Consider the following 71,425-nt stretch of genomic DNA (forward strand, 5'->3'; position numbering starts at 1 on the left):
TGTTATGATACATTAAAATTTGTCCAGTATCTTATGAACCCTGATCATCACCCTAAAAATGATGAATGGTGTGATTCATCATCCTAAAAGTGCTCTGACATAGTAAAGATGATAGTAGTGGTAATAAAAGGTTAAGATAAAATTCCTGCCACAGAACTCTTGTATATGTTTGATTTGTTCAGAAAAAGATAGAACGAATCTGAGTTAATTCACACCAATTCAGTCAATATCTTTCGAATTTGTTTTTTTGTGAGCAAAGTTTTCAATTATTCTGTTTGATCAAAGGCATGTATGGAGCATCTATTATTTCTCAGGTATTGTGCCAGGCTCCCACAAAAACTGAAAGGAAATTAACCTCCCAAATCTTAACTCATTAAAACATCCACGTAATTAATGAAGGGGTGATACGGACAAAGGTAGTTCTCAGGTAGGAGAACAATGAGTGTCCAGAAATGAAATTCAAAAAGTAAAAAGTGAGAGAGTTGTGAGATCTAGAATTACTTCTTAAAAAAAGACATCGAAAGATGTTAGAAAGATAAAGGATGGAAAGGAAGTGGAAATTGGGCAGCCCTTCCATGGAGGAAGACATCTTTCCTCCATGTTCTAATTTAAAAGAGTTGCAGGATGACAGTGACCATGTTTTCCAACCATAGAGGAAAGAAAAATCACCATAAAGTCCCGCAGAGCCAATAACAATCGGATGTAGCCCAAGCAAAATAAGCACCTTAATATGGAAAGACATAGCATATCACCTCTATACAACACTGTATCCGTGTTCTCTTTGAACCTAATATTTTGACCATGTGTGCAGATCCACAGGTGATAGTTTCATGTGGAGGAAGAGCTTCTAAGTTGAGAACTGTAAACTGAACTGAGATTTATCTCTTTGGTGATCATAATACCAAGGGTAATGCTGCCTGGAGTGTGCTCACTGACACTTCCAGGATGCCTAGTGTGCAGTGGGACTTTACTGAAGAATTGCACAGTCCCCCTGTTGCTGTGAAAAATAGGTTCTGCCCTGGCTGGTGTGGCTCAGTGGATTGAGTGTGGGCCTGTGAACCAAAGGGTCGCTGGTTTGATTCCCAGTCAGGGCACATGCCTGGGTCGCAGGCCAGGTCCCCCAGTAGGGGGCATGCTAGAGGCAACGAGACACTGATGTTTCTCTTCCTCTCTTTCTCCTTCCCTTCCCCTCTCTCTAAAAATAAATAAGTAAAATCTTTAAAAAAATGAAAAGACAGGTTCTGATATTGCATGCTTTATTTATTGGCCCTCGAACCTTTATGATTCATACAAGCATTCCATATTTGTGAATACAAGCACAGGTAGTTTACAGGTAGAGCCCTGACTGGATAAAAACAACTTTTCATATCTGGAAAGCACTAAAATTAATCCGAAGCCTTAATTCAAAGAGAAGACAAGTAGAGGATAATGCAGGAGCAGGCAGAATTCTGGGGAGAGTGTACTGAGGTGGCAGAAGGATCAAAAGAAAAGGAGGGGAAAAAAAGGCAGGATATAAAAAGAAAAGAAAGGGATATGGAGAGAGATGTAATTTCTCCCAATCGTGTTGACAGCTCTTTTTTTTTAAAAAAAGATGTTATTTATTTCCTTTTAGGGAGAGGGGAAGGAAGGAAGACAGAGGGGGGAGACACATTGATAGGTTACCTCTTGCCCATCCCCATCTCGGGTCCTGGTCTGCATCCCAGGCATGTGCCCTGACTGGGGATGGAACCAGTGACCTTTAAGTTCGAAGAGCAGAGCTCAGTCCAGGCCAGCACTCAATCCACTGAGCTACACCAGCCAGGGTAATTGACAGCTCTTCTTAGTCCCCTTCTCTCTGGTAAGGCATTGTATGTGGATGCAGGGTCCAGCAGAGACTTGGGGTTGCCAGGCTGCGCCAGCCACTGTGATCCGATCTCATCTTCTCTCCTCCTCCATGGTGGCACCCCACGCTGATTCCTTTCTTGTCAAACTTGTTTGCAATCACCCAAGCCCTCTAGTTGATGACCTCTTGGTCAAACTGTCTGTTAACCTGGACACAAATAGATTGAGGGTGTCAGATAACATGGTAATTTGGTGGAGAGAAGACAGAAGGAGTGCTGCAATACCCTTTATAATACCCCTTCCCCCAACTACCCACAACATTAAAAGTAAATATCCTTTCCCCACCTCTGTTTCTTTGTGTCTCTAAGTCACTGGAGGGCAACTGAGTGTGATTCAAACCTTTGTATTTATTTAGTTGTTTTGATGTGTTCATTTCTCTCAGGAGGTAGCTGGTAAAACATATGAGTTAATTCTTTTTTTTCCCTTGGAGAAGTGAGGTAACACAAAGTTGGGTGGTGCCAAACCTGGGCTGTATTTGTCTATGAGAATGACATCAAATTTGTGTGCGCTGAAGTTGCAGCAGTAATACTACATGAAAAGATGAACATGCTGTAACCATGTCTTAAATTCAAAGCCATTTCTCCTGGAAGTGCTTAGTGTCCAACTAATACACGTACATGGTACTCACCACTTCCTCGGTGTGTTCTGAGTCTCTGCAAAACCCGGTTGCCCACATGTTTCTGAGGTAACCCTCCAACCTTTGCCAGAAATTCTCATAACCACTATACAGGCTGTGAAGGAGAAGCAGTGGGCTTAATGATGCAGAGTTTATATCAGGAAAACACACCACCTCAGCCAGCTAGTCATACCCCTAAGTACAGTGATTTGGGTGAATTTTCTCAGTAAAAGGTATGCTGCTTCAACGAACAGGTAAGAGTAGGGTCAAAGGGGTGTCCAGTGGAGGAGTGTTACCTCTTCGAAAAACACTTACTGAGAGGTTTATTAGGAGCCAGACACTGCATTTTGAGTATAGTATCTATTTTGCATAGAAATAAGCCAATCTGCTCAAGAGGTGCCATTGTTCTGCATATCAGCTGGAAATACCCGATGTGATATCACATCTTTCTCTGGCTGACATTCATTTTATCTCTTTTCTTGAATGGGGGGAGGAGAAGACCCAGAAAGAAAGACAGAGATACAGAAGTGGAATCACTTTTCTATTCAGGGATTTGCTGAGCACCACGAGTTGCTGCTGACAGGTAAGAACACAAGAACTCAAGGAGTGCACTGTCCTGAATTCTTTCTCCAGCTCTGTAGTCTTTTTGTGAGTTCTGTATATTTGACCCTGGGCACGTGAGTCTAGCACACAGTCAGTGCCCAAGTATAACTGTTACTTTCTGTTGCTTGTGTTTAAAGAAACAAACAGGCCAGGGTCAGAAAGAAGCAGGGCCCTGGCGAGTACAGGGTGAGGTGCGACCGGAGCCAGGTCCTGCCTGTGGTCTCAGCTCCCCGCCTGGCCAGGTCCGGCTCCAGCTGCGCTGCAGTCCAGCACCAGTTGCACCGCCCACAGCGCGCCTTCCCTCGGTCTCCACTCCCTCTCCGTTCTCCCAGGCCTGCCTCCCAGCGTCCACCTTTAGTGCAGGCGCCCGGGCTAACAGCCGATCGCTGGAGTCCACTGCTCAACCTGGGTTTTCCACCTTGTTGGCAGCCTCTTCTCCTAAAACTTCCCTGCTAACCTTTGTAGGAGACGAAAACTGTTCCAGACACTTTTCTGTGTATCTCAAGTGTGAAATGAAAGGAACTTAGCTTGTGTTTTAAGACCTTAACTTCTTGCTACCCAAGGAGAAAGGCTGGTTAGATGACCCCTATCCCTCCCGCCCCCATCACCTCAGCCACCGGTGGCCGCAGGGCCCCTGAGAAGTGGCTGCCAGAAGGGTCGATGCACTGAGCCAGGGACTTGGCCGGGGACCAGTCCGGGGTAACTCTGGGCGCAGAGCTCGCTATAGGGCCTCTCTCCCAGAGGCAGATAGATGATTCATTTTTATATGTAACGTTTTACCCCACTCTATAGCTATGGCTGGTTAATGTTCAACCCCAGGCTTCGCGAGGCAGCTCCCGGGAAGCCAGGCAGGGGTGACCCAACCAAGGTATATGGCCGCTCAGGAGCGAAGGCGCAGAAGGTGGAGAACGGGTGAGAAAGGACGGGAAGGAGACTCCTTCGCTGCGGCCTGGGCCCAGCAAGCGCCAGGGCCCAGCACGCGTCCAGGCGGGCTCAGTCTGAAGGCCGCGCCCCGCTGGGCCCCACCGCCCACGAGGACGACGCCCAGGCCCGGAGCGGCGCGTGCGGGGGCAGCGGGAGGGCGCCCTGGGGCGGCGCTTCGCCCAAGTTCCATCGAGGGCCCTCTGCGCCGCCCCAGCAATAGGTTTTCCTTGGGCTGGAACGCCAGCCGGGATATGGGGGCCCGAGGGAGGGGAGGGGCGGTGGCAGCTGCGGATTAGATTTCGGTTTTGTTGTCCGGAGGGACGTGCCCACACAAGTGCCTGACCCGAGAAGGGTCTCCGGAGGTGCGTGGGTGGCCCTCTTAAAATACGGTCAGGACACTGCGAGGCGGCAGATCTTGCCACCACCCTTAACCCAGGTCTGCAGCCAAAAGATGAACATTAAGATAAAGCAGCTGTTCTGACCACAGCAGGACAAGGCTGTGCCGGAGCCGAGGTTCGGGCAGCCTGCGAGGCCCAAGGCGAAGGCGCCCTGGGGGCAACTTCAGGTGGAGCAGCGGCACCTGAGTCCTCCTGAAAGCTGAGCTATGTGGCCCTACCGCATCCATGGGTCGCAAAGGGCCTGGCTAGCTGTCCAAACAGCTATTCTCTAGTGTTGGGCGGTTAACTGTCCGGCGGGCTGCACAGGGAAAGGAGGTTCTGAGCTGGGGAGATTTGTGCCGGGAGTTGCAGCCTAGCATTTGCGGGCGGAATGTTTTGCACGCCCCCCCCCCCCCCTCCAGTCAGGGAAATAAACAAGACCCTGCCTCATCAGATAAGAAGTGGTTCCTACCATTTCACCGATTTTAAGCGGGGGCTAAAGGCACTGAAGTCAGTGAGTAACTATCTTCCCAGGCACGGCGCCCACAGAAGAGGGGCCGTATTTTACTTCCTTTTGATACTATTTTCTAACCAAGTGGCCTTCTACTCTGATAGGCCAGGCCCGCTCCTTGGCACTTAAGGGCATACCTGCAGGGTCTCCACTCTGTGCACTTCAGTACCCCCTGGCCCTACTCCGTCCTCCCACCCTGGGCTCCCGCGCAGAGAGGGGAATCGGTCAGAGACACTCGAAGTCAACCGAGCACAGGCGGATGTGTGAAGCGACAGGAGAAGTCCCTGCGGTCCATCTCGGAGGGCCGAGAAGGTGTGACCAACCTTCCACTGGGAGCAGCAGCCCCACCCAGATACCCACTCGGAGGAGCAAAGTTGAGGCTGTTGGCACAAACGGAACGGGGAAAGCGCTCAGGAACTGGGTCGCCAGCCACTATGCGGGGCTCCAAGTCACATTCATATGCTGCCCCACTGCCTTTCCAGGGGCAGCAAAGACGGTATTAGGTCTCATCCTCCTGGAGGGAGGAGGATAAAGGATTCTGGCAAGGACTGGCGGTGGGGTGGGGGTGAAGTGCTGCAAATTGTAAGGCGGAGGCAGAAAGGTTTTGCTTCGTGTGGACGAAAGAACCTTTGGGCCAGGGCGTCTGGGGCTTTAAGGAACCACCCAAGCCTCTCAGTCGGAGTACAGCAGGAGAGTAAGAAAGGGGGGGGGGGGGGGAGTGGTGGGCTATTTGGTGTGGATAAAGATTGTGGTACCATGAGAAGATAGGGGAAGAGACAGAGAAAGCAAGGGAAGAAGAAGGGAAGAAGGATATCCCTCCCCCCCCCAATCAGAATAGGAGAACCAGGTCTGGGAAGATCCATCAAAGTCAGGGAGTGCAGACACACACCCGCTCCAGGAAGGCCCAGTGAGTGCGAACGGCTCTAAGCCCTTCTGAAAAGAGGAACAAACAGGCAGCCTCCCACAGGACACCCCAAAATAAACACCTATACTATGTACGCATTAAAACTTTAAACATATTTTTAAAAGGAATTTAGATAGTTCTTTTATCTGTTCCTTGGCTGAGTAACTTAAGCCACAAATTCTGTTTTCCACAACTGCCACTGAGCAGTTAACGCACTGTGGTTACGAGAATAGCAAAGATTTTTTTAAAAGAGGTAATTAAGTAAAATGAAATATTTAATGGGATTTTTATTTTTTGCAGGCCCTCTGTAATCTGCAAACAAAATCTAAAATCAGCAGCTACATAAAATACTCAGCACAGAAGTGAATGAAATTATGCATTCCAAGCATAATAAATTCTGATTTCTATCTTTTCTGATGGAATGTCAACCATAATGAGAAGGCCACTCTTCTTGGAGGGTTGGCAGGATAAGCGTCATAAATAAACTTTTAAGGTTAGAGTAAAATTACCCTGTTTTTTTTCTTGCTAAAACCAGGAAAGGTAAATTAGTTTATGTGTTTACAGTAGTGTTTCCACTTCACTCATTGTTTTTTTACTTTAAACCTCATCCTCAATCATCATTTTCTCAAGTTAGGTTAAAATATAATCCTCACATTAGAAAGGCTGAGGAGAAAGGATAGTTGTTTATTTTTTTTTAATTCTTTCTGAAAAATCTGCTACAATAATTTTTCCTCTTTACTCGGACCTGTCCTGTCTCAGTCAGCCACGTTTTCTTCTTCCCGGTGAGCTCATATCAACTGCAGCCTGTTGGGTTTTATGTCAATCAGTAGGGACTCTATATTCATAAAGGCCTCTGATCTGATTACACCCCCTCCTCTCTCCTTCTCTCTCTCCCTTCCTCTCTCCCTCTCTCCCCCCACCCCACTCTCCTCTCCGAAAAAGAAAAAAAATCAACCCTGGAGCCGGAGACTCCCTGCGTTGTCCGGCGGGCTGTGGCCGAGCCGCTGGGCGGCAGCGACGCGGGCACCCCCGGAGTAGGATGTGGATTGCAGGACAGACCTTTGTTTGGACGCACTGGAGACGGGGGAGGCGGGGAGGGTGTCCTCCTTCCAGATCGAGCCAGGTTTTTATAGACTCGCCTTAAAAGAGCTCGCCATCTTTACAGGGTTAATTTATGGGGCTTTTGAGGAGTATTGGGACTTTTAAGACGCTTTTTATTCTCCCCCCCCCCATTAATTTAGTGGTGGTGGTTGTTGTTACACTCCTACAGACCCCCGGGTTTCAGCACCTCTCAGGACGAGGATGGGGGTGGGACTAAAAAAAAAAAAAAAAGCATGGCTGGGAGGCGGAGGGGAGGATTTGCCTCCCAATCAAGCCTTGTGCTCTGGCCCAGCTACGCAGCTTTGGGGGGAGAGGGGGATTAAATGTCTAACCAAGCTGTAGACAAACTCACAGTTAGGAACCGGGAGAAAACTGAGACCGACGTGAGCTCTACACACCTTCCCTCAGGTCTTCACCAATTTGAATTAGGGGAAGAGTTGGGGCCTTAGAAATTTTAAAAAGTTTAAAAACCGAGGACTGGCGGGAGACAGGGTAAGAGTCACAGGTGGTGGGGGGAGGGAAGCCCGCGGACCGAGACTCGTCCCGGGGGTTCCTGCCCCGGCCCCAGGCCCCTGGGCGCCCGGGGGTGGCCGAGGAGGGCGGGGGCCGGCGGGGCCTGGGCTGCCCGCGGACCTCGGCTGGCGGTCGTCGATCTCCAGCGGAGGAGGGTGGTGTTCATGCTATAGATTACCTAAAGATTCCTTTAAGCACTTTAATACACAACTAGCTCAGAAATCATTAAGAGACCTAGAGAAGGAGAAAAATCACCCTCACACTCACCGGCGATAAGTGTTGACATGCAGCGAAAATCGATTGAGTGGAACCGAGTTGGTGGCAGTAGCACCGTCTGGAGGGGGACGTCGCGGGAGCGGGGGCGGCGAGGGGACCGACTCCACCAGCTCGGGAACCGGGCCTTTCTCGCTGGAAGGGAGGAGGTGCGGACAGGGCGGGCGGGCGAGCGGGGCAGCGTGGGGAGGCAGGGGCGAGGAGGGTGGAAACGCGGCTGCTGGGAGTCCAGGCAAGGAGCGGAGGTGGGAGAAGGGCCTCTCGGCGGCGCCCAGTCTCCGCCCCCGAGCCCGCGCCACTCCAGTCTGGGCAGTGCCAACTCTCCCCAAACCTCGACTTCCATTCTTTGCCTCCTGCAGATTGATGGATCCCCTCGAAATAGAGTTCTACCTCAGCAAGCAAACTAGGCCGAGATCCACCTCCTGTCCCAAGCGCACCCGAGTCACTGTAGGACCCACAAGAGAGGCAAAGCCATCCAGCGGGTCTCCGCAGCGCTCCCAGCCCCCGGACCCACACCCTTTCCCGCTGACCCCGCGGCCCGCCCCGCCCCTCCCCCACACCAGGCGGCGGCACCGGGCCCCGCCGCTCCAAGAAGCCAAAGTCCGCGGTTGGGGACCGTTTTCCTCTCCAGTGCTCTCAAGTGAACCACAAGGACGGAGGTGACCCGCGTCCAAAGGGCTTTTATCGGCCCCTCACTGCCGCGTGATCTCTTCACAGGTTGGAGGCAGAGCTTAAAAAGGAAAGAAAGAAAGTTAATGTGCATTGAGCACAGATCTTAAATCGGGGACGTTATCTGTGATCTCTTTAAATGGCAGCAGCAGTTCCATGCACAGCAGACTCCGTGTCTGCGTCCCAAAAGCTTGTGGGTAAAGTTTCGGTCAGATAAAAGACACCTAAGCGCAAAAACACAGGTTTTCTCTGCTCCACAGAACCGACGGCTACTTTTCTCTCCCGGCCCCACCAGGGTGGGGTTCGTCCTCACCCACTCAGGGGTGCGGGGAGGCTTTGACCAGAATAGTGAGAGATCTCAGATCTCTTTCTCCCCCACCAACCCTCCTAACGCCATGGCCATGGGTTCTTTGGGACTAACTCGTATTTGCTACTAGTTGTTACGAAATGAAATTCCACCTTAAAAAAAAATAGCCTGAAAACCACCAACAAAGGACAGGCGGCTGTTTAAAGTTCTTTCAAACTGTCCCATGGATCCTCATTCCCCATTTAGAAGTCAGAGGATGGAAGGGCCAAGGCTGCAATTCATCTTGATTTGAATCATTGTCCCGCAGTTTGCAAACTGTAATCCTGTATCATTTCAGGAACAAGCAGGTTTAGAATTAATGGGTCAATATTATTTAAAACAAAACACGGGGAGCATGACCTTTGTCTCAACTACATATTGCTCGACAAGACTCAGGAAACTCCACTCTAACCTCTCAACCCCTGGGCTCTTTGAGAAACCAAGGGGCTGTAGTTATTAGAAACTGTCTTTGTTTCTTTTAATGTCTCGAAAGGATTTGGAAATAGTAATGCAATATAACATGAAGAATCTCTCTACTTAAGCCTGAAAGATAAACGTGGAAGACTAAATATTTTGAACCAGAGGTGTTGCCTTGTAAACTTACTACAGCCATCTTTCTCTGAGAGGTATGCATGCACACAGACCCACTACATGCTTCCCCAGAAGAATTTCCTGGAGGTGCAGTGTCCCCCACTCCTCTCCCCCAGGAGTAGATGACAGGGACTCCTTTAGAAAGGGCGGGTGCCCTGTCTAAATTTCTCCTTTCCTCTTTCTCTCTTATTTACTAGCAATAATGAAACTCTCTGGGTTTCAGCCAAAGAGAGATCTGAAAGACAAGACTAGACTTTGCAGCGCTTTTTTTCCTGGGCGTGCCTTTTTTGTTTGTTTCTGAGGAATGGCCACAGTGAATTTCTACCAAACTTGAAGGAGGACTGCTGCCTTGCAGTTTAAGGAGGCAGGCGGAGGGAGCTGGTTTGTTCAGCAGGCTGTGACTGAGACGGCCTGGCCATCGGACAGAGGAGGGCAGAAATAATCCAGACCAATTTGTATGCAGTATATTTTACTCCCATGAAATAAAACACATTTTTTTTCATATTTGCTGAAAAGTAAAACAATAATATTGTACGAAATGTTATACACAGGGTAGGTTGTACATAGCAGTTTCAGAAACATTATTGCATCCACCAGAGAAACTATTCTAAAACTGATATTCACACATTTTTAATAATAATAATAATATGTTAGAAACATACAGTGTGGTATTTAGTATATACATTCCTTTGCTTGAAAGCGAAAAATTCTAATCGCTTCTGTATAACATGCTTTATTTTAAAGCCTAACCTTTAAAAACACTGTTGTGATATTACTAACAACTGCTTTTTATAAAATTAATTTGACATTTCGATATATATACACCCTTTCAGTCATTTTAATGTTAACAATGCTAAACTTAAAAAATAACAAGCTTATAGTAATGTTAAAATGTCATATCCAGTCAAACATTTGTGTGTGTCCTTGCAACTATTGGAAATACTTTTAGTGAAGGATGTCAGACATTGAGGAAATTCCTTTGAAATCAAGGGAGCTCCCTCTTTAATTTAGTGGTTTCCTTTTCTCTATCTTCTCTTTCCGTCCCTTTCTTTAGCGCCCACGACCTTCTAGCGTAATTCCCAGTCTTTTAAGGGCAGAGCAGCCCCGTCCCGCACGGTCCCAGGATCCCGGCGCTGTGGGCGCGGCTCACACCGGCCGGTCCACGGCGTACTGGCAAGCGCTCAGGTTGGACGCCGGGTTCTGCACGCTGGCATAGCCAAAGCTGGAGTGCTGCTTTGCTTTCAGTCTCAGGCTGGCCAGGCTCGAGTTACACGTGTCCCTATAAACGTATGGAGGAGTCGGCGGCGCGTAAGGACAGGCGGGCGTCGGCACCGCGGAATTCAGCGATGGGCTGCTCAGGTTGTTCAAGTTATTCAGGCTGTTGAGGCTGGACCCCGGGACCCCGGTCACCGCCGAGGGCACCATGCTGGACGACATGCTCATGGAGGAGATGGAGTTAGGCGGGGAGAACATGCTCTGAGAGGACAGGGGGTTAACGTTCATAGAGTTGAAGAAAGGGAAGCTCTTGGTGGACAGGGAGGCCGACGTCAGGCCCTTGGCGGCCCAGTTGTTGTACGAATAGCCCGGGTACATGTCGTCGTAGGGCTGCATGAGCCCGTTGAACTGCGGCCCGAAGCCGTTCTTGCACAGCTCGGCCTGCTGGTTACGCTCCCGCTTTCTCCATTTGGCCCGGCGATTCTTGAACCAAACCTGAGGTGGAGGGCAGGGAGCAAACAGACGCCACAGATCGCATAAGTAAAACCTTGATCCCGGAGAGCACCGGCGGCCGACTCCTCTCCGACACGCACGCCCAAGTCACCACCGTTTTCCCCACCAACGCAAGGTCCCGCGCCCCAAGCTGCCGGGGCTCTCCTGCAGGCACCAGTCCGGAGGTCCAGCCGAACGAGGGCGGCCGGGTAGCTCAGGCCCGCGAGCCCGGGCCCTGAGCTTCGCCACAAACCCTAGCCAAACGCCTGGCGGCCTGCCGCAGCTTGCTCTGTAACCCTAGCCCCCTCGGGGTCCAAAAACACTTACTGCAAAAATAAACGTAGGTCAGCGGGCTTTCCAACCAACTCCTCCCTGGCCACCTTGCAAGCTTGTTTTCATTCCAAAGCCACAGACTCAGTTGTGCGGACCGGGCCTGAGAGGGCACCAGAGCCCGCTCTCTCTCCCAGACAGCGCCTCCCTCCTCAGTGGGATCTCCACTGCCCCCTGCCAGTCCAGGGAACGTGCGCCCTCCTTCAACATGCCAGGCTTCGACCCCCTTCTTCACCCAAACAGCCAAGTAAACAGCAGAAGTCCACCTCCTCGAGAGTTCATTAAACTCAACGAACTTGGCTCGAAAATCTCTGAACCCAGAAAGGGTCGCTCTGCGGCCTCCCCCTCCCTTTGCTCACCCTTCTTCTCACCCTCTGTCCCTCCCAGGCCAGGTCTGCGCCTCCAGGCCCTCCCGCTGGGCCCAGTCGAGGGGCTTGGCTTTGCAGGCGGCCACCCAGCTCAGCCAGCCCCCACCCGCGTCCAGTGGCCCCGCCGCAACCCCGCTCTCAATCCACATCGGGACCGCTGGTCGCCCCAGACGGTGGCTTTTGTGTATTGGAGCAAGGCCTGGTCGGAGATTTCCGAGTTGACACCGGTGGATGTTTCACATCACACATCTCAGTCGGGCCCAGCCGACTAATCCGCTGTTTTCCCCTTTCATTCTCTATTTCCTTTGTATCCCCCTTCCTCTTTGCACCGGACTGCTATAAAAAGCACGCCTCACTCCCCCTTGGCCGGAGAAGCCGCGGGGCCTGGAAGAAGGTTGCGGGCGGGAGTGAGAGCCCAGCGCGGGCCGCGGCGGGGGACTTGGGAGGGACTGAAGAGGCTTTTCCGAAGGATTCCACGGAACCCACTGATTGTGTTTTTATTTTAATTACTTGCCATTTCTACTCTCCGCTGTCTAAACTTTGCCCCGGCGAGAAGAGTACGTGAGAGGCCCGTTCTCCTGTGGCGCAGGAGGTCTAATGAAAGACGGACCTTTCGCAAAACCACGCCGGCGGGTTGGAGCTCTGGCTCCGTGCGGTTAAACTCAAACCACTTCCAACTCCAGTCCGGCCCTTTCACCACCAGCGAAGCCGCAGACCTCGCACAGACGCCACCCAGAGAGCGCGTTGCTTCCCTCCGCCCTGCCAGTGCATTTGGGCCTCGATTCTTTTCATCATCCCTGTTATGTTTTCTTCTTTCTCTGTTCTGGCTGGGGGTTCTATCGAGAGCACTTTTTAATTTATTATTATTTTTTTGCCCAGCAAAGCCTCTAGGTCCTATGAGTGTTTTCTGTTTCCAGAATCCTAACAATTTTGGAGTTTTCCGCGGACCAGCGTAAAACAGGATATTGTGCTGCTGGGTAACTGATTTAAGTTCATTTTTGCCAATCCATAAAGTACAGATTTGCTACAAAGGTAAGCTCTTTCTTTGGTAAAACTATCACAGCTGGGAGGAAGAGTGTAACAATCTCCTGAGAAAAGATAAATAAACCAAACCGAAAAGTCTTTTTCTTTCTAAGAAGACTAGCAGGATGGTAGTTGTGTGTTAAAATGGCTCCCGGGACACACCACCAGGGCGTGGGGTGCGGGGGACCCGAACGGCCCAACCCCGGCAAAGAGCCAGCGAGGAGCGCGGGACGCGCAGGGAAAGGGCCGCGCCGGGCCGGGCGCGAAAGTTCCCCAGGGAGGGCGAGCCCTCGCGTGTTTCTGGCCGGGTTTCCTTGTTAAAGGCGCACAGGTTGGAGCCTGTTCTCGGCTTCTGGCCTGGGAGGGATTTAATTAGCGCTCGCCTGGAGACTGTAAGCCGGGAACACAATACCCTGTGCAAGGAAATGCCACGCGGCTCAGTTGGGGAGGGCGCTGGGTGGCGCGGCGTTGAGCGGTGCGGCTCCGGGGCCCAGTCCCGGGCCGCGGCGGCCTCGGAAGGGGGAGCTGTACCCTCGCGGTCGGGCCGCCGAGAGGCCTCCCGCCTGCGCAGAGGCGCCCCACCCGCGCCCTCCCGGGAGGCGCCGCCTTCCAGACCCCCTCCCGGTCTACACGGCCTGCATACAACGCCCTCCCGCCTAGCCCTCTCGGACTCCACGCGGGCTCCTACCCGGACTCGGGCTTCCGTAAGGTTGGTCCACACTGCGATTTCTTCTCGCGTGGACATATCTGGGTAGCGGTTCCTCTGGAAAGTGGCCTCCAGTTCCTGCAGCTGCTGGCTGGTGAAATGAGTCCGCTGCCGCCGCTGCCGCTTCTTTTTGGATGGGTCTTCGGCTCCCACGTCCTCATTCTTCCCCTGCTGGCCCTTATCTTTCTCTGAGAACGAAACACACACAGGTTCCCGTCAGCATGCCCAGAGGCAACCCGCGAACTCCAACTGGACCAGGAGGCGCTGGACGGGAGGAGCTGGGCGGCCAGCGGGGAGGAGTGTGTGCGCGACCGCCGGCGTGGCGCTGAGCGCTGCGTCTGGGGGTGCAGACGTTGAGTGTGGGTGTGCGCGCCCCATCTCCTCCCCTTCCCCGGCGCTGCACGTTTTATTTACATGTTTATCGGTCTGCGACGGCGGCACATTCACTTTTTTATAGCCTGTACTTTCGAGCATAATTCATACGCCTCTGCGCAGACACACCGAATCTCCCGAGAAACGCACCCAAGCACGTTGTACAGACCCCCCTCGAAGAGAGCTCGGCTTCCCATGCGGTTTCGCAAGGCTAGGAAAGTGGACTTTGGGATTCGGTTTGGCACCCAAGTTCCTTCGCTCTTTAAAGAGACCTCCTCTTCTTCTGAGACATAGTTTCAGAAATACTTTGCTAACAAGCGGAGCTTGTCGGGAGCTGAAAGTCGACAGGAGAACTGAGCCCGGGTGGGAGATGGGGAGCGGCCTCTGAACGTCCTCCGATGTAGATGCTGGGATTTTTGTGACCCAAAAAACAGAAGGGAGGCCGGAGTAGGAATAGGGAGGGCGGCAGAATGGCCCTCGCCGTTCTCATCACCCCGCTGGGCGGTGGAGGTAGAGCGAAAGCGACGGAAATTCTGCAGGCTGTAAGCGGAACGACCACTCCCACCAAGCCTTTCCCTCCTGGGGCCGACTTCCTTGAGAGCCAGAGGGGTCGAGCGCCGCGGGGCGCCTGGGTGGGGGTACCTCGGGGCCGCGCGGCTCCTTACCTGCGGCCTCGGGGCTGGAGGTGTCAGAGATGGTGTGCACCTCCAGCCTGTGCTTGGAAGAGTCCAGAGAGCGGGTCTGACCAGGAGCTAGGACGGAAGCCATAGCCAGTGGCTGGGGATGGTGACAGAAGGAGGACGAGGAGGTGGCCAACCGCTTGGTCCCTGCTGCTCGGTGCTCCAAGTGCAGCGGGCCTTTCATGCAGTTCATGGACGAAGGAGCGCGCTGCCCTACGAATCCTGGGCCGCGCTGCGCTCCAGGCGCGGAGATTCCCCGCGTTGTCGGCGGGGGGCAAGAGTCAGGGAACACGGCCCTCGCCGAGTCCTCCAGCCGCGCCGCCTCGTCTCCTTTGGAAGGCTTAAGCGAAAGGTTCCAGCGGCCGAAAGTCAGCGGGCAGACCGAGCCATGGGAATGAGGGCAGGAGGGTACAGCTCCGGTCGTCTTTGGGGAGCAGGCTTGCAAGTTCCAGAGCGAAACGAGAGTGGGCAAAGACCCCTTTCTTCCCCCCTCCCTCCCCAAGAGCCCCTCCAATAAGGAAAGCTAACGCAGAGCGCGCTCTGCCCGCCCCCCTCACCCCGCCCCGCGCGCAGCCCTGACGGCGAAGTGTCAAGAGTGACAGGGACAGGTAGTTGATATTAAATCCTGGCGGCGGCGATGGCGGCGGCGGCGCGAGCCCCTGGTTGCACCCGCGCGGCGCACACACGCGCACTCCCACGGTTCGTCCAGCCAGCGCTCGGCCTCGCCTCGGCGCAGCTCTGGCACCTGGGCCAGCGACGGACCAGCACTGCGGCTCCGCGCTTCCCTGTTGGCTTAACATCTTAAAACCAGAGGCGGGCTTCCTGGGGAGGAGACGTCACAGGGACACAGCCCTCCCCGGCCATCCCGTCTCCGCCTCCTCCCGGACCCGGTGCGGAGTGACATGGCTCCAACCCAATCACGACGCCCCGAGCCGCGGAGGAGGGACTGTGCCGCCTGCACCTATCAGCTCCGCGAAGCTGAGCCAGTGCCCCGTAGCGCCCGCAGAGTCTACACCCGCTGGCTCCAACCGGCTGAAAACGAGCGGCTTTTTGTTCTGGCGGGGAGGTGGAAGGATGAGCTTGGGCAGAAGAAGCTTGGGAGAAAGGAGCTGGAAGTACACCGATCAGCGAGGCACCCCCTCACCCCCAACCCTTCCTTTTGGGTCTCACCACATCCCTTTTCAATCCAGAGGTGTTTTTCTCCTGCGTGGAAAGGAGACAAGCTACTTAAAACCAGAAATATTTAAAAACACCAACAAATCACCTCTCCCATCTTAAATTTTCCAAACAGCCTGTCAGGTGAATGCTCCGCTAATCTGAAGAACCTTTAATTTAATTGCAAAAAAAGAGCCCCGAGAAGTCAGGCTAATAAATGAGAAACCGAGAAGCAAATGGACCCGTCAAAAGAAAATTACCTTGACTTGAAACGAACAACTGTTTGGTGGTTCACTCTGGATTTATACAAGAATAAAAAGTCGCCTCAGATCACGTTCTCTGTAATGCTTATTAGTCCCCAGACAGAAAACACACAATAGACTAGAAACCCTAACCTAGCATTTTCAAAATGCTGAAAGCTTATCCATTCTACTTAACGTTGATTAAGACACATATCCTAGATCTTTCAAATTCCTTGTACACTGCATTAAGCTCGTCCTAACCCGAGAGAGAGAGACGAGCTTTAAATTTGACTCTCTTGTTTACTTTATTATCAATCAGATTGAAATCCATAAAGCTTGTAGAATCAACAGCCTTGAGCTAATTATATATAAAATATGCTTTAATGAGTTTCTGTACAATTAAGAATGTTGCCAAATAACCAATTTCAAGGATAATTTTTAAGTCTTTTTTTTCCCCCCTAGGAAGCTCAAGGCTGTCTTGAATTGTTAAAGTCCAAGCAGGCAGAGGCGCGAGTGAAGGGCAGAGCTTAGGAGAACACTCAGCTAGGAAAAGCAAAACCTTATTCATTTATATAAACGAAGGAAATAAAACACCTTTGGGGACATCCAACTCTTTGCAGCACTGTTTCCAAAGAAATTTGATTTTCAATGAAATTTTAAAAAGAAATGCAAACATATCGTTTAAAATAATTTTAGAAAGTCCCTTTGTCCTCTGGCTTAGGTCAGCTGGAGAACACAAACTAATCTCCCCAGGGCTCTGCATTGACCATTGCTTTATTGTGGAGTTAGTGTTATCATCCCCGACTGTGTATTTGTTTGACATTACAGTCAATGATTTGCAACGCTAGTATAAGGTATCTTCAGGAAACCCTCCTTGTCCTTGGTCACAAGATTGGGAAACTTATTCAATCTGGGGCAGAGTGGATGGGAGGGACTAGAAAAATGTTTGCAACCTATGTGTCTTTTGTTTGCCTTGCTATCACCCAAAACCCTATTGCAGCTCCTCCCCCATTTTAAACATGCTTGAGGGCAGTTGGTGGAATGAAATGGGAATTGTTCCTCAGTCTCTCTTCACAGATATCATCCCACTTTAAGAAGAGTCTAGCTAGAAGGGGTAACTTTCTTCATAGTAAGCTTTAAATCAGCATTTCCGATGTTAACCTTTTCTTCAGTCCCCCCCCCCCCCTTCTAGGCATGCACACACACCTGCTCAAAGCAGGTTACATCCCGGGTGACAGGTCTGCATTGGCTGAGATGCTCACAACCCATTCTATTAGGTCCTGCCATCTTACCACTAAATTATACATATTATACCAGCAGCCTGTTGGTAAAGAAGGTTAAATTAATTTACATTCTGTTCATTATCTGGTGCTTAAATGACGCGTTTTATCCCTGAGATTTGGAGGAGAATCTGCTCAGACCCCACAGCGTCTCGCTGAAGACAATGCTCTCACATTTGTAGTGGGTTTTAATCTGATAAGACTTTAATTTGCTTAAGTCTTTTAAATAAGGGTTTTAGATGTTTCTAGCCATTTTCTTATTGAATTTCCTCTAATTCCCCCAAGATCATAAAGTATATGTATAAAGTAAATATTTCCTCCCATTGTACTGCCAGCTGATGACCTATAACTAAGTCAATATGAAGCCAGCTCTTTTCTGCCCAATGTGTTTACTAATCATATTCCATTTTCTCCTTTTAAACCTCAGCATAGCTGCGATTCCCACAGTGTCACGTCCCTAAAGCCTCGTTTCACAAAGAAACTCCATCACGTCAAAGAATGAAAGACTCTCCACCATAGTGAGCATTTAGTTTGGGGGGCAAGCCCGGGGTGTTTTTTTCAAAACCCCTCGCATGGGAGGGCTGAGGAGCTCCACAGAGCCATGTAGATTTCTAAGCACATCTCTCATTAAACCCGCAGAATTTCGATGGAAGCTGAGTTGGCTCTGCTTGACCAATAGAACTTTCATCAGGACAAATACACACTGCCAGGGACCTCAACCATCCTCCAAAGTGGGTGAAAACCCCAAGGGCGAGTGACAGCATCTCATAGTGCCAGAGTGTGGGAAGTATTGGAAATGCTACTCATCTTCGGGCAATCAAAGAGCCTAAAAGGTCAAGAAATCTTAAGTTGTGCCGATCCATTGCAAAGTCAAGTGGAGCACTCCGGTTAGAGTAAAAACACAGCTGCATCTATGCATGCCCATCAGTCTACAGACATGCACATAAATAATATATTACACACACCCCCCAAACCCACCTCTCAAAACAACTGAGCCAGTGAGGTATTTCTTCACATTTTTTTTTTCAGTCAGAGTTTCAACTCTCTCCTAATCAATTAATCACGTCACAAACTCTGAGTGTGGGTGACATACTTCCCAGGCCCAACAGCAGCCACTCCATGGGTGACGGGAGAACAACACCATGAAAAGTCTAAGTGGGGAGAAGCACGCGTGTAGTAGGGAACCAGGAAACACTTTTTAGTGAAAATTGTGGTGATGGGCAATTTTGGAGATTTAATTTACAAAAGCCCCATGGATGGGTACACGGGGGCAGGTGGTATAAGTACATAAGGAAGAAGTTGGGAGGAAAGAAATTATGTATTTTGGTTCAGCACTACGGTTCCCTCCTCCGCCCCCACCATTTCTTTAACTTTTCTAGAAATCATTGATAGTATGACTTCAGCCTTCCTCATAGACATTTTCAGGCAGGAAAAACACTGTGGTCCATTTAAGAAAGCCGGGAGGTGCACCATCCTGGGGGTCAGGGAAGGAAGGACAGGAGGCCCAGTGCGGGTTTAAGTTTTTGAGTCCAAAGACATCTGGTATTGTCTCAACTGGATTTTCTTGATTATTGTTTCAAATAATGACCCTTGAAGAGGGAACTGTGTGACATGGGGTCAGATGAGTTTTGAGCTGGCATTTGCCACCGATTACAAGTCTCAAGGTCTTATTTAATTTCACACTCTTTAGTGTTAGTTGTGCAAAACCCCTCTGGCCATCACGGCGAGAATGGATCGGCTGTCCGGTCAACTTCTCAGTTGCAGCAGTCTGGGTATAGATTAGCACACAATATCTGGGGGGGGGGGGGCGAGCCCGGAAAGCTCACCTGGAAGGTGGCTCAATTAGACGTGCTCTTGTACTGTCGGGTCCTGGAAGGGTGGGAGTCTCGCTCCGGTGCAGGCCAGCTCGAGGAAGAGGCCCGCTGGGATTCCGCTTGGAGCCCCCTGACCGGCGTCAGAGCGCCAGCAGTGGTGTGAGGCACAGAGGTCAGAAGGAGACCTTGCACCTGCCCAAGAAGTGGCCTTTTCTCTACTCCTTTTTTTGCCTCGCTTTCCTCCGCACCCAAATCAAGCCAGAAAGGGCCCTCTCTCTGCCTCTGCCCCCGCAAATTAGACCCAGAAATTATAGGCTTCACTGTGGCTTTTTTCTGGTATCCTTTAAATGGAATTAAACAGCGTTAGTTTGTTTTAAAAAAATGGAGGGGTGGTGTAAATGTACTGAGCAACACTCCCCCTTTCTGGGTCCATGCAATTGGTCCCCATATATCTGTCCCCACACACTCTACTGGAAGTTTTGCAGGACTAGATAAGGGAATTTGAAGGGGCAGGTGTAGGTTCCCGCACACAGGCCAGTGAAGAAAAGATTGAGGGATTAGAGGAGGCAAGGGAGCAGGCAGTGCTGAGATCACCAAACCCACACGCTGTGGCGCCTTTTCGTGTTAGCTGCTAGCTCTACTGGTTTATTAGGTACTTATTTAATCTGGTAATGCAACTAGTCATAAAAAAGTAAATTAAAGAGAATGTATAAATGTTTGTTAGGGTACGGGAGTGAGAAAGTGGGAATAAGATACGCACCAAATCAGGTCCAGAGAAAGAGAAGTGGGGACTAACTAAAGTCACTTAAAAATCAAAACAACAATTGGGTTAAAATCTCCTCTCTCTATTTTCTTCTTTCTCCCTTTCCAGCTTATGTTCCTTTCCATTTTCTATTTCTTTTGCTCTCTCTTCGTTCTGTCTTCCCCATTCCCAGACATGCTGGTAGCTAACATTCAGCATTAGTTGTCATGGTGACCATAAATCACATAAATCCAAAAATACCCACCTATAATCTGAGATGAAGCTTTTATTTCCCTAGTGAAATAATATTTTAAAAGCTGTCAGATGACAAAAAAGGAACCCAGCTCATTGTAGTAACCCAAGTAATATATTACTTCTAAAGGTTTGAATTAAAATGTCAGCCTGTTAAAAACATGCTGGGAGAATCTGGGGCAGCCTTCACGTCAGATCCTCACAGTGAAGTTGACTCCATCACTCCCGATAACTCTCTAACACGACACACTATTTTGCTGGCCCTCTCTCCTGCTAATCTATTCCTTTCTCTTCCAACTACCTTAGTCCTCACAGACCCTCTGCCTTGGGTTATAAAAGGGAGGAGATGCCACCTGAATCAGAAAGGAGCTTGCTCCTTCGCCTGAGCCTTCTGAGGACCTGGGTGTCGGTCCTCTGTTATCAATCGACCTCCCGAAATGAAAGAGAGATACTTTGGAGGGGGGAAAAAAAAAGGCTGTTCAGAGTCCTAATGCCGGTGACTTCCTAGAGGGGTAGAGAAGAAAGACACGGAGAGAGGATGGCTGGTAGGGAAAAGACCAAGGAAAGGCGGACTGAGCTGGGTGGCCAGGTTCTGCGTGAAGTGTAGCCCAGGAAAGGTACGTGAATTCTACCACTCCTGCTTTTTTCCTCCAGAGAGGAAGCATTCCCTTTATGGAGCCCTGGTTTCAGTGGTGATGGGAGGGGGACGTGGCGGGTGGTGGCCACAGTTGGGTCTTTTGTCTCTACCTTGGGCTTGTTGTCTTTTGCCTATCTTTGGATTACAGGGTATTCGGCTAGATGAAGAGCCATTAATTACCCATTCAGTCAATATTAGGAAGACCACAAAGCTTTTTACACAGGATTAAGAAGACATCAGAGTGTTCCATTAGTATATTCCTGCTCACGAATAAGCTTTCGTTATACATTTCTTACCCCACCCACCCCCGGCCTCGCTAGCAACGGCTGCATATATTAGCAGCGGGCGGCGCGGAGAAAGGGCCGCACGGCCGCACCAACCTTGGAGCGCACGCCCAGTCCGGGGCCAGAACGCGACCTGCAACCCCTGCCTCTGCAGGGCGGGGATGGGTCCTCAGGCACTACCTCGGGACCACTGTCCCCGCCTGCGGTCGGGGGGACAACACAAAACAGACAAGCTGTTTGTACCAACAAGCTGATTTGGGGAGGGAGCCCCAAAGAAAATGGAAATCTCTCCTCGACCGGGCGGTCCCCGGTGCCCGTCCCCGAGCCGCAGCGGGAGCCCTCTCGCCGCCCGAGGAACACCTCTCCCCTTTTTCTGACAGTGCTGAGGCCCCAAACACCGCCTGGCGCGCCACCACGGTGCGTTTTTGGCTGCCGCGGGTCTGAGCTGCTGTCGCTGGTGCCCCTGCTATCATTAAATTCTCTTCATAACGGCGGAGGGAACCAGGATTGTTTGCTTTCAGGTGGTACTTAGGACCTCACACAGTATGTGCTCGGCAAACATTTGCTGATGGAACGGCTGGGGAATCTTCGGCCCGCGAGGCTGCGGGGTTGTCCCGGGTCTTCTGAAAAAGTCGGGGACGGAGCTGTTGCCCGGTAAGAGGGTGTGTGTCGCACGGAGACTTGGAATGTCCCGCCCCAAAGAAGGACGTTCTCGAACACTAGAGACCGAGCTCGAACACTTTCAACCCGGCCACTGCGCCAGAGCTATTTAAAAATTCATGGCGTCCTGGGGGAGGGCGGGCAATGACCCCCCAGCCCAGGTCCGGTCAGGAAGCCAGGTGCCAGGACCAAGGGATATCTTGGGCTCATTCCAGCCCAGAATCCAGAGCCACCGTCCTGAAACTTTAAGCTTACTTACAGGGGATCAGTCCACTCTTCTCCTGAAGGTCAAGACCACTTTTTGAAATTCTGAAGGACACCCCAGATAAGAAAAAGCCAAGGCCCTCTGTTCTAGTGAAGATTCTCAAGGGCCTCTGTTCCTTACTTCTAGAGGGCGCTGCTTAACTTGCCAACTTTTTTCTTGCTTCTCTCGCCATGCCCAGCAATTCCTCTTTCCACCCTCTCTCAAAGCTCTGGCTTAAGAGGTCTCCAGCTGAGTGGGTGCCCCATCTCTGTTTGGGGTTTGAGCAAGGCTGTGGGGAAGTCCCATGGAGATCAAGGGGGGCTGGGGCACCATCGGAAGGGATGTGGGCCCTGGCCTCCCAGAAGTCTTTCCTCAGCGCCTCCTCAGAGAACAGTTCCAGTCTTCACCAAGGACCTGGGGTTAGTGGGTGAGGAGAGGGTAGTGCCAATAGCAGAATATATTGACTCTTTTGAAAAATCCCATGTCATTGTAAACATTTTTTCTTTTTAAAAGCAAATAAAAACGATTAAAAAACAAAGGAGAAAAATCTTTTCCTTTAAAAAGCGGGCTGTGGCCAGGAGTTTGCTTATTACATAAGTTAAATTGACTTATTACGTAAGTTAAATTTGCTTATAATCAGTAGAGGGGACACTGGAAGCCTTCCTTCAAGGGTACTATAGATTTTCCCACTAAGTTTGTGTGACATTTTTTGGGTCTATCAGATTCCTAACAGCTAATAAAGTCAAGAATTCCAGCATTTCTTCCTATCCCATGCCTCTTCTTCATTAGTGACACTAAACATGTTTGGGTAGCGATCTCCTTTTTGGGTATGAAAGGTAGAAAAGAAACTATTGGCATAACAGGGGAAGAGCCCTTCGTGTGCATTAAAATGATCTGGGCTTGCAAGTAATGGTTATCTCTAATTCTTTGTTTGTTTGCTAATTATTAAAAGCTAAGGTCCAGCGTTGTCTGCCAGAACTGCGACAGCAGGAGACGGGACTACCGCGCTGGCCCCTTCTTCCCCGCCCAGCGCGCCCCCAGGCTTCTCATCTCAGGGGCTCTGCCTCCCTAGCTCCGCTGGAGGCCACCTGCACTCACCCCCCCCCCAAAACCAATCCTGGGGTCAAAGGACCTTGTGTGGGGGTGGGGGGAGGAGGAGACATTTTGCGTTTCTACAACTGCAAGCGCAGCGAGAAATGTCGGCCTCCTCGGTTGGGCGGCGGCCAGCCCGCCCCGCGCGAAGTCAGGCCGGGGAGCTCTTCCAGCCCGGCTGGAGCCAGGGCTGAACCTGCACGAAGCATTTTCCCCAGGAGTCATGGCTGCTCTTGATTTTTAACCATATCCCAAACATACTCAGGTCTAATAATTTATTTTTACGACCGATTATCAAACAGAAGAAGAATTTAACACAATCTTAATGACAGAAATCACCCGACCTTATCTCTGCATGGCCCCATTTAACCCCATGGGGTTAATCCTGGACAAGTGAGCATTTAACTGGCCCAGCGGGAGGACTCGCGATGTTGTGCAGTGTCGCGGAAGGTCTGCTCCGGACCACTTTAGACGTTTTATTTCAACAAATGATGTGGGTTTTTTTTTTTTTTTCTTTCTTTCTTTCTCAGATTCACTGGGAAGCCTGAATGCAGGGCCTTTGCCTTCTTCGTGGCAATTTGGTTTATTTACTTGGCCAGGGACCAATTCGCCCCCCTCTGGCACCCATTATATCTGTATCCTTACCCTTTAATCCGGGAAGAGGGGGTTAGGGGCGGAGGGCTACGGTTAGAGGGGCGGGTCGCTTTATCTCCTTACACTATCAAAGATCAACAACCTCCTAAAGCTAGGCACTTATTTATTAAGGAGCCTGGAAAACCCAGAGAATAGGGAAACAGTAAATTTGGTTTTTTTTTTGTGTATGTTAAGGAAATCTTGTCCTGTTACACACACACACACACACACACACACACACACACACACACCCCATCAAAGGACAAGTTTTAATTTAGCAGAAGCTTGTGCAATGGATTGGAGCAGTATTGAGTTTTGCACAAGCCTGCAGACTATGAGCAGCACTGCCCCTTGAGTCGTCCAGAGTGACGCCAGCCAGTGGAGCAACGACACCGCCCAAACTCGAGGCCCTGCAACCAGCACAACAGGTAGGTTCGCGTGGACACGAGCACACACTCAATCCCACCCTTGGCTGCCGCGCACACTCGCTGCCCTCTGGCTCTGCGGGCTGTTGTGAGCTCCTCCAGCTCCCCGGCCAGAGCTCCGCCAACACCAGCCTCCCGTGCTCCCCTTCCGCCGCAAACTGGGCGCCCACAGGCTTGGGCGGGGCGCGGCTCGGAGCCGCGGGCACAGGGTGGGCCCTGGACAGGGCCACCGGCAGTGGGTCCTGGCGAGCGACAGAGGTCGCTGTTGGACAACTTTTTCACGCCGGTTTGTGGCACCGGCGTTGGCTGGGGGTTGCGAAGATGAGGCCACCGCGAAAGAGTGAGACAGCCAGAGGGAGAGAGATGTCGGGCCTCCGGAGGCCGTACGATTTGGGGAAGGGAATGAACGTCCGATTTGGGGAAGGGAATGAACGTCCGGGGACCGCAGCTGCCCGTCCCGCCCCGAGGCCAGGTGTCTCAGTCCGGGGGGCGGGGGCGCCGGTCCGGGCGCTCGCCCGCTCCGGCCTCACCTGCGGCCCAGCGCGGGAGGCCCGGAGGCCGGCGCCCGACGCGCGCAGCCTGCGCTTCGCTCCCGGCCTTACCATTGGCGCCGGGGTGCTGCCGCGGGAAGAGCTTGCTGCTGGCCACCTCTTTCCGGCTCTCGGGAGAGTCCGTGAACTCGACCTTTTTGATTTCGGAGTCTTTGGAGAAGAGGCCTTCAACGGCCGCCGGCTGCACGCCTGGGGCGGGCGCGTCAGCCCCACGTGCCGCCGCGGACAGAAGCGGGCGTGCGGGGTGCGGGGTGCGGGGGAAGCGGGACGGAGGAGAAAGAGGGACAAAGAGCAAAGGCCCAGTTAGAAGGAAGAGCGGAGGGCACGCTGATCTCGCGGACCCTCCGGGCCACCCGGCGCAGGGGGCGTCCGCTTTCTGCGCCCCGGGCCGGCCCGCAGCTCCCGTTCCGGGGAGTAGGACGGGGACTTCGGGACGCGGCTCCCCCGGGCTCGGGTTCTGGTTTCCTTCCTTCCCCTGCCTGGCCCTCCGAAAAGAGCCCCACACCACGGGGCGGGTGCCCTCGCTCTGCCCTCGCGTGGCTCGGGCTCCCGTCGGGGGACCGGGCAGGACCAGCGAGTCTTACCTAATTGCACACACGCCGACACTAGTTTGCGGCAGTTGGTCTCCATTCCCCGTTATCTGGAAAACAGAACAGGGGGGCTGTGTGAAACGGAGGTCCGCAAGAGCGCAGGGCGGATAGGAGGCTCCCTAGTGGGGGCGCTTGACCGCCGGCTGGTGGGCGCCCACTGCCTGCTGGGTTCGCACCGCCTCTGCGGGCCCGACTTCATCCCACCGGAGCTGGGAGGGGCGGAGGGTGGGGGGGAGCGAATTCCCGCCAGAGCCGCAGTGAAACGTCCGGGAGGCTCTTGGTCTGCAAAGGTACCAAGCTCTGGGAACCCGGGCTGCGGAACTGCTCACGGAGCGTCTGTCAGGGGTTCAGAGCCCGTCCAAACGCCAGGGTCACCTTAGCAGATACGAATTTGGGAAAGGAGGGGAGAGGCCTTTTATGCTGGAGAACTGTGAGCGAAGGCCACCATTCAGCACAGTACTCGTCGGTTAGTTGGAACTCAGTAAACATTTGTAGAATGTCAGAGTCAAGTAGTTCCTATCCTGCATAGCAGTTGCTCTTGATTTTCTGTAACTTTGAAATGAGCAGGACTCTGAGGTTCTGCTCCTTAGGTTCTCCGCCTAAGGGTCTCCGGGAACAAGTCAGCTTTGGGCCTCTCATCCATCAGGAACCACTTTTCCATATTTAGCCACATTTCTCCCTGGAGATACTCACCCGACCATTTATTTACCCTAAAGTATGATTTAAGATCGCAGAGGAGAGACACGGTGTGGCCTGAGGAGAGTGGGGCGAACGTCCCCAGAGGGTTTATTGCTCACTAAGGATAGAGACACAACCCCGAGGCACTACCTACCCCCGTCTCCCCCTTGTCCTCCCGGGCAAACCTAGTCCCTTTCAAATGTCCAGCCACAATGCAGTGAGCCAAACGTTTGATGCGCCCCTCTTCTCTACCACGGCACACAGGGAGAAAGTGGGTGGTGAGGGGCTCTCTAGGTTTGCGTAGAAGCGATGCGGCTGCTTTCAAGACAGAAGAAATGAAAGGAGGCCGGATGCTCCCCAGGACCTTTCGATCTGGGCGCCCGCCTCGCTCCCAGCTAACCAGGGCACGCGGGCCGCGGGAGGGCCCACTGCGCTCGGGTCCCGGGCTGAGAGCGGGCCAAGGCCGGCAGGTAGCTGCGGTTCCGCCTCTGCCCTGAGTCGCATTTCCCGGCTCCTCCGCCTCTCCTCGAAGGAGCCGGACCCAGGGCCTCTGGCCAAAGTAGCTGACTAGTGCAGGGGCCGCCTGGAGCAACGGCCCGGATCTAAGGGCGAGGACTGCCAAATGGTTTTCCCACCAGCCAGCGAGGACGCAGGCGGGGCCGCGCCGATCTTCTCGGGCCCAGGGGCCCAGAAGTAGCAGTTTGGCGGCTCCAGATTTAGAGATTCTGCTGTAAAATCACAGGATTAGTCCCTGATTGAGATGTCTGTTCATGAGATATTACAAAATTCATTATCACAGCTTTCTACTAACTCGATATGAAGTAACACAGATGGGATTTTATTAGTCCAGACTTCAAATGTTTACTTATGATAATTCCAGGGGAAATTTGCATGTCATCATCATTTCGATAATCTTTTTTTTTTTTTTTTAACGTCTGAACTGGCTGCATTATTAGCCGGTGGCCGAAGCTTGCATATGGTAACTACAAACAGTTTTTACTTTTTTAAGAGAATGAAATATACCAAAGAAGAAGATCCGGTCACTAGATTGAAAGTCAGTCAATTAGTACACATTCTCCCCCACTCCCAAGCTTCAGTTCTGAAGCTCAAACAAAGTGATACAGAACAAATCTTCAAGAACTCTGCTCTAGAGATTGAAAAGAAGGTCAAGGCGTGCTCTTTAGCTTCCTCCCTACTGTCCTTGTGACTTAGGGATTCATTTGGAAGTCAAAATGAGCTCTGAAACCTGCACGTATTTATTTATTTATTTATTTTTACTTCATCTAATGATCAGGCCTACAAAATAAATTGAGTCCAAATAACTAGGGAAGATAATCAAACATTAAAAAAATAATAATGTTCCCATTCCCGCCTGTTGATCCTTAAACTTGCCCTGTCGAGACAAGTCTTAAAGACAAATTTGGCCGCGGGATTTAGGGACTGGCTTCGACGGCTATTATCACAAATTAAAATGTGGAACTTTTCCTGATAGAAAGTTTTCACCCCAAGAGTTCATGTCCTGGTTGGAATGTACATGCCAGGCAGTTCTGCTCTGTCCTACTTGAGGTTTGTATTGTGAGCAATGCTAAGAACACTGCCTGGCTAACCTGAACCACCATGGCCAAGGCAGGCAGGCACACGCTGAGAAATAAAACAATTTCCTTAAAAATAACTTCCCATGATTGTCATAAGAAAAAATTGCAGGAAAAACACAGTGCTCGTAATTCCAAATTCTTTCACATTCTCTTCCCCTTTCTTTCACTTTGGTATCCTATAATAAAATCTTCAATGGAAAATTTAAACATAAACAGCACAAGAACATATGTTTTAAGTGAACTAAATTGGTGAGATTAGCCAGTAAATGAATTCGCAGTAGGTAATTATTTAAGGAAATTAAAACACTGCATCACACAGTTCTCTGTTTTACCAGGCTAACCTTTCTGTGCACCAAGGAAAGTTGATGCGTTGGGGACACTCGGAGACAAAATGCTTCGCTTCAGACAATGCACCTGAACAATGCAAGTGCAGTTTGCTGAGATAGAGTGAAACATTCCATAAATAAAGTAGCTCTTTAATTGTTAGGGAAAGTTTGATTATTGAAACATTGGATGACTATTTTAGGTTACATTGACAAAAACCCTCAGTCTATTTAGCTTAATTGCTTTGTTTCCTTGGCATAACTGGTCTTTGAGTTTTAGATGAATTTCCTCCAAAATGATATTGAAACCACCTTTAATTCTAATTAATGGCCTAAGAAGAATTCAAGGACATCTCTCTAAATGAGGCTACTTTTTCATTAAAAACGTTTTAGAATGTATGAATTTCTGTGATTTTAATTTATAATAGTAAAAGATTTTCCCATTTAGTTTACTGTAGTAAACACAATATACAAAAAAAAGAGTAAAAACCGGACTACCCTGTGGTGGTTTGATTTCTAAATTGCTTAGGAAAGTTAAAGCCATTAAGTTGGAATAAAAAGAGGATCGTATTCTTCAGATTTAGAATCATCTTCTTTCTTATTTGACACATGGAAAATAGTCCACTTCCATGCACCCATTAAAAATGTATCTGCAGAGTGCAAGACTGGAGTTGACTGGTGATCAATTTAAAGGATTTATAATCCGAAGTAATTGTGTGAGTTTGGCATTCAGTCCTGGCTCTCAGGTAATTCGTTGGGGCCTGGGAGGTCACTAACTGCCAGTTAAGATGGAATCTTTTTTCCAATTGGTAACAATGGAAAGGAGGTTAATCTTCCAGTAGCTGAAACTTTGTTCCCGGCCCTTTATCTTGAGAATGCTAATCCGCAGCCAGAGGATTTGTCCCTGCCTTGTTGGCACCGAGATTTCAGGGAAGATGCCTCTTTTTCCATGCCAGCCGTAGTCTCGCCTGCCGCTCGACTTCAGCGCCCCACAGTTAGAGACTGGGGGCGAAAAGAGCAGCGCTTTGCAAGTTCCGTTTGCCCACCGCCTTAGCTCGGGGGCCAGGGGGAGGGAGGCATCCCCAAGAGTTACAAATCACCCTCAGTGAAGATTCTACAAAGTGGAACAAATTTCTAAACTCACATTATCTCACATCCTTGAGGGACAGACGGCCTCCACTTACCCGCTGCCGGGAGAGAGCTGCTGCCTCCGCGTCCCACAGCTTTCCGGGGAGATTTGCAGCGAGCCAGGCGCGGGCTGCACCGCCAGCTCCCGAAAGCCGCGCCTAGACGATTGCGGGGCTCCCGAGGGGGCCAAGTCCAGCGGGAGTCTGCGGGGGCGCAGGGGCCTCCGGGATCTAGTAGCCACTGGCGGTTTCTTTTTGCTGCGCTCCAGCTTCCTCGCTCCGTCTCTCACTCTCTCTCTCCTCCCTCGCTCTCATCCCTCTCTGTTCCCTCCGCTCCGACTCCGAGTGGGGAGTGACGTGACGTCAGCAGAGATTCCACCAAACTCCACTGCACAGTGGCGGGAGGGCGGGCGGCCGAGCTCGGCTGCGGGCGGCCGAACGGGAACCAGCACCGCGCTGGCGAGAGCGGGGGGAGCCGGCAGGGACTCCGAGAAGCGAGACAGGGGAGGGAGGTGGACGCGGGCCGGCGGGCCGAGGAGTCGGGAGCCCCAGGAGCAGCTCGGGAGAACGAAGGGCGGAGAGGGAGCCGGGCAGGGCGCTTAGACAGGAGCAGACGAGCCGCAGGCGCGCGCACTCCCACTGTGGATAGGAGGGCACGGAGGGAGGATGGGGTGGGGGGTGGGGGAGGAGGAAAAGGAATCTGCGCCAAACCCGGAGCTCGAAGAAATCAGACAGGGAGGGCCAGGGCGTCGGGGAGACCGAAAGGTACTCCTGGGGAGTAAACCCGAACGGATGGGGAGGAAGGGGCAGGGAAAGTGACCCAAGAAATGGAACAAAGGACAGTGTGCAAGGGATTGTTTGAGACGAGGCCTGTAGGGTGTGAGTTGGAGTGTGCCGGTGTGTGACCTGTTTTCAGGCCTGCAGGGTTGAGGGGAGAGGTCACAGAAACGAGGGGCTGCGGGGGGTGGGGGTGCGGGTGGCGGTGGGGAGGGTGTGAGGGCCGGACAGGAGGCTGGGGTGAAGCCTGACGGGTTGGGGGTGAGAGAGGATGACTGAGGCGAAGCATGGAAACGTGGATGGACGGGCACAGTTGAAAGCGAGCGAATGAGACTAGTCGACCGGGGAAGGCCAGACTGCCTGGCACAGCGCTGAGTGCTAGGGCACAGGCGCCCGAGGTCAGGGCAAAGGGGGCAGGTACGCGGCGCCCAGTGTCCGCGCGCAAGTGGGCACTGACGCACACTGACCAGCGTACTCGAAGAGATTGCGCTGGGCAAGGCTCAGGCCCTCACAGAGTCTAGAATTTCCTCTGCTGTACCTACACTCAAGAGTTCACCCCGGGTCACGGACATCTCATTTTTTAAAATGACGAGGTTAAGGTTCCTGTCGAGCTCGGTATTAAATTGCATGGGACGCTGGTGGGAATGGGAAGAGAAGCTCCCCTTAGATCCACGTTTTCTTTTAAAAGTCGAGGGACATGGGACCTTGGAGAGGTCATTTTCACCCGAAAAGTGTGCCTTACCTCTGAACCCTGTTTTTTTTTTTTTTGTTTTTTTTTTCAATTTCCCGAGTAGAGCAAGGGTATGTGTTTCGGTAGCGAGCTGGATACTTATGCTCTGTCCTGCCTTGGATGGAAGGACTATAAATGTGATTCTCCTGGAGGACCAAGTGCGAAGGCTTTTTCTAGGCGCATTGGACCAAGTTCTTCCAGTCTCAAGGGCACCCTGTTAATGCATGTTTTTGGAAAGTGTCGGGAAACAGCCATAGCTCTCAGTTGGGTTTTCCCACCAATATCAGTTCCTACATAGCAACAAAACTCAGCCAGGCCCGCCATTAAAAAGCCCTCCCTTTTGGCCCTCGATAGAGAATAAAGTTCTCTCTAAAAGCGGCATCGCTCTTCCTAAATTAACGTATCAAAGTTAAGAAAATAAAAATGACTTGTTGGAAGAATTTGTGTGAAATACGTACATTAAAACATGTAGTTTAAAATAACACAGGTCGCTACATAGGTGTGGGGATTTTCCTGCATTTGGGGGCCTGTCTGGAACATGTTATGTGTTTTCTTGAATTACTCCGTGTTTTGAATTCATTTGAGTTAGCAGTAAAAACAGGCAAACAAACTCGCTCAATTTGTTTTGAATGTTAAATCCCTTCACTTTGAAATAGCTAACAGTCGACAGATGGACTCATTTTATGTAAAGGGTTAGCCTCTCCAGCCATGAAGAAAACTGAGGAGAGGTCTACATTTTAAAGCCATTACTAACCTTCACATAACATCCGTGAAAACTCAAACTTTCTCTCTTTACCGGGTGAAAATTAAAGACAGTTTTATTTGAGGAAAGAGACGTGAGGGGGAAATGCCCACGTGCTGTTTTATTTTTATTTCCCTCCGTCTCTGGTAATTTTTTACTCCCGATTTCTGAAATCTTCCTGAGGCAAGAAAATCAAATTTAATGAACAAGTCTTGCGACTGAACTCCGAAGTCATAACGTACCAGCAAATGTTGTGCAGGAGGGACACTCTCATCTCTGCCCATCAAGGATTTCTCCCACCCCTCCTGAGTAATGGGTTAATGTCTTTCCTCCCCTTTTCTTTTCATTTTATATATATTAGGAAACACTCAGAGAGTACGGCCTCGTCTTCATCTGGTGGCCTCGTCTTCATCTGGTGGTGATGTCACGGAAAAGTGGGGAAAGAGTGAGAAAATCAGACCCGGGAAGACTCAGAGGCCCTGAGAGACAAGGGAAAGAGAACCCGGCTGCGCTGGGGAGGGAGCCGCGCGGATCTGGGCGTGCACCCCCTCCTCTTCTGGATTCAGATGTTTGCAAACCCGAACTGGGATGTAGGGGCTTCGGGAAGCTCACGTCCCCTCTCCCCCCTTCTGTCTGGAGTCTTGCCCGCCAGGGGCTGGTTAACCCCAGTCCGGCGGTCGCAGACACCGCTCAGAGCTTTTGGGTCCTCGCCTCGCCCAGCACCAGTGCAGCTGAAGTGAGCAGCTGGTGGGAAATGCAAATGGCTCCTGGAGAAAAAGAAGATACAGAATGATTCTCATTCCCTCCTCGAGTGTGTGGAAGGAGCTGGACATACGTTTCACGCTCCTAATCCTTCTTTTACATTTTTAGTCATACTCCTATTAAACAACTAATTAATGCCCAGAACCACCGGGGAATACATTAGGCATGCAGCGGAGAGGCAGGGTGCTGGGGGGCTACAAACCGCCGAGCAGATGTAAGACGTGGATTTCAGGTTTTTCGCTGTCAGAGCAGAAATGGAATAGTGGGCCCTGGCGACGGGCTGCGGCGATTGTATTTAGATTCCGATTCCTCCAAATTGGAAAGGGGTGGAGGGAGAGTCCAAGCAGAGCAAACACTCTCTGCCCTGCAGTTGTAAACAAGATTGCAGCATCAAAGGTATCACCAGCTCCTTAAGGGCCAGGTCGCCTGGACTGGGAGCCGGAGTGGGCAGACTCTGACCTCCCGTATCTGTGAATTTCAGGGATGTTGCAATTCGACATACACAACTCCGGTCGGTTCTCCCTGGTGATCCTTGATGAAACTAAGTGTTCTAAAATATCTCCTAAAAATTTCCTCAGATGTATACATCTTTTTTTACTTTTCCAAAAAATTGAACCGAGTGTAAAGATAATAACCATTTCCCCCATCCCTTCTTTCTCTCTTTTCGGCTATCTGACTTCATGCGTGAGGGACACAGGGAACTGGACACCCTTCCCCCAGATCAGCCCAGGGCGAGCCCCGCTGGCCGAACGGATCAGAGAATTTCTAGTGAGATTCTGAATTATAGCCTTCCCTCTAGTATTTTGAAGCAAGTGACAGAACTGTTAGAACAAGAATCAAATTGTGACGCTCGGGGAGGACATAAAATTTTCTGATCAAAGCGGGGCAAGACCGAGGACAAATGCGGGGTGACCTTGGCCAGCCCTCTCTCACCCGAGCGTCAGGATTTGGGAAAGGTGCAGTGCGATTTTACATCCCGAGCGACGGGCTGCGTGCTACCATTTACTTTCTTCACTCTGGATTATGATCTCCGCCCTGGCAGGCAATTTCCAGCTCCTTATCTGACAACAAGCGAGTATGTAAATACCAATGGCTGGAGATGTTTAACTGCCTCAAACATTATTGATTTGTTGGCTGTTCTAAATTTTTCTTGCCAGTCCGGGTCTTGTTTCCGAATCGTCTCTTCAGGCGGTTTGATCCGAATTTCCGATGCTACAATACAATAATTGTTTTTTTAAAGGCATTTAAGATGAACCAATTGATTTGCATATAAATTAAAATTATTATGCGTTGCCTATTCCGGTATCTTATAATCATTTCGAAATTAATACTTAACCACAAGAGCTAAAAGAATATATAAATGTCTGTATTGACTTACTAATGAATTACCTAATTAAAAAGTCCCGGGCATGTTGGGCTCTGGAAAGACTGTTCAATCAAGACACTTTAGGGAGGGATGAGTATTGGAAGGGTAACAGACCAATGTCTGGAACTGCGAACGGAGTTTTGGTGATTCTCAGCTTCAAATTTGGAGCACTGGCCCTTCTCTGTCAGTGATTTTGTGTTTGTTTGTAAATAAACCAAGTGGAAGGAGCGCTCCGTTGGCCGCGGTTGCTCAGGCCCTTTGCTCTGGCAGAGACCTTCCAGCTCTAACCCAGAAGCGCTAAATCCTGCAGCAGCTGGGCCAGCCCGAAGGTGTGTGGCGGTGGCGGTCTGGCCAGCCTCCCCTCTCCCGCGGCCTCGCGGGGTGGCTGGGGGAGCGGCGGCCGCGCGCTCTGCGCGCAAACTGAGAGCTGGAACTGGAGCCGACATTTAATAGATATGCTAACTGAGCACTTACCTTCGTCCTGAGGATAGGAATGAAAGGTAGCTCTTCTTAAGAGAGGCGGTGCAAAGGCACGCTAGGAGTTCAGAAAAGGCTGGCGGCGGGAAATCTGTAGCCTGGGGGCTCGCCAACATCCCCTTTCATTTCAAGCACTTATTGATTTGCTGTTGTCATCTTTGGCGACGCAGAAGGACACTTGAAAGAATTTCTGATGGGGCTCTGATCTCAGAAAGGAGGTGACCTGCCTAGGCTCTCACCAAATTCTTAATGACCACATCAACTGCTTTTTAATTTCCCACCCCACCTCCTTCCCCCATGGTAACTGAGTTTGCTTATTCTTAACTTTTTAATTATTCAGAAACTTCCTTCCCTCCAACGGCTCCCCTTTTGCAAGTGGGTTGCTATCAGAACCTTTACCCCGCTTTCCCATGGCAGGGTCTGCATGTCGATCCCTCTGACCTTTGGCACACCTGGGCCTTTCAAAATCCCTCAATGTTTTTTAGATTTGAAGATGGAAGGCCCACCCTCTCCACCATGAGCAGGCACTCGGAGACGTGAAGACCTACACAGACTGTCCTCGAACCCAGGGAGGGGACCTTACAGATAACTCTCTTTCCAGTTGTCTCTTGAAATCTGAAATGCTTGCCTGATTTTACTTTGATAATACTCTCCCTTGCCCATGCCTTTTTCAAAGCAGTTGGAACATATGTGCAACTGTGCCTGCAACATCTCCACCTACGTTCCTTACCAAACTGTAAATAAATAGGAACTAAGGCAGTAGATTGGCATATAGGTTGCTTCACGAATCAGAATCCCCAGTCAAGGATTCCTCGGCCAACTGAGGCTATCAGCCACAATGAGTCATTCCAAGGGGGAGGCCCTCAGGAACCTGCACTGTGGGACAATAGGTAAAACCATAGTAAAAAGCAGAATAATTTCAAGATTATTTCATTGCAGTGAAAATTATGTTGTGGGGTTTTGTTTGTAACCACTTCGTTTTAGTAGATGTGGAATTAGAGAGGAAAAAATGTGTCAGCTTAGTCGTTGGGATTAGAGAGGGAAAATACCTTGGGCTCCTCAATGAAAAAAAAGCCCCCCAAATTCCCCGTAGTTCTGTGGTTTAACTTCACTGACAATAGTGGGAATAAGTAGGACACAAGCTGCTTTACATTTTTTATGTATTTTGTTCGATTTGAGCTTCCATTAAAAGTAGCTGTACAGAATTTCTTTTAACTTTTGATAGGAATTTCAGAAAGTGAAACCAGTGAGACACCCTAAAACTGAGTCAAACACTTCAAGTTCAGAAATATAATATTGTCTTTGTATTTTTGACAATCTTGAGAGTTTGAAAATCTTTACCAGACCTGACATCATTATAGGTAGTAAGTTCAGTTACTGTTTTGATTTTAAAATGAACTTTTTATTTGCCAGCATAATGTTGGTTTTCAATTAACAAAAAATTTAGTTTAACAGAGAAATGTGCCAGTTTTCACTTTCTACAGAACTTACATTTTAGTTGTTGCAAGGAATAGTAATTTGTATTGCTGTGTGTATTCCTTTTACTTTGGGGGGGGTGTGAGTTGGTCACACCATCACCAACATCACCACCACAAACAAATCTAAAAGCTAAGCTCTTTTTGTATAATTGATACTTGGAATGCTTCTGATATACTTCACATCATCATAAGAATGTACCTGGTAAACTGTCTTGGAATTTCTAGCAAGAGTTTGTAGCAACTGGAACAACTTCTCTCCAGGAAGATAAGCCTCTTGGGCGAGTTCTCATTGTTCTGGAAGAATGAACTTTGGAGCAATGGAGGACGAAGAGGGCACTGGAGGTCGTCAGCCACTTCGCCTGAAGCAAGCTAGAGTTCCGTGAAGTGACACCTGAGCTCCTCCTCAGCTGAAGCACTGATGTCCCCACCCTGGGATTCCGAAGCACTCGGTGTGTACGTTGATCCCTCCTCATGGTCTTCTTCATGTTGTTTCATAGAAGATCTCTGACTCAGTGATGTTCTGTGGTTGTAACTCTCATACTTATTATAATAACCTTAAAGTTTAGGTTTTGATGCGCTCGGGTGACAGCTACTCTGTTAGCAAGCTGTGGCATACAGAAGAGGTGGGACAAGTGAAGACTCACCATAACTCAGATTCAGACATGTTTAAATGGCTTTGACTGTGTAAAAAGCCATTGCTTCCAGCTCCTCGAGCTTTCTACTCCAAACTTTTGTGGACCATGAGAGAAAGCCTCTGGCTAATAAGGAAGAATGAAGTCTAGGTTTAGAAATCATAGCATTTGCACTGAAAACAAAGTGAGGTTGGAAAGATTGGTATATACAAAATGAGTTTCGTAATTTGAATTAGTAATGATGGTAACAACTAATATTTATAGAGTACTTAGTTTATTTAGCCATTGTGCTAAACACTTTCATGTTGATCATCATGTTTATTCCTTGTATCAGCTATAAGGTAGGTACTGTCCTCAAGTGAGGACAGTGAGGCTTGGCATTTTTATGTCACTGGCCCAAGGTCATCCTACTGGCATCATTGCGCAGGCTGCAGAGTGGGTAGGAAATGACTTCAGATCACATAGGCAATAAGTCTCACAGTGGGAAATTGAATTTAGGTTTGTTCCTAACTTAAATTACGTAAAGTACCAAATGTTAACTAGTACACTGAACTAGTAGTGAATATAACTGAAGGGTCAGAATCTTCTGGGGGAGAGAAATATAGAACCTCCGTGTGGGACATTGCAAAAAGAAAAAGAAAATGCAGAGACAAGAAAAGCAAATATATTACCTGGGGTTTGGAGAAATTCAGAAATGTTTTAAGTGCTAGAGAAGGAGAGGAGAAATGGTAGAATTAAGGAAGCAGAAGAACAAATCTCTAGTATTTGTCCTGGGCAGGTCATTCCAAGAAAGAGGAAGATTAATTCAAGGATATTTTTGAGTAGTAGGAAAGTTAATGTATAGATTGTTGTGTTGGCCTGCTCCTAATATAAGATCTTAGGAATCTAGTTTGTAAGGATCCTCTCCCAAAGTTTCCAAGGGGGAAATAAAATGTCCAAATTGTGGTGTGAGTAGCTTTATCCCAGGACCAAAGAGAAATATAAGTATAAGAACAGCCATACTTCAGGAACATGCAAGTCAAATGGAGAATGAAATCTAGAAAAACCTGTTAGGAAGCTGGTTACGGTGCCAAACCATGCCAAGCTCAAAGGAGAAGTGAGACTTTACCTGTTATTACTTACCTGTCTAGTTTACACTCTAATATCTATCTCTGTTACTATAGTAAAGTCATTTGAAATGATAAGTAAGATGACCTCTGTGTGTGGAGAAGAAATATTGGGTGGAGAGGTGTGAGGAGACAGATGAAGGGGAACGATAATGACCCCAAGGACACAGTGTGTGGGGGGTAGGTCTGAATCATATGCTAGCTGTTGGTAGAAGAATGACGGCCAGAAAAGAATGCCAGCCAGCCTCCTAAGAAGCCCATTTCATGAGAGCAGGCAGGTGACTGATCCCAAAGGTTATCTGAATTCAAGTTTGTCTCCCTTGTGGAAAACAACCCCAAACTGGTTTCTTCTTGCCCTCCAGAAAGGCTAGATAAATATGTGCATGTATGGCTTCCCAGTTTATGAAGCACAGAGGAAGAAGAAATGAAGGAATCAGTTCAGTTTCCTGTTTTCTGGCAAACCCCCCAAATCTGTTATTTTTTGTGCTGTGTGTAGAATAAGGTAACATGAGGAGGGGGTTCATACAATGCAAAAATGGTAGGTGGGTTCATTTCAAGGGAGATCTCAACCTGTGCTGTCGCAGAATTCCAGACTGCCTCCCACAAATGCTATGGGATTTTTGAAAGCAGAAGTTTGAGCGCAGTCTTATTTTTCATCTCCATCTCATGGGTCTTAGTCAGTATTTGTCTCAATGGGAAAGAGAAATTAGGATCCATAGGAAATAAAAACCAGAAATGATCTAGAGGATGTGCCCTCCCTCAGCCTACATTTAAGTTGTCCCCAGAAAGATAGCCAGTTACCCTTTTCAGCAAAGAGCGCCCCCCTCCGGGTCCCTTGGTAATGCATTGAGATGCTTCACAACTTCACAGGTACATTGTATGACTATGTATTACCCTAAAAAATTATATGAAGATATCAGAGGGTTCATTGAACAGATGGGAACTATGTCATAAAGACTTTAGAGAGTTATACCTAAATATAAATAGCATGACACTAGAAGAATTAAATTAAAAACAAGGTCAGAAAACTCTGTGTCTAAGGCTTTTCTAGCAGACATGTTACTTCTTGGGGCTGGTTATTACCTTTCTGTCTGAGTAAAATACACGTTTGATTGTAATTCTATCTGTTCATCTGTTTGTCTGCCTACCGGTAGTTTATCTTTTAATCCATCAATTTATCTCCTTGCTGGTTTTCTAATACACAACAAGTTAACCAATGTTGATAAAACTGCACCCTGACCATGTGTGCTACTCTAGCAGATTTCGATGGCTGTCATATTTTTCAGATATCGCACCTAACTAACAGTGCTGCTCCTGTTTAAGTGCCACGATTTTGTCCTTAGCTGGAAATTGTACACATACCACACCTTGTCTCATGGGGGAAGCCTCCACTTTTTTGTACTTTTGATATTTATGCTGTCTTTTGGGAAGGTGTCTATCATTTTGTTCACATCACTCTTGAGGTTGTAACAACTGCTTTTCCTTTACATGTGCATCTCCTTCCAGTAGTTTCAGTTTGTTTCCCAAATCTGACTTCAAGAAAGTCACACATCCACTGTAATATGTTTAAATTTTTGAAAACAAAAGGTGGGAGTAATTCTAGAAAAATACACATTGTTCTTATCTGAGTATAAATGCTCTTTCTTCTTTCAAATTCACATACTCCAAACATTTTCCGAGGAGATCTTTTCACTGAATGTAATTTATGAATCAAAAGCAGTATGGCTGCTACTGTTTCCTGGGTTGGTATTTGCTCTCCTGTTCTCCCCTGAAGGACCCCTTCTTTCTTCTCCGAGGTGCGTTTGCTGAGAGCGTTCTGCGTCCCTCTCCCAGGAGCCGCAGCACACTGGACGGGCTACAGCTGCACCCCACGCCTCTTAGATCTTTCTGCCACAGTCGACAGCTCATCCTTTTTTCCCCTCAAAGCATGAACATTCTATTAGCTTCTCATTTACAAAAATAAAGTAGGATCTACAAAAGACCGTAAAAATAAAATTATACTTCTTATCTTGAAATATTTATTTATTATTTTCTTGTATTTTAGAAAGGATACATAAATCATATACCTTCTCCAAATCCACAAGGATATATTAAAAATAGAAAAAAAAATCAAGAAAGGAAAAGTAGTGACCAAATTAAAATGAAAAGAGAAAAAGCAGAAGGACGGCCTAGAATAGTGGTTTAATAAGATGGTTCAGTTAATTTGGTAGCTTCCTTTTGTGGTAATTTTAAAATCTAAGTTCTGGGTGATGGGCATGGTATATCTGGATCTTCACAGGGCATATGCTGAGTTAAAACAGGAAGGCTAGATGGATCTTTTCATGATATAAAATCATCGAAGAAAAAGGAAAGAAAAGAAAGCTGATTAAACTGCTGTGGCAGGTTGCAAGGTTGGGGGGAGATGAGAGAATAACAGAGAGTAGAATGGTTTGCAGATTGACTCGAGGAGAATGGTTTTGAGCCTTTTGTTCCCCATATTGAATGTGAAAGTCTTACATTTCTAAGTTGAAAATTTTCATTACAGGTTAAATGAACTTTTTACTCCCTCCCAACTCTTTCGTTACAATCTTTTAAAATGTAGGAAACTGCTGTGATTTAGTTTGAGTGTTGTTATCTTAGTGTTTTCCTTGAAGCATATTTTTTAAGGTTTGAAAACAGTGAAAAAGTACATTATTTTTTGGCCCTTTTAAGGATTATTTCACCAAAAAGCTATAACCCAAACAGTGAGCTGGTTCCAAACTCCCAAGGCTCCCAGGGTTTGAAGGAAGGCAAAGATGAGCCTTTGGACCAGATTCAGGGCTGTTCTCACTTTCCTTTCCTGCCAAACTAGCAAACCTGAATCTCCTACAGATAAGGATATTTATGAGAATTCCTCAAAAGAAGATCTGCCCCAGAAGTTCCAAATTTGGTGGTCATACACATGGCATGTGTGAAATGAGAAGTCTGCTAGGATAGAAAGTTTGAGTTGGATGCCGGGGTAGAAGCCTTCAAGGTTTCTCTCTATGACTGTGGATGAGAGTTCTTGCAGCCTTTCAGGAACCTACTTCTGTATTATATTTATTAATGATTATTGGCCTAAGCTGGTCTGACTGTGGCCTATCGATAGTGAAAGACAAAGATGGGACAGATGGATTGGAAGAGTAGGGAGAAAACAATGAAAATCAACATTTCTTTGTGAAATTAAACAAAATCATTTCTAAAATAGGATAAATACCATGTGATCTCCTTCTTATATGTAGAACCTAAACCTAAATTCTCTCCACGTCCCGACTATCCCTGCCACCCCCGCTGACAAGCTCCTAGGTATGAAGAACAAATTCGTGGTTGCCAGAGGTGGGAGGAGGGTTGGAGGGCAGAAGAAATGAGTGAACTATTGTTGTTTTAGTTTAAATAAAGATCCTGAAGGCGTAAGTTCACATAGTAAGCCTTTTAGATATGATCATGGGTTTAGACATAATATGGATAAATCTATAAAAAGATCTGCCACAGAAGAAGCTTCTATGAGAGTTAAAAAAGAGAGTGAAATAGAATGACAGTGCCCAGATAGCTTGGAATGTACTCAGTGGCTTCAGAGACATTAGCACACACGGCTGCCTTACCACGCTGTGATCCACAGTTGCGCCCGAGTTGACAAGAAGCACGTAGACGCTAGGCCGACCTCATTATCTGAGAACTCAAAGTCCCCAACATGACTTGCACCTCCCTTTTCAGCCATATTTTCCATCTTTGGATTTTTGGATTGAAAAAGTATGATCCCAAACTATGCTCAAACATATTTTCCACAAATTAACATAAAAAACAATTGTATAATTAAAAGTTCTACCATATTTAGAAAATATGTTTGATTACTAAATTTTAAATTAAACTTTGCAAGTTAAACATAATATAGGATTAAAAGGCAAAGAAACTCTAGAAAAATATTTGCTACTATAATGGTACTAAAGAATTAATAATATTGAAATGGGCAAGCTTATATAAATTGACAAAGCACATGAATACTCTAATAAAATAATGCCCAAAGACATAGACAATCCACAAAAGAAGAAATTAAGTGTTTACCAAGTATGAAAAAGAAAAGGTTCTACCCTGTCTGGTGTGGCTCCATGGATTGAGCACTGGCCTGCAGACAGAAAGGTTGCCCTTTGGATTCCCAGTCAGGGCACATGCCTGGGTTGCAGGCCAGGTCCCCAGTAGGGGGCGTGCTAGAGGCAATCACACATTGCCTCTCCCACATATTTCTCTCCCTCTCATTTTTCCTCCTTTTCCCTTTCAAGTAAAATCTAAAAAAATTTTTTTTAAGTTCTATCTCTTTCTTTAAGTGATTAAAGAAAGGCAAGAATGGGGAGCATTTGTAGAAAAGTTCTTTTCCTGAATACAATTTTCATGGTTGGTCTCTAAATATTGTATTTTTAGAATGAAACTTTACAATGACCAAACTCTTTAGTAATCAGTCCAAGGCAGTAGTGTCACCATCACATGTTTAAATCATTTTTGCGGGGCAAACGTAATTTCCTCACTACTAACTTGAAGAAAATATAATAAACTTGCACAAAAAAATAAAAAAAATATTCCTCTACCCTCAGGGGGACAGGAAACAGACAGCATCAAATGTCTGGGGGAAAACACTGTGATATCAGACTTTACTTCTGAAATCCTTAACAACTTTGAAGTGGTTCTGGAAAATAAAGGAGCAATTAAAATTTAGATTTTCTCATGGGAAGAAAGGTAGTATCATTTTGTGAGAACAAAAAAATAAAGATGAATTACTAATCTGGACAAAATTCTGTGAAATTGATGTAAATCTAAACCTTCAAAACAACTGATAACCAAGAGACTATGATATAATAGCCACATATTCCTTACTGCTGTTAGGGTTTAGTTGATAAATATTACTGCTTAGCTGAAAAATATCTGTTTTGGAAGTCACTGACTGTGGTTTTCATTATTTTGAGCAGTGGATTTTTGGGAAGTTTTTATTCTTACCCAATTTTTTCTTTATATTTGATGTCATACCTATAAAAAACAAATAATCTGTCATAAAACATTTAAGAGAGTAAAATAAGATCTCTATACTACTTAGAAGTAAAATATTAAACATTGTGATGGTTTTTGTTTCAGTTATTTTTTAGCCCTTTTCAGTTAAAAACATTTAAAAGACTCATAATTATGTATATCTTCTCTGTGTATCCTTTTTTCTATGTATAGAGAAATGAATGGATGTTTAAGTATTCGCAATAGGAGGCCCACATAGAGCACTATGATTTTAAATAGGCCACCCTGTACAAATGTGTGTATAAATATTTATACACATATATACATACATTATATATCAACATTTCCTGTAAATCCTATCTGCTTATAATTTTGACAACAAAACAAATAAAAATAGAATAAATAATAATCAAAATAGGAAAACACTTTGACTCATTTAGAGAACTTAAATATAAATTCTTTAAATACTTCTGTAATTAAACTTCTGTAATTAAAAAAAAACACTTCAATTTATTTATCAAGGATTTCATCTCATTCCCTAGTGAGCTCATGTAGTCCTTGTTTAAGACCTAGCACAAAATGTAACTGCACAATTCAGTGTAGGATAATGTTTAAAATCTAAAATAATGTTTTATGTTTTACAAAGCATTCTCTGAAGTGTTGATTAATGGTAAAAGAACAAGCAATCCAGTTCAGACTCTCCTTTCCTCTCCTAACCCTAAATTCTTCATTCATAAATGTAATTTTCCTATAATAGTAATAACTTGTTAGAATATATTTAATAAAGGATTGACTCTTAATTTTAAAAAGAGTTAAGTCCCCATGGTAAGATTCTTAGTGAGGATTATGAGGGAGCTTTTTATTTTTTGTTCCTAAGAACACCTTAGCACAAGTACGCATAATAAAAAAGAAATATGGCTTTATCTCAAGCTGACTCTTTTTGGGAATAATGTTGGTGAGAGTTAATGAGACCCTCCTTGTCTCAGGTCAGTTAAAAAAAAGTAAGTGACAGGTCTTAGCAGTCTAAAATGAGAGGTTGAAATATTACTCAATGGTGCATGATGTGCCAGTTCTAATCCCTAGATTCTTTTGGCCCTGAGAAGGTAAAAATAATCCCTTTTCATTCATTCCAATACTCTGTGTCAAAAGGGCTGGCTAACTAATTATGTTACTGTATCAAAACTGTACTGAAAACACAACAAATTTAGAATTTATAAAAAATTTGATTTCTTCCTATGAATATAATGTTCCATATGCATATTAACTCTTCTGGATTATATGTAGCATCTTTTGTTGCTTGTTTTATAAAAGTACTTATACGAAAGAAACTAGAAATTTGATTTGTTGTATTTTGTCATAAGGAAGAGAATACTCCTATGTGATTTGTCTCTAGCCTGGTAAGCATGTTATCTTATAAAAAACAAAACACCAGGTAGAGGAATGACAAGGCCAATTAGTAAAAGTCTAAATTAAAGAAAGGCAGTTTTCCCATCTTTAGGTCTATATATATATTAACCTCGGTCAGGCCTCTAAATGCTGCCTACTTGAGCTAGCTTTGCTGCTCCAGTTTAATTTTTGCAATAGGGAAGAAATAAATACGTAGATAAACAGAGAGAGACAACAAAATGAGTCTAATTGGTAGTTCTGAGAATTCATTTGAATCAGTCAAAATTTGCAAATCAATTGTCTGTATATTTTTTATTTTCAAAGTAGTTTTAATATTAGTACAATTTCAAATAAAAACCACTGAAATAAACTGTATATTTCTATTTGCTGTTTAGTTAAATATTTAAAGATCTTACTCAACAGGTTTTTTTAATTCCTCAATAATCTTGAGAAATAATAAATGAATGCATTTATTTACATTATAAAGATGAGTCACATGGAATTAGCTAAATTTCTAAATGATTGTCTAGACTATGGACATGATTTTGTTGAACAAGACATATATGTATACTTTTGAATGCTATGGCCTAAATATTATTCATCTTCATGTTCCTATCAAAATTTCTTGATATCAATAATTGCTATTTGTTGAATGCAAGAATAAATGGGCCAAACCAACAAGCTGCCAGGAAGAGTTATCATCGAGAGGGAAAAGAAAAGTAGGAGAAAGCAGGTGAAAAGTGAACTTTACCATGTTGTTTAAGGTCAGATCTGTTTACTTTCTCCTGAGCAGGGCAAACCAAAGAAACAACACATGCCGGGCAGCTGCTGCTAAATGCCTACCATACCTTCTGCAGTTGGGTCCTCACCCTTTCCCTGTGGACTATACATTCTTATGGTTTTTCCATTTTCCACATGAACAAACAAGTTCTGGAATATTAAATGATGTGGTCAAGATCTCATAGGATTATTCTCAGAACCCACATAGTTTGTTTTCCAGGACAGTGTCTCCCTAGCATAGCCCCAAATCAGGTGTGCATAGAGCCAACTACGCAGCCCTGCTTCAGATTAGTTGTCAGGACTCTTACTTCCTTTCCGCCTCTTCTTTTTTCTTCTTTTAGATAAGGTATACTTTGTGTAAAACAGTGTAATTTTGTGGGGGCTTGTTGATTTGGCACCACTGAGAGATTCTGGGGATTTAGTTGTAGTTAATGCAGTGGGTTTTTTTTTTTTATCAGTGTAATGAAGCCTCTTCCTTTTCCTGGCAAAAAGAAGGCATTCAAAGTGTTTGCTGAGTGCAAGACTAGCTGTGATAACATTACTTTTGTCTGTTTTCTGTGTGCATGCTGGGCTTTAAAACATGCCTGGAATTTTCTGCGGAATCATAAGATGTTGAAGTTGGAAGAGTTCTCAAAGAAGATCTGAACAACTCCTCATTTATAGATAAGAAGACTGAGGCCTTGAGAGGATAAATGCATCATCCAAGATCACATTCATGCTTATCAACATTCTGGGGACATTTACGCTGTGGTTTATTTCCTCCTACCCTGGCATGTTCTTCAGAGCATCAATATACAACCTCGAGTCATCTTAGTGTTTTTCTGGATGGGGTGAGGTAGATTGGGGTTTTAAAACAATGTATTGATTCCCCACTTTTTTCTTTTGTCCTCCTGATGCAGTATTGAATGGTCGTCCCACAAAATATATATTCACATCCTAATCCCTGGAACCTTCCAGTGTCGACTTATTTGGAAAAGGGTCTTTGCTGATGTAGTGAATGTAAAGATCTTGAGGTGATGAGATCATCCTGGATTATCTGGGCAGACCCTAAATCCACTGGCAAGTGTCTTTATAACAGAAATTCAGAGGGAGACTTGAGGCTAACTGAAGAAGAGAGGGCATAGAGAAGACAATGTGTAAAGATGGAGGCAGATCGAGGGGATGTTGCTGCAAACCAGGGAAGCCAAGAACTGCAGACAGTGCCAGAAGCCGGAAGAGGCAGGGAAGGGCCCTCCCCTAGAGCCTGTGGGGGTCATATGGCACTGCCAACACCTTGGCTTCTGACGTCTGGCCTCCAAAACTGTGAGAGAATAACTGGTTTAAGGCACGTAGTCTGTGATCATTTTTTTATAGCAGCCACAAGAAACTAATCTGTGGGAAAAGACCTGATGTTATAGGACTCATGTTACATATGGAATATCATAAAACTGATGTCCCTCTTATCACTTCTGACTTCATGCACTCGCAGGGAGGGAGGGTATCTGCTGGTGGGAGTGGGCAGTTGAAGAGCTCCAGGGAGAGAGGAGTGGATTTACTGCACTTTAGACAGGCAATAATGACCTTTTGGCAACTGACAGGGGTTTTATAAGAAAATTCCCTAAGGAAAGACTTGGGGACATTAGGTCAAATAAAGCAAAGGAATGAGAGAGGGGCAGGCCATTCTCTGTTTTGTGCTCACACTGCTTCCTGGGTACCCATGAGCCCTTGGCACCCAGCCTCTCTCCCTGAGAACTCTTCCCCTGGTCATTTTTCTCCAACTTCTGTCCTGTTTCTCTGGGGTTCTTTTCTTTGGGCTGATTCCCACCTCCAGATTAATTTATTACAAGGAGGCAAAAGCTGTTATATAACTCATTGTTGCTGGTTTTTGTTACTGTTTTAATAACACTTATCTTTTACAACTGATCTTGGGTAGCTTTAACCTGAGGAGACAGAGAGACATCAGTGGAGATTTCATGCAGGTTCCACACCAGTCTAAGGGGACACATATTTGGAGAGAGAGGAACATTCCCCCTGACCTTCTTGTCACACTCTATGAAGGCCAGCCCCATTCACAGCAGCATATGTATTTTTCTATAGCTCCAGAGGTACTGGGAGAAGAAACCCTAAATATAAAAGAAAGGAAACACTTTCTTCTAGGCTGAACTTTCTCATTAATTTCTATAAGCGATATAATGTTGTTGTGCCTCCTGGTAAGCCTTTTACTTAGACATGATTTTCTTTTCTCTCATTCAGTTACTTAATCTTTCTATATCTCAGTTTCCTCATCTGTAAAGTGGAGATAATAATTCAATGAGTTATGCTTGACCGGTGTGCCTCAGTTGGTTAGGTGTCATCCTGCAGTGTGAAAGGTCTCTGGTTCAGTTCCCTGTCGGGACACACGCCTGGGTTTGCGGGTGTGGTCCCTGGTCAGGATGTTTGCGTGAGGCAACCATTTGATGTTTCTTTATCACATCAATGTTTTTCTCCCTCTCTTTTTCTCTCCCCTCTCTCTCTAAAGATAAATAAACAAAATCTTTTAAAAAATTAAATAAGTTAATCCAGGTAAAGCTTTCAGAGCAGTGCCTGACACATAGTGAGAACTAAATAAATGTTAGCTATTATTATTTGCTAGAGAAAAACATCTTCTTTGATTCCTGGTTTCTGTGAGGAGAGACACCCCTACGTACTCCCAAACTTTTAACCAATTCCTTACTCTTCCTGGTGATGTGTTTTTGCCTAATGGGCTCTCAAACCATTATTCCAACATCCTTGATTGTGGGGAGCTATTCTATTAAAAAAGTCTTGATTATGAGGGGATTTTGTGTCTTTCTTTTGCATTCTCTCTTCAGAGAAGTGGAAGTGGTGACCTGGGTAGCGTGACTGTCTTGTGGTCTCAAACTTTCTCTCAGTTGGGCTGTTCTGAGGAGCAGGTTGAGTGTTCGGAGTACACAAACCCATTTTGGTTTTCACAGTAAGCTTAGTATTCTAAACCAGTCTGTCAGTAATGAAGGTTATATTTTTGTTCACCAGCTGACTCTTTTGTCTTACTTCTCGTTGGTAATGGGCTCACATTGATGATTATTGTCAGGGAGGACTGAAGCCAGAGTGTACAGAACCTTGTCTGGGGGAAAAATGAATGTGTCCAAGTGGATGTTTGTTCCCAGTGTCTGAAGGCGGAGGGCAACCCGTACTCCCTCCACAGCCCATCCACCGACTGAGCTAACTTGCAGTCCTCTTCCTAAAACGTTTACAGTCAATCAGCAATCCTTCTTCCCACATGTGCTCTCCTGAAATAAGCTTTTAAGGACATACCAACTATTCCATGCTGTGGAATGAGAAAAAAAGTGTGCAGTGGATGGATCATAAACAAGATTTTTATCCCTGAACAAGCAAAATGAAAATTCAGCAAACAAATTGCGGAATCATGATAAAGACCTAAAAGGTGAAATGGGAACACAATCTATATAACAATGAACATAAAACAAAATCCTATCAATAGTCTAGCAATTGCCTTGGTCCTGTGGCAATGAAAGGGAGCAGAATACTCCTCAAGGAAAGTGTCTCTGCTTGTAGAAATACAAGCATCTTGCATCAATATATTTACTCTGTACAGCATAGAGTGCCCTTGCATCTATTTCCTGATATGGTCTTCCTATGAACTCTATGGCGTTTTTAGAGGATTGGATTATAAAATATGAAATAAAAAAGGATATTCTGGGAGGTAAAAAAGTAATCTGACCTGTAACTAGCTGGTCAGTTGATGGGTGTCTAAACCAACAATAAATGCAAGTTCTCTCTTTTACCAGACAATCATTTCCACCACTTTTAGGATAGTTGGAATGATACTTACGATGCTTTTTCTTTTTTAGTGTCTTGGGGACTGTGACTCTGCCTTTCATATCAGGGCACTGAAAATAATCTTTTGTTGCTACTGTTTTGAAAACACGTGAATTCTTCCACCAGTGCCCAAACTCAGGGGACTTCCCTTCATAGGTTTATTAATGGGATAATTGTACATTTAAGTAGTGATTCAGAATGACAGGATTATCTGTCTAATTAGACAAAGGGCACAATAAACAATGGTTTCATTGATAAGGGTGAAAGGTATATGACTAAGAACAGAAAAACTGAGGGCTTAAAATGAGTTAGTTATGGGTTTTATCACAAACACAATCTTGTTTTCAGGATTTTCATAGATTCCCTTAGGCATGGGTCAATAAAGAAGTGAACATGTATTTAAAGTACAAATACATGTTTTTGGAAGTAGTATTCAATTCTTCTTTAAAATTTTATTATTATTATTTTTAATGATCACCTGGGGATATGCTTATTGATTTGAGAGAAAGAGGAAGAGAGAGAGAGAAACATGAATGCTTTCCCCCTGCATCCCAACCGGGGATCAAACCTGCACCCTGGGTATGTGCCCTGACTGGGGGTGATCATCCCCACAACACTTTGGTGTACTGGATGATGCTCTAACCAGGGTAGGAGTTGTCAATTCTTACCTTGGTGGGACTTCTCCTCACTGCTGGTAAATGAATGTTACCAGCAGGTTGTGCTGGCACTTCACCTATCAAGTTATTAAGACATGTTTCCCTGGTTACTATTTGGCAAATATCCTCTGTTTGCTTGCTCCTTGGGGCAAGATTCCAGAGGATACCATATTTTGTGATTGGCAGCATCTGACAAGGGTTTTCTAATGCTTTCCTTGGAAAAGCCATCTGCGTGTTTACCTCCCTAGTGCCGAGGTCTTTTTTCACTTCTGAATTTCTTTGTCTTAACTCTCTGCTCGCTAGCAGGGATTTAGGGGCAACCCCCTACTCCATTTGGCTTATTGGGACTTGCTTCCTGCAAGCTTTATTTCCTAGAGCTGAGTTTTCTCTCCACCTCCTCTATATTACTTTAAGCTGACATTCCTAGTAGATGTCATGGTCTGTAGTTGTCTCTGAACATTACTTTTGCAGGAATTCCTAAAGCATTTATTTCTTCCATCAGCTCAGATGAGATGTCCTCTGACCAGGACCTGTACTGGCCTTAAGTTTTTGTTGTTGGTGCAGTTGTTCTTATGCCACAGTCAGAGGTCAGATGGACAGCTCATTTCCTACTGAAGGGGAAGCTACTGTTTCTTCCCTGTTTTTCCTCTTTCCCCCAAATCTGTTTCCGTATTCTGAACGTAATTCTCTATTACTCAAAACTTGCACTTTTGCTTGTATGGTAGCCTTCATTCATGTCACTTTTTATCGTGACCCTTATTAGATATCACCTTAATAAGTAGCAATCCAATGAATTAATAAGACTGTTGAAATAGTCAATAAATGCAAACATTTTAAAAATAGGTACATATGGAGACCAAATAATACTAAGGGGGAAAAAGGAGGAATTATTGTGAAAAGTGTTTATTTGTAAGGTTAGTCAAGTTCTGTGCAGGCATCAATTCTTTATAGAACACAGCAATTCTGGATGTTCACTTCTTCAAAACAATCCTCGGAGATTACTTTGCTGCTGGGGCAGAGAGGTTATTTTTCACTTCTTCAGTATTAGAATTCTTGAATTTTAGCTGGACAAATGGCCTCCCAGAATAAAAACTATAATTTCCAGCTTCTCTTACAGCTAGGTTTGCCATATGACTAAATTCTGGCTAATGAGATGTAACTGGTAGTAATGTTAAATTTTTCTAGGAAGTTTTGTTAAAAGAAGAGGCTGTATTCTTCTCTTCATCTTTTTACTTGTCTGGTCGCTGAGATGCAGAAATGATGGCTAGAGATAGAACAGTGATTTTGGTCCATGAAGTAAATTTAAGAACAAACTTAGGGATCCTCTTACAAATAAGAAAGAAGCTGTTTGGGTCCTTTACAACATTAGGAGCTATATCAACATTGTCCTCTCTACTTGAGCTTTACCTTGACACAAAAATCAACTTTTCTTGTTTAGCCACTATTATTTTGTGATTTTTCTTTTGAAGGTGAACATAATATTAACTACAAAGCTTAGAAGGGCATAGTGAGTTGAATTGTATGCCCCCCAAAATATATCTAAGTTCTACTTCCACTATTTGTGAATGTGACCTTATTGAAAATTAAGGTTTTTTGTAGGTATAATTAAGGATCTTTACATGAGTTCATTTTGGATTTAGGTAGAGCTCTAAATCCAGTGATGTGTCCTTATAAGAGAAAAGAGAGGAAGACTTAAGACACGGACAGACACAGGGAAGAAGGCCAGGTAAAGGTGGAGGTAGAGACTAGAGTTATGCTGCCACAAGAGAAGGAAAGCTGGGAGCCATTAGAGGCTGGAGAGGTGAGGAAAGAGTGTCCCCTAGAGTCTGCTGATACAGTGAGAGAACACATTCCTGTTGCTTTAAGCTGTTAGTTTGTAGTATTTGTTATGACAACCCTCAGAAGTTAATACAAAGGATAACACACTTTTTTTTTCTGGAACACTGTCTAAGTCTGTATAATGGCTTGTCCCATGGAGGAGAGAGTGCCGGAATAGGTTAGACTTTGTTGCTATAGCAAGCTCAAAAGGATAACACACTTTTTAATGAACAAATAGGAGATTCATTGAAGTCATAAAATTATAATTTAAACACAGACCTGATGGTTTCTTCTTGGGCACTATGTTATGCCAGGCTTGGAAGAAGTCATTAAAACCATTAATACAGACTTGTGGCCAAGATGGAGGCGTGGGTAGATACACTGTGCCTCCTTGCACAACCAAAATAAGGACAACAAAAATTTAGAAACAAGGTAACAACCAGAACTGACAGAAAACTGAACTGTTTGGAAGCTGGACAGCCAAGGAGCTGAAATAGACACATTCATCCAGACCGTTAGGTGGGGTGGAGTAGGGCGGCTGAGTGGAGAGGGGTCATGGCACCAGAAGTGGTGACACCAGGTATGCAAGGCACTTTGGGAGCACAAGACGGCAGCGGGCAGACCCTGGGCATGGGGTGGCAACAGGCAGAACCAGCGAGGCAGTCATTGTGAAGCAAAGCACTGCACTCAAGGCGGCTGGCTGATTGGGCAGCGGTCTTACATTTGCGTGCTGGTAACTAAGGAGTGAGACAAACCCCACAACCCAGGGTTCCAGTGCCAGGAAATAAAGCCTCAAAACATCAATTGAAAACACGTGTGGGGGTTAATGTGCAGGGAAAGACTCCCAGCCTCACAGGAGAGTTCACTGGAGAGACCCACAGGGTCCTAGAACGTACACAAACCCACCCATCTGGGAACCTGCACCAGAAAGACCCAGTTTGCTTGAGGGAAGTGGTGGAAGGGACTGAGGTCTGACAGAGAGCAGAGCAAGTGCCATTGTTACCTCTCTGACCCCGCCCAAACACACAGAGTCACGACCCAGCAACTGGGTTGCTCTGCTCTGGTGAACACCTAAGGCTTTGCCCTTCAGTACATAACAGGCACAGCAAGGCAAAAAACAAAAAAGGACTGAAACAGAAGAACAGATCAAATCCAGAAATAATACAACTAAGCAACCAAGGGAATAGCCAACCCATTAGATACACGGTTCAAAGCACTGGTGATCAGGATGCTCAAAGAATTGGCTGAATTTGGTTGCAAATTAGATGAAAAAAATGAAGGCTACACTAAGTGAAATGAAGGAAAATGAACAGAGAACCAATAGTGATGGGAAGAAAACTGGGACTCAAATCAATGGAGTGGACCAGAAGAAAAAAAAAAACAAACAGAAAAGAATGAAGAAGCAAGAATTTTTAAAAAAATGAGGAGAGGCTTAGGAACCTCTAGGACATCTTTAAACACTCCAATGTCCGAATTATAGGAGGTACCAGAAGGGGAAGAGGAAGAGAAACAAGTGGAAAGCTTATTTGAACAAATAATAAAGGAGAACTTCCCCATTCTGGCAAAGGAAATAGACTTCCAGGAAGTCCAGGAAGCTCGGAGAGTCCCAAAGAAGTTGGACCCAAAGAAGAACACACCAAAGCACATCATAATTATATTAGCCAAGATAAAAATGAAGGAGAGGATCCTAGAAGCAGCAAGAGGTATGGTTACAGTTACCTACAAAGGAGTTTCCACCAGACTGTCAGCTGATTTCTTAAAAGAGACCTTAAAGGCCAGAGAGGGCTGGAAAGAAATATTCCAAGTCATGAAAGGCAAGGACCTCCAACCAAAATTGCTCTATTCAGCAAAGCTTTCATTTAGAATGGAAGGGCAGATAAACTGCTTCTCAGATAAGGTCAAGTTCAAGGAGTTCATCATCACCAAGCCCTTATATGAAATGTTAGAGAAACTTATCTAAGAAAAAGAAGATAAAAACATGTACAGTAAAATGATAGCAAACTCACAGTTATTAACGACCACACCTAAAACAAAAGCAAACTAAGCAAACAACTAGAACAGGAAGAGAACCACAGAAATGGAGATCACATGGAAGGTTAGCAACAGGGGAGTTGGAGGAGGAAAGAGGAAGAAAAGGTACAGAGAATAAGTAGCATAGATGGTAGGTAGAAAATAGACAGGAAGGGCAAGAATAGTATGGGAAATGTAAAAGCTAAAGACACATGGACATGAACTAAAGTGGGGGAATGTGGATGGGAGGGGTGTGTAGTGTGGAGGAGAATGAAGGGGGGAAATGGGACAACTGTAACAGCATAATCAATAAAATATATTAAAAAACAAAAAACCCATTAATGCATAATTTAGAAAAATGTCATTTTCTCTCACACCATATTTATCTTGCTGGAATTCTCCACAGAACTGCTCTATTGTATTGTATAAGAAATCCATTGTGCTTATATGTAGCTATAAGTTTCTTTTTGAAGATTCATCTTCTGGCTAATATTCATCAATGGAAATCAAATTAACAGCTTTTGCTTAACATGATACAACTTTTCCTGGGCAAATGAATGAAGTGTTTTCTTCTCTTCAGAAGGAACTCAGGTTATGTAATAACAGAAAAACGCGCCATTAACTTTGCCGAGAAAAGATCATGATTACAAACACTAAATAAATAATTAGAATGACTTATTAATTTTTCAGAATGATGAACACTACATCTAGAGTCAGTTCTTTATGCAGCTGAGTACTGACAGCCAGGGTAAGGCTGGGTTGATTTGCCACATGTGCAGAACCTTCGGTGGCAGTGCTCTGTGTGTTTGTGTGGGGCTGGGATCTGCAGAGAAGTGCTTTATTGTTATAAACACTTTGGTAAATTATTCCACCTAGTAGTAACTCACTAGTTTGTGAGTGACTCTCAAAGTGTCGCCTGGTGGGTTAAGGAGGACTCTCCTTCCCTTGTTAATTGCGATGACATGGATCTTCTCACTCTCTCCTTTTTCCCACTTCTAAATACCTGAAGAGCTTCCTGTTGTAGTTGAAATGTAATACATATTTCTTTTTTAATATATTTTATTGATTATGCCATTACAGTTGTTCTGTTTTCCTCCTTCATTCCCCTCCACCCTGCACATCCCCTCCCCCAACATTCCTCCTTTAGTTTATGACCACGTATCTCAAGTTCTTTAGATTCTATATTTCCCATACTATTCTTGCCCCCCCTATCTATTTTCTACCTACCGTCTATGCTACTTATTTTCTGTACCTTCTCCCCCCTTCTCCTTCTCCCACTCCTTGTTGCTAACCCTCCATGTGATCTTCATTTCTATGGTTCTGCTCCTGATCTAGCTGTCCTCTTAGTTTGCTTTTGTTTCAGGTGTGGTTGTTAATAACTATGAGTTTGCTATCCTTTCACTGTTCATCTTTTTTATCTTCTTTTTCTTAGGTAAGTCCCTTTAACATTTCATATAATAAGGGCTTGGTGATGATGAACTCCTTGAATTTGACCTTATCTGAGAAGCACCTTATCTGCCCTTCCATTCTAAATGAAAGTTTTGCTGGATAGAGTAATCTTGGTTGTAGGTCTTTGGATTTTCTGACTTGGAATATCTCTTTCCAGCCCCTTCTTGCCTGTAAGGTCTCTTTTGAGAAATCTGCTGACGGTCTGATGGGAACTCCTTTGTAGGTGACTGTCCCCTTATCCCTTGCTGCTTCTAGGATTCTCTCCTTCATTTTAATCTTGGCTAATGTAATGATGATGCGCCTTGGTGTGTTTCTTCTTGGGTCCAACTTCTTTGGTACTCTCTGAGCTTCCTGGATTTCCTGGAAGTCTATTTCCTTTGCCAGAATGGGGAAGTTCTCCTTTATTATTTGTTCAAATAAGTTTTCCATTCGTGGCTGTTCCTCTTCCCCTTCTGGTACCCCTATTATTCGGATGTTGGAACATTGAAAGATGTCCTGAAGGTTCCTAAGCCTCTCCTCATTTTTATGAATTCTTGTTTCTTCATCCTTTTCTGTTTGGTTATTTTTTTCCTCTTTCTGGTCCACTCCATTGATTTGAGTCCAAGTTTCCTTTCCATTACTATTGGTTTCCTGTGCATTACCATTCATTTCAATTAGTTTAGCCTTCATATGTTTCTCTAATTTGTGACTATAATCAATCAGTTCTGTGAGCATCCTGATCACCAGTGTTTTGAACTATGCATCTGAAAGTTTGGCTATTTCTTCATCGCTTAGATTTATGGGCTCTGGGGCTCTGAGTTGTTCTTGAGCCATGTTTTTATCTGTTCGTGCCTGTTATGTATGAGAAGAGGTGCCTTAGGTGTTCACCAGGGCGGGGCCTCCCAGGTCGCTGGTTTGTGACGCTATATGTGGGGGTGGGGTCAGAGAGGGACAATGGCGGTCTCCTCTGCCTCTTCCCACCACTGGGGCCTGCATGGTCTGTCTCACTGCTCACTCCTTCACTGGTTTATTGGTTTGGCCGAAGGTTTTGTTGTTGTCAGACTTCTGTATAGTTCAATTTTCTGTGGTTTGGCTGCGTTTTTGTTGTTAAAACTTTGTTGTTTTTAAACTTGGTTGTGTGAGAAGGCGCAGTGCTTCCACCTACGCCTCCATCTTGGTGGAAGTCTTGTAATACATATTTCTTAACCCAACTGTGTGCCATAATGATGTGACTCTTGCCTTTCAGCCTGGCTCTTCCACCCCAGCCCCTGTTACTGCAGACACAGGTGCCTTTCTTCAGGCCCCTGAGTGAGTCCCACTGTGTCTCAGCAGTTCCCGGGTGACGTTCCCTCTGCCAGACACTCCTAGCTCCTTATCTGGTGAGACCCAAGCTTCAGACAGGCTTTTACTTCATGGCACTTATCATCATAGTTTGGTTTACTTTCCATATAGCCTTCACTTACCTATTTAATACTTGTTTTTTTATTCCACTATCTCCCTAAAGAAGGCACTATGGTTCTTGCTCAGTACTCTGTCTTCCCTCTGAATGTAGCACCATATGTGGGACAGAGCAGACACCCAGAGAATATTGGTGAATGAATGAATTAAATCAACATTTTTTAGTGAGAATGCTTGATGTACCTTAATAACTCAAAAAGTGACATCAGGCTAACTGAAGACAAAAATGGAATTATAACGAGGAAAATCTAGGTTGATGATATAAGATGGGCAGTGTTTCTCCATCCTGGCTGGCCATTAAAATCACCCAAGAAGCTTCTATGAAATGATGATGTCCAGACCCCACTCCAGCAGTTCTGATTTATTTGGTCTGAGGTGTGATCTGACCATCAGTACTTTTACAAATTCTGATTCTGGTACGTAGCCGGGAAAGAAAACCACTGGTGCAGGTTCTGGGTGATAACTAATAATAGGACAATCTTTTTTTCCTCTGATATTGTCTTTCATTTTATTGCTATTAATAATTTCATTCTGACTAAATGTTATGAACAAAGATGGCAATGATTGGAAAGAAAACAGATAAAAACACATCACAATATTTTGTAAGTTATCTTAATGTAAATATCTGTAGCATATTTTGTGAAGTGAAAGATAAAATAGGTTTCCATAGATTGAAATATTATTGAGTAAACAGCATTATACTTCTAGATTAAAAAAGAATAATCTTTGTGACTGTTCTTATAAGCAGTGATGTGAACCTAAATTCTGGGAAAACAAGAAAGTATGCCAGAAAGGCCTGTTATCTTTGGTTACTTCTACAGAAAACTGATCTCAGTTGGAGAAGGAATGTCCATATTTCCATCTTCCCATAAATAAAGCCTATGAGATCCCTACACAGTCAGATGTTACCATGCTGCAATATCTTAGCTCTCTCTACACAAATTTTCTTGTGGAGCAAACAGCACAGTTAGGTAGGAGACGTGTTGTGCTGAGAAAGAAGCAGCTTGCCGTGGTGGAGAAATGTGAAAAATGAGGACTGTTCTCCTGCTTTTAGGTACTCCAAGTCTTTGCTTTGCAAATCTTTAACACTTTACCTTACTTTGTAAATATATTTCTCCATCAGGTCACTGGAGGTTCCGCCAGCATTTCTTTAAGGAAGTAGAATCTTGATGTTTATGTTGAACTGTAGCTGTGAAATAAAATAATTGACAAATAAAGAAAATAAGATTTGGGGGTGATGTTGGAAATCTAATGCTTTATTTATTATTCTTGTAATTTTAGTAGAGGTGAGATTTAGGATAGCAATCTGAGATAATGAATTTTATAGGTAATTTCTTGAGAGCATTAGTTTTGATGAATTTATAACCAGATCTGTTAGCAGAATCATAATAACAGGGAATGTGATAATAAAACTGGGAGAATGCAAAAAGAAAATATTTGTGGTAAAGCACAAATAGATAAGCAAAGCTTTAAGACTGAATGTTCCTGCTGCTAGGGTAGATCTAATTTAGTCTTTCTTTCCCAACATCAGGGATTTAAATAAAGAAAATACTTGAGATACTAAATTCTGAGTGCACATGATTGAAGACAACCATGTCTACTTCTGGGAAACATTAATGATACTGGTTTGGGCTGCTTAACTAAAAACCAGAATTGACATAAGCCTACAGTAAATGGGAGGAAATAAAGGAATTTAAGTGCCAGATGGATCTTTGACTTATATTGCTGGTCACACACCACTTTCTAAAAAAGCCCCACCCACACCAAACTTGCCAAATAGAAAAACAAGTTTGGTACAAGAGTGTTATATCTTGTATACCAAAGGATAAAGATAATACTTATTTACTGACATTTATGGATAATATAATCCTTGGAGTGCTTAAATTAAATGCTAAAGTTAATCCTCTTTACATAGTAAACCTCATCAGAATGTGGATGAGAGGAATCAAGGCTAAAGCAAAGTCTTGGGCACTCAGTTAATATTTTCTAGAACTTCTTACAAACAGCCTAAAAAAGAGAAACAGCTTTCCATACAACACATGCCTTTGGGGCTTATTTCAAGCAGAAATTCTCTATTAGTGGCTATGTAAGGAAGGGATATAGAAAGTGGACTTTTTCCATGTTGAAAACAATAAATACATTTATTTTATTTTTATTTTTAAATATATTTTATTGATTATACCATTATAGTTGTTCTATTCCCCCCTTCATTCCCCTCTACCCTGCACACCCCCTCCCCCAACATTCCCCCCCTTTAGTTTATGACCACGTGTCTCAAGTTCTTTAGATTCTATATTTCCCATACTATTCTTGCCCTCCCCCCTATCTATTTTCTACCTACCATCTATGCTACTTATTCTCTGTACCTTCTCCCCCCTTCTCCTCCTCCCACTCCCCTGTTGCTAACCGTCCATGTGATCTTTATTTTTATGGTTCTGCTCCTGATCTAGAGAATCCTAGAAGCAGCAAGAGATAAGGGGACAGTCACCTACAAAGGAGTTCCCATCAGACTGTCAGCAGATTTATCAAAAGAGACCCTACAGGCAAGAAGGGGCTGGAAAGAGGTATTCCAAGTCATGAAATCCAAAGACCTACAACCAAGATTACTCTATCCAGCAAAACTTTCATTTAGAATGGAAGGGTAGATAAAGTGCTTCTCAGATAAGATCAAATTCAAGGAGTTCATCATCACCAAGCCCTTATTATATGAAATGTTAAAGGGACTTACCTAAGAAAAAGATATATTTATTTGAATCTTTCTTTTTTCCCGCCTAGATCTTAAAATGCCTTTTTATTTTGTAATTATTATGACTCACCACTAGTGCCATTACCCGTGGAAACCCTGGTGAGGCAAGAGTTCCAGAGTTCTGGTAAGGTAACTTGTAAGAGCAGGTGCTTAGGCATAGTGGGGTGACTAAATGGTAGTACAGGTGGAAAGAATGAGGGATCCAAAGGCCTGCAAGCCCCCCGGGAAACTGTCCCAGTGCTGAGGACAGAACCCGGCCTTCACTCCCCTGCCAAGCAAGCAGTGGTCTGAGGGTCTGCTCAGGCCCAGCTCCCAAGAACTGGGGTGGGGTGTGTGAGAGCCACTGTCCTGAGGTTGTAAGGCGTGACCCTGGGACATTGGATCAAAAATTGGAAGTAAAGTGTCCAGTTAAGAAAGCTGGCAGAGCATGGAAATGGAGAGCTGGAGAAAATTGATGGGTGTGAATTAGACAATAGGCAAAACTGAACTAGCAGGTTTGGGAGGTGGGGGCTTGGAAGATTTTGTTAGAGGCTGTATGACTGTGACTGAGCCTGCTGTAGACAGTCAGGTCCCGTCAAGCTGGAGTTTATACTCTGTGCTTCCTGATGCCTTCCTCTCTCTCTCTTGATTATCCAAAAAGGCCTGAAAAAGGAAGTTAAAAATGGTCAATCAAGAGACAGTTCCTGTTTATGAATCTGCAACATGGCTCACTGACAGCCCATTGGGGCACTTGTACTGGGAGATCCTTTCTTTCAATGCAGCAGAAACAAATGTTTTGAAATAAAAGTGAAAACATGTTTTCATATTCGAATGCTATGAATTTAGTGATTTTTTATGTGCTTTCTTTTTTCCAAGCAGCTGTGTGCTCCTTTAAATGCTTGCCCCGAGAAAAGAGCAAAGAGCCCTTCAGTGGCCCACGATTCTCCCTAGTCAGGAGATGTGTGCAATGGGAGAAGCAAGGTGGTCGGAATGTCACTACCGTGCGACTATGACCGCCACCACAATACCTGACCACTATGGACCCTGCCGATGCCAATGCTGCTACTGGTAGGGACAGGGCCTTGTCTGCCAGAATGTACCCCCACAGTTAAATACATATGGATGTTTGCGGGAATTTCATATCGGAACAAACATATATGGTGGGAAGCTGAGAAGTTAACTATTACAGTAATTTGATACATCAAGTGAAACTTATTTCATTTATAGTTAAGTCATTTTACGGCCTAGGTGGTTACAGGGGTGGTCTTAGAAACATTCAGCAGACTCTGTGGCAGCAGCTGCAGGGTGGGGGTGGAGGAGCAGGTGGGGTGCGCGGGGTAGGGGAGGTGTGGGAGGAGCTTGGGGTGGCCATGGCAGTGAGATGACCTTGTGGGGACCAGAGCACCAACTGGTTTATAATAAACATAGAAGTTTTTACATTTTATACCCACAGGGTGAGCCCACAAGCTGAGTATTTGTCCTGCCCGTGAAAATGCTTGCTAGTCCTCAGCCTGTGTCACTGTAATGATATCCCCCTGCTCTTCAGATTTGCACTTATCTGTATTGTTTACGTCCCTGTTCTCCTCCGTGGGCTGTTTTCATTGGCTTCTAAATGATAAGTTCCCCCCATGCCCTTCCCCTGGACGCGTTCCTATTCCGATTGGTGTCCACTGAGCGTGGCCGGCAGAGCTCTACGTTTCTTCCTCCTACGCCATGGTTTTGGAGCAGCCGCGTTAACTCCTCGCATCAACAGAGAATTGAAACTAACATATCCAAAATGTTTTGAGATCTTCAGATGATTGTTAGAAACCAAATACAAAAAGGGGACTTTTAAATTTAAATTCTTCTAACAGAGTCTAAGTCCCCACAGGATGGCTTGTGCAAGGAGCTGAGAGTGCTAACTGGCAACATGTGTTTTTGTTGAAACGTATTTGCTAATGTAAACAACTTATGCCTGCCTGTGGCACCCAAGACTGTCACGTGAGGCTTGCATGATACTTGGAGAATGCTGCTCTCACAAAGATTAATACATGTAAATCTGTAACTCATATTTCTGTGCTCACATGTGTCTTATGCAATTAAAGAGAAAGGGAACTCATTTCCATTGGGCCAGCACTCTGAAAACCTCAGCATTTGATCACTAGGAACAGAAAGAAAAAAATCAATGAAAAATAGAGGAAAAACTAAAAAAAAAAGTTAAATAATAGATTTTTTAAACATAATTTAATTTGAATTTATTTACTGTGGTTTTTATTTTTCCAAATGCAGTTTATTTTTCACATGGTTTCTTCTTTCTCATGTTAGGAAATGAAATGGCTTAGGAGCTATTTGGGATATACATAGCTCCTATGTAGTTTAACTACATAGGTTATAGCTTTTAAAAATTTTTATTTTTCAATTACAGTTTATGTTCAATATTATTCTGTGTTAGTTTCAGCAAAATGGTTAGAAAATCATGTACTTTACAGAGTGGTTTCCCTCTGCTTCAAGTCCCCATACGGTCCCATACATAGTTATCATGATATTATTGACTATATTCCCTACCTGCGCTGAAGTCGACATCTCTGTGACCATTCTGTTACTACCAGTTTGTACTTCTTAGGCCCTTTGCCTTTTTCACCCAACCCCACTGACTCTCTCCCCCTGGCAGCCGTCAGTCTGTTCTCTGGATGTATGAGTCTGTTTCTATTCTGTTCATTTGACTAACAAAATATTCTAAGGCATTGGTTCTCAAACTGGAGCACATGCCAGGGTCACCTGGGAGCTTCTTCAAACAAGCTCACCGGGCCTCACCGCCACGGTTTTGCTTTTGGAGCCCTGGGGTGGGGCCCGATAGTTTGCATCTCTAACAAATTCTGAAATAATGCTGCTGCTGGTCTCCAGGACCACACTTTGAAAAGCACTGCAGGGCCCAGGTTACCAACAGCAAAATCACCCAGTGAAGTTTGAAGCAAAACTCAAGCTGGGGTTCCATCTCCAGCGTTTCTGTTTTAATCGGTTTACGGAGGGTCAGACACTTGGTAATGTTTACAAGCTCTCTTGTTTAGCTGGTGCTCAGAACCACAGCCTAAAGGTTAATCACAAGTATGGACTTTGTTATTATATGATTTTGGCAGAATATGAAATGATTTTGAATTGAGGAGTAACTTTTGCATTCCTCGTGTGACTGGATAAACTTTTTTTGAGCAACCGTAAAATTTATTGGGAGCCAAACTTATTTTAAAAATAAGTGTTAACCCACTAATATCACAATTTATGCCTACTTTAAAATAATGACAATTTCCCCCTTATTCAGGTATGCAGAGGAGAAAAGGGTTAAGACTGGAATCTTACCCCATTTTTACAACACTCTTCCATCTCCCCCTCTTCTCCAGCTTCTGAGCCTTCTTTCTTTCCTCCAACATTTTGTTCAAAGGTCAGTCAGCTGACTGCTGGAGCTCTCCTCAGATAATAGGAAAAGCTCTAAGAGTGGCCACAAGAGGGCTCAAGGGCACCCCCTGGAGGTAGAGTGATTTATTTTACCAGTGGCTGGTGTTGTGGTCAACTGACCAGCCTTCATGCCTCCTTACTTTCTCAGTGTGACTGCTCCAGGATCTTCAGAAAATCACTTAATCCTGTTAAACTTCACTTTTTAAACCCGTAAAATAGGGATGACATCCACCTCTTGTGAGTTTGTTTCAAGGATTAAATGAGACAGCAAGGATGGGACTTTGATTTCCTTGCTGGCCAGCGCTCTTAGGGCAACGCCAGCACACAGAAGGCACTTGATGAGTTTTGGTGAAATTAAGCAAATTTTGTAGACTGTAAAGCACTCGGTAAAGAGAAGAATGGCTCTGGGAAAACATGCTTTCTAGCTTCAAGTTTCTGCTGCACTTCCTGCACTTTGGCCTATATTCTCTTTGGCCTTTATTCAATGTTACAGGCATCATACAGTCAGATGATGAAAGCAAAAGTTGATATGACCCATTCTTTCTTGCAGGAGTAAACCTCTGATTATCATGTTTCATCTCTAAAATATTCTCTCCATAAAGAATGTCAAATATAGCCTGCTGACACTATTCCTTCCCTAGAACTTCAGCAGTAATTCTTTCTTTGGGTTGGGAAGGAGTTAGCCGAAGTTAGAAGTTGAAGTCCTGGGTTCTATTTATTCCTAACAGTACTGTGGTACCTCATGCTTTATAAATAACCTTTATTGACCTAACTTTGGCACGCCTCAAGTTACTGATGATAAGTATGCCAAAATAACATCTTTATTTTCACGATAATTTCTCTGTTGTCTTATAAACTTGAACTGACACAGCGGAATCAAACTGACTGAATGAATTGGGGTGGGAGTGGGGACGTCTCATTTGTCAAATTACATGATTGTAAGAATAGAAGTCAGCCAGATTTGGCTGGAAGGGCAGTGGCCTTCACATGCTTGGCAAAGGGCATCATTGAATATTTTGGTTGAACCAGTTTTACCATGGCATATAGAGTTTCCTGGTTAATGAACGCTTGTGCAATATCACCAGAGCTGAGGGTGGGCAGATGCAGACATGTGAGGCACAGGAGAGTTTTTACTTATAAACTGCATTTTATGAAGTAGGTTATGTGTTGGTGTCTTTGTGCAAAGCTGACATGTTGATCCAGCCTCTTTATTTTTGCTGACTAGTCAATATAAAATGAGAAAGGCTTATATCTTAGCTACTTAACTTTTTCACACAAAGTACTTATTTTTGAAAAGACAGGGCATTTTTAGTATTATACAGATATTGCTGTGACATGATATTTTCCTGTGTTGATACAAACAAAACCCTTCAAAAGTGACTTCGAAGGAAAAACCAAGGTTAACAAAATGATTAGAAAGTTCTAGCTTTCCCAAAGCAGGAAATCTCGGAGAAAGCTCCTTTCTTTCAGCCTCACTCTCTGGCCTGGATTTTACAGGCACCAGCATTTTTGCAGTTGTAAAGTTAGTCTTCAAATACAAACCGAGGTTCTGGGCTCTATTACTGTGGCTGGCCAGAAAAGTAGAGTCAGTGTTATCTCTAAGTTTGTGAAATTCAGAAAAAACAGCGCTGTGGTGGCAGGGCTAGAATTTTATAGCCCGGGTAAGGAATGCCATTGAAGTTGTCAGACTCATAAACTTAAAATGTTTAGATCTTTTGGAAGGAGGGAGGGAGCATGGTGCGATGGTCGAAGTAAAGAACTCAAGTCTTCAGGACAATGTTTTATTTCTAAGGCTCTCATACATGTTTACAACTTCAGATGAGTGTCATTCTGCCTCGGTTTCTTCATCCACGCAATGGACAACTGTGAGAATTAACATATCCTTGCTTAAAATCTTACCTTAGATGCCACTTTCTCTTGGGAAGCCTTCTTGGAAACTCTCATTTTTGATTCGGTGCCTAATTTTTGAACCAACTCCCCCCTCCGCCCCCGGCCACATCCCACCTCAAACTATGCTTCCCACGTAGTTTTATATTTGTCTCTTCCTTCTCTTTCTACTTTTCCTTCTCTATACCCCCAGATTATAAATTTTGGTTTAAAACTAGATTTTCAATGTTGTAATTGTAGTGCCTAACCTCATGTCTAAGTTATGGGACACTCAATAAGTGTTTATGGACAGAATAAGGGGCAGAAGGAACAGATATTACTCTTAGTGTCCAAGGACAAGCCCACATGATATAATTGCTACAAGATTAATTTTTTTGCATGTGTACGTAAGTGTGAGTGGCAAGTGATACAGCCTTATTAACATGGCTCAAGAAGAAAAGAGAAGGTCATGTTGGTGAATGCTTCTTAACAGCCAAAATGATTCATGAAGGTATGTACGCTTGGCACACATTTGCTGCTGGAGTGATGGGCAGGGCACAGCTGCCGTGGGAAGCTTTCTCCCTGCTGGACTGACGGCCTCCACCCACAGAAGAAGGAGACTCCCTCTGCTCTACATTCAGATGGGGCCACACCATATAAGTATGAGGTGACTGGACACCCCAGACTGGACACAAGTAACGTTAAGTTACTTGTGCTGGCTGGTCAATAATGCTAATATATATCAAGCACTTAATATGTGTGGATATTTCCCTAAATATATACTTACATGATGAATTCAATTAATCCTCAGTGTACAGATTATTATGATTTCTCTTTCAGGGCGTTTATTTATTTTTTTAAGGCAGAAAGAAGTGAGTTATGCTGCCTAAGTTCACATAATCAGAAAACAGAGCAGACAGACTTCTGGCCCAGGCGGTCAGGCTCCGACAGCATGTAACCGCCCTGCAATCCTGCCTCTGGGGACCGGGACTGCCTGCCGCCCAGCTAAGCAGCTCCGAGACAGCGGCCAGTTGTTGTGTCAGTCAGTCAAACAAGCAATCAGTCAATACTTTGGACGAGAGCTTGTGCTGTGGGAGTCATCAAAACAGTGGATGTCAGAGCCTTGACCTGAGAGCCTTGCAGTCAGTCGGGCAAGTCAGGCGCATTCTTAGAAAACATTTCAGACGGTATAATTATGTGCTGATTTGCATGACGCAGGGAGAGTCATTCATGCCCAGATACTGAGAATTGCTCCTGCCTTCCTGGGGCTGAGTGCTGGGGACAAAGGCGTTCTGTGACTTGGATGTATTGCTCACCTGAAATGATCTGAATTGCTGACCACCTTAGGCATCACCTCTGCTCATGCGAGGAAAAAGGCAGGGCTGGCTTGATCGCTCCTGAGACAAAGAAGGAATTTTTTGTGTGACTCAGAAAAGGATCAAAATGAGAATAATGCTATAACCTGAATAACAACAACAATGAAAGTTTACATTTTTGAACACATATGTGCAATGTACTATTCTAATATGTACCTATTAATTTACTCTCTTCATTTTTGTTTATCTCCTCCTCACAATAACACTACAGGGTAGACACTGTATTTTATATGTTTTACAAATCACACAGAGAGATAAAACAACTTTGGTAGTAAAAGGGAAAGTCTGAATTTTTATTTATTTTGCCTAAACAATCATGTGGTTCTTACTGTGTCCCTGAGACTATTTCAAAAGCTTTACATATACACACACATTTGATCCTTGTAACACAGCCTCTTCACATATGGAGAAACTGAGGCAGAGAGAGGTTAAGTAATCTGTTGAGAGCATACAACTAGTAGTTCTAACCAGTGGTCTGTTTGACATGAAAGCCTGATTTTATAACCATTTAGACTTTTTCTCATGACTTACCCAAAACTGCCTGGGTTTTGTGATCTGAAAAATAACATCCATAACAATAATATGTATTTTATAGGATCAAATGTGGTTGGTTTATGTGAAGCATTATAATAGGGCTCAGTGCATTGTAAAGAATCAATACATGTTAATTTAGAATGTTACCAGAATTTAAATATTTTTATTTACTTTGGAATTAGAATTAGGTTCAAACATTTACTTTTTACCTACTAGCTAGTAGCTCGGGCAATATACTTACCTGTTCTGTACCTCAGTGTCCTTCCCTGGAGAGAATATTAGCACACCTACCTCAGAGGACTGTGGTGAAATGAAACAATCTATTTAAAGAGCAGAAGTGTGTGGCAAGTGCTCAATCAATGTTCACATCTATTATTAGGAGAAGTAAGGGCACAGAGTTGGGAGAGACACAAAGACTGTTTACTATGGAGACTTCATGGTGTAATGAAATATGGGTGACTCCAATGGCATGCACAAGAGTAGGGGTGTGAGAGCAGTTTGCCAGGCCAACCTGGGTTCTAGTGTACATTCTGTGTGGCTCAGGCAAATTACTTAATCGCTTTAAGCCTCCAATTCCTCATCTGTGCAATGGGGATAATACCACTGCCTTCACGGAGTCCTCAGGAGGATTAACTGAGATACTGAGTGTAATTCACTTGGCACAGGGCCTGGCAAATAATACACCCAAGTAAAAGGTAACTGTCAGTGCTACTAGAAGTTGTCATGAAGAGTAGAGAACATAGCCTTACGAATCCCCCACTGTGTAACCATATCTGACGTGGACAACTCCCCCGTTCCTAACCATTCCAGGACAAGGTTATGTCATTTGCTCTATCCGTATGGCCATACAAAGCTTGACCTTGTAGTCTCAGGGGAATTTTAGAACTGGGAAAATAATTGGTATTGTAGAACAAGATTATAGAGATTTTTTATTTGAACCATCGCTTTAATAAATCGGAAAAATAGGATCAAAAGCAAGTAAGGGACTTGCTCAAGATCAGATTGGAGAGTTCTGGACCATAATACCAGAACTGTGTCCTCTGCTTCCCACTGATGTTAGCAAGGAGATTTCCAAGTCATTTAAGTTTGATATTGCTGTGCTGGTAGCACTTAGAAGGGTTACTATGTTAAGTGAGTTATTGAAGAATATTGGATTTAATGAGTTTTTATTTATGGGTGATCGCTCAAATGTAAGTTTTATCTGCACACGTGCTGCCTACACAACAGTTAGAATGCACACAGATACCAAATGCAAAGTATGTAACTGCAAGGATAAAAACAAATAAACAAACAATAAAGGCAAAACTCAACAAAGAATGATTTCAAAGTAGTATGAGACTCTCTTAGATTTGAATGCTATTTTTACCAAGCTCAGGAAAAAAGTTATGCATTATCAAGTAAAATATATCACTTGAAATTACTTACTAAATGTTTCTACATGGGAAATCTGTATTTTGCTTTCTATGTTTCATTTTAATTTATAGGTAATTCATTTTACCAATTAGGTAAGTGATTCTATTTTAAAAATCATAAATCAAAAATGGAGAACTGAGTGATGATATATTAAAATAACTGTATTAAAGAGGTGTCAGCTACCAGATAATTTCTAAGTCTAGAATTTATTTCACTGTTAAATAAATCTCAGTTTTTGTACCAATATTATTAATATTTAGTCCACAGAGAAATTACATGGTATATTTTAAATAAATGAGCAAATACTATGAGAAAAGATGAGAAAAACTCTGTTTTAAAAGTAAATTCAAAATTACAGCCATAATTTCCAATATCCTGTTAGAGCAATCCTTTATAATGTAAATATCATAAATGTTTAATTGACCAATATATATATTTTTACTCATAAACCAAAATGTTTCTGTGTTTACAGGTAAAAATCTGATAATTTGTACCATTTAGGATCATGTTTGAAGGCAAAGAAAAATGAACACTACGAAATAAAAGTGCCTTAACACAAAATGGATTTTTCTCTCAAATAAAAGAAACACAGATTCAGTCAATATAGAGCACAGTCCCCAAAATGCCCTCAGGGCCCAGACTCTCAGCATCTTGCCTTACCATCTGTCCAGAGACTGGCATCTGTTTGTTAAAATCTTTTCTTCTTCCATAGGAATAGATTTGTAACCAAAATGTGGCTGTCCAGTTAGGCACTGAATTTCCTAGTCTCCCTCATAGCTGGATGGAGCCATGTGATGAAGATCTTGCTAATGGAATGTGTGGAGAAAGGGTTTTGGCAGCTTCTTCCTCACCCCCTAGGAAAAGATCTCTGATCCTGGCCTTCCATTCCATTTCCTTCTCCTTCCTGGCTTCCACTTCTCTGTTTTGGCCTTGGCTGTACAGTAATAGTTAGAGTGGCCTTGGAAGCCACACAACAAGATGACACTATGAGCTGGAGTTCTTGAATGAGTAGAGAAAAACCTCCCATTGCCAGGAGCCCTTGCTCTGACCCAGCGCACAAGAAAGAAGTCATTTTTTTTTCTAAGTCACCGAATCTGGATTTTCTCTCTACAGTAGCTTAGCTTACCACAACTAAGATAATATCCTTGGCCTGACTTACATTCTCAAAGTCACCTTGTGGTCCAAGATGGCCTCTTGGGCCATCTGTTTGGGACAGTTCTAGTCATCAGGGCCATGTTGCAAATCAGGAGGAGGGAAGGCTGGGAGACAAAGAGGTCTCCCATCTGAGCCAGGTCCTTTCAACAGGTTTGCTCAAAATCACTCACTTAACCCTCTCCTGGGGCAGAACTTTGTCACGTGGTCACATCTAACTGAAAAGAGGCTGGGAAACATTCTTTTTAATTTTGGGAGCACTGTGTCCAAGTAAAATCAGACTTCTGTTCCCAAGAAGGACATTGAGAGTGAGCAACTTCAGGATCTTCTATAGATGCCTTTTTCATTTTTCAATGGAAAAGCAAATGGTGAAAGTCTAACCAACCCACAGATCAGACAGCCTTAATTATTTTTTTGACTCTGAAAAGTCTCAATGAACAATATGATCATTCTTGTTAGAAATTGTACTCCTTATGGTGATTTCCATGTGTGTGTGCGTACGTGTGACAGTGGCTGATTTGGGGGAGGGAGAGGATGGGGTTTGACAGTGGTAATAAAGCTGACAAGGCCTGTGCTCCGGGATGATGCTTTTTGTTCTAAGGGGAAAATATGGTTCCTCCAGGATTCAGAGAATGTCATCTTCCTCCCAGCGTCGGAGATGTTACAGATGTTGTGGCTTACCCTTGGGAGATGGCCTGCCAGAGGGGGTCTTACCCAGCTGATGAAATATGTTTCTGGATGGCTGTTTGTAGTGTTACATTGGAGAGGAGTTTCTCTAGGAGATTCTCTCTTTTTCTGCAATTTATATTATTAAGCCCTCAAATAAACTCAGTTTAGGGATTTTCTAACTGGCTTCCAGACCCATATTTAATGTTGCTGTATACAGGATGTTTGACAGCACCCTTACGATGTACCAGAACTACTGGATAGTGTGTGTACGTGCTCAGGACAGTGGTGAGAACCTCAAATTTCCTGTCCTGTGGAATGCCGTTTTTGGTATCTTCGCTGTGAGTAGTGCGAATCCAAATAATTCCATGCGTACATTCTACACAATTTTCATTGGAATTGCTGTGATTCATTTTAACCTCAGATTTAATGTTCTTCCTCTTTACTAATGTAGTACTGCTTAAGATAGGTAAATGGGGAGAAAACTCTCATTAAAATAGACTGTAGCACTTCCGTAATCTCAAGTATTAAAGTGATACAATATTCTTAAGTGCCATGATTTCTCTAATAAGACCCAGAGACCACTTGTTTCTCATAGATTGATATTTCTTTATTAAATAAATAATATTTTAGTTACAAATTAATTCTTATACTTGTCTTAAAGCTAGTGCTAAAATATATATATCAGGAATATACTCATGAGGCTAATCACTCTGGAGCAGAGTCTTTGTTAGCAATTTTCGAGTGCGTGGCTCCCACTGTTAGGACTGGCTTGTGACTTCGTGCTTCCGAAGTGGGATTGCCATTCAGGTGTAACAGGAGCCTCAGACACACCGCAGAGCGCCAGGTCTCAATGAAGTTTTGCCTCCTTTGAAGGCAAACTTCTGTTTGCTCTGGAGAAAGGTGTCAGTGTTGGTGCCCCTCCCTCTCTCATCCTTGCTTTCTGTTTTTTCTTTTACAGCACTTGTTACCGAGCGTTGCCATCGTGGGTTCATGCTGAAGAGCAGTAGTTGTCAGCCTTTGCCCCCCAGGAGTCCGTGCCATGCCGGGCACACAGTAGTTTCTCATTACGTGTATGTCGAACGAAGGATGAATGTTAAATTGCTTATCTGGGATGGGCAGTACGTCAGTGATAAAACACAGGTGAGTGTTTGGGTTGACTCGTGATTAAATGGCCCTGAGTCAGTCTCACCCTCGTCACCGAAACTGAGACCCCAGAGGTTTAGCTGGATAGATAGACATATGGGGTAGAGAAAAAAGTAACTGAAATGAGTGGCTGACCCCGGAGCAGGCGACGTAGCATGGAAAACAGAGGTAAGCGTCTGCGGAAGAGGAGCTGGGAGCTTGGAACGGGCCTGGTGCTGTGTCAGGCTGTTGCCGCAGCTCTGGGAAATATCTTGTTCAGAACCATACACTTCAGTGCTCTGTAAATAAATCACCGAGAATTATTTATTCCTGCTGTGTCTTTAGGCTTTTTTTTTGCCACCATATAGGAAGAACAGACTGCCTTAGAGTAAGACATTCATATCTTTCTCAAATGTTTTAACAAGTGATCATCTCAGAAGCATTACTTTTTTTAAGCAGACAAAACTTAGGGTATCTTATCTATTATAAATCACTTTTGGGATGATAATTTTGTTCTGTAACACCCTTTACTTGATGACTCTTCACAGTAAGTAGACAAGGAATGTTTAGGTGCCAAGTCATAAAAGGAAATTTTTCTCTAACAGGGATTTCAATGGGTACATAAAAATGAACAACCAAGGGAAACTTTTGTTAAGGATACTGTCCTGGTAGAATTAGAGGAAACTAACTTTTTGCTACTTTAAGTCTTCTCTCCCCTCCCCCAAGTTCAACAATGTCACCAGGTTTAAAAACACAGAGAGAAGGAGATTAATCATTAGTGAAAACACACCCTTCAACCCCTCCCCCTGCCTTCTGAGTGAGTAAAAAATATGTAACATGTAATCAGAGTGCTTGATTTTTTCCCCATTAATGTCCAGCCCCCCTTTCCTTTCTCTGATGCTTTTTGAAGGGGGGGGGAGAAGGTGATTTTTGGCTCCCCTCACGTCTGGTCAATCTTTATCCTCACCCCTCCCTTTTAACCTCTAGGGTGTATTTAGGAGGAAAATCCACCCCCACACACCATTCTGGCATTCATTATTTTCTTTACTTTCGGATACTATTGGTTTCAGAAACCAGTCTTAACATACGACTCAGATATGTTAGAAAGGACTCTACTGTCTTTTTCAGGCCTTTTTTTCATGCCTCGCACATGGCTTCCAAGTATAGGCTCAGGATGTATTCCTGCAAGCATCAGGATGTTTCACTGGGCAGCTTTTTCAGTAGTTGGTTCTCAACTGGCTATGAGTGTTTGTTCTACCACGGGTGTCTATCTCTCCGGCTCCTTCCTTTTCTTTGCTCTTTCCTTTCTACCTTCTCTCCTTCTAGCTTTCCTTGTCTGTCTTCCTCTTTTCCTTCTTCAACCTCCCTGCCCCCCTCTGATTTTTAGGACTTGAATTAGGTGCTAGGAATACAAAAACTGATAAGAAAACGCCCCAGGCCTTGGAGATACCCACAACTATTGGTGAACTGCTAATTCAGAGGGGCGAGTGCTCTGAAAGTGGGAGCAGTAGTGCCCAGGAAGGAGGGACAGGGAAGCCCTCCTGCCAGGGTGGAGACTGGGGGGTCCTAACAGGAGGCAGAAGAACCTGAATCTGTAAGAAATTCTCTACACAGACATCTCAGTGTGGGATGGGAAAGACAGCCTATACGAACTCAAAGATAAAAGAAAATGAGACATCTGAGGAGGGCACGCAAACTAGAATAAACGTGGAGATTTGTCAGAGGTGGGCCCCAGAAGGTCTTGTAAGGCCTGTAGAGGTGTTTAGACCGCAAACTGTAGGCACTGGGGCCATTGGTGATTTTATGAAGTGGAGGGACCTGCATGGTTAGTGTTAAAACAGAAGGGAAGAGCAGGAATGTACAGAGACAATATAAGGGAGTGTTGCAATAGTCCAGGCAAAAAATT

At 45.1% G+C, this 71,425-nt stretch overlaps 1 protein-coding gene and 1 non-coding gene across 4 annotated transcripts; both read right to left on the reverse strand.

Annotated features, from left to right (window-relative positions):
• Positions 1-9,774: 9,774 nt before the first annotated feature.
• Positions 9,775-29,087, reverse strand: PITX2 (paired like homeodomain 2). Of its 3 annotated transcripts, XM_037156276.2 has the most exons (5): positions 28,877-29,087; positions 25,091-25,146; positions 24,558-24,695; positions 13,426-13,631; positions 9,775-11,019 (listed from the first exon to the last, which is right to left on the reverse strand). In XM_037156276.2, the coding sequence occupies exons 2-5, from the start codon at positions 25,134-25,136 to the stop codon at positions 10,456-10,458; spliced, it is 954 nt and encodes a 317-aa protein (XP_037012171.1). In that variant the 5' UTR covers positions 25,137-25,146; positions 28,877-29,087; the 3' UTR covers positions 9,775-10,455. The 3 variants fall into 3 exon arrangements, with proteins under 3 accessions (XP_037012171.1, XP_037012181.1, XP_037012164.1); XM_037156286.2 differs by lacking the exon at positions 24,558-24,695; XM_037156269.2 differs by lacking the exons at positions 24,558-24,695; positions 25,091-25,146; positions 28,877-29,087 and adding an exon at positions 14,481-14,956.
• A 21,374-nt stretch (positions 29,088-50,461) lies between these two features.
• Positions 50,462-50,586, reverse strand: LOC119057930 (small nucleolar RNA SNORA28). The gene has a single exon (XR_005084163.2). It is a non-coding gene; the product is annotated as a small nucleolar RNA SNORA28 (small nucleolar RNA).
• Positions 50,587-71,425: the final 20,839 nt, after the last annotated feature.

The sequence above is a fragment of the Artibeus jamaicensis genome, unplaced genomic scaffold (genome assembly GCF_021234435.1).
Source record: "Artibeus jamaicensis isolate MK-2021 breed Jamaican fruit bat unplaced genomic scaffold, CSHL_Jam_final scaffold_3222, whole genome shotgun sequence".
Lineage (NCBI taxonomy): Eukaryota > Metazoa > Chordata > Mammalia > Chiroptera > Phyllostomidae > Artibeus > Artibeus jamaicensis.

What these genes read in the sequence shown, in the direction of transcription:
- PITX2 (XM_037156269.2), bottom strand. Translation starts at nt 14,688, where the DNA reads ATGAACTGCATGAAAGGCCCGCTGCACTTGGAGCACCGAGCAGCAGGG. An exon ending in CTCCAGCCCCGAGGCCGCAG is followed by an intron (nt 13,632 to 14,480) that starts GTAAGGAGCCGC and finishes TTTCGTTCTCAG; the next exon opens with AGAAAGATAAGGGCCAGCAG. An exon ending in TTACGGAAGCCCGAGTCCGG is followed by an intron (nt 11,020 to 13,425) that starts GTAGGAGCCCGC and finishes CCTCCACCTCAG; the next exon opens with GTTTGGTTCAAGAATCGCCG.